Source organism: Pan troglodytes, chromosome 3 (assembly GCF_028858775.2).
Source record: "Pan troglodytes isolate AG18354 chromosome 3, NHGRI_mPanTro3-v2.0_pri, whole genome shotgun sequence".
NCBI lineage: Eukaryota > Metazoa > Chordata > Mammalia > Primates > Hominidae > Pan > Pan troglodytes.
In genome coordinates, this window is record NC_072401.2 from 56,000,507 (window position 1) to 56,072,595 (window position 72,089).

The following is a 72,089-nucleotide window of genomic DNA, read 5'->3' on the forward strand; positions in this document are numbered from 1 at the left end:
AGGTGGCAGAAGTGCCCCCGGGGTTCTCTAATACATTTGTGGTTTTTTTGCAAGGTTGTGCTAGTGAGATCTTCTGAAGCTTAGGCTCAGGACAGGGAGACCTTCTTTCCTGAGTCTAAGAGCAGTAATGGACCCCATATGGAACTGACCATAACATAATACATTTTTTTAAAAAAATTGTTTATTCTACATTTTAGAATTTAAGCACTTTAAGGACAAATTCAGTATTTTGCCCTCCTTTTTATCCCCAGTTCCTTACATATGTAATCATACACAATGCCTAGCATAAACACTGGGTTATTATCACCTGTTGACATCCCTGTCTGCTCAACCAGAGTGTGGCTGTTGTGAGGGAAGGAATAGACACTTTGATTTCTGGATCTCAGTGGCTCCCTCAATCCTGGAGATATGGTTGCTGTTTAATAAATAAGTCCAGTGGTTGAGTATATGTGTAGCCTTAGAACTGCACTGAGGAAGAGGAGAGACAGTTTAGTCAATGTCCTGCATGGCCTGAATGTTAGTTTGGCAAACATCTGAATAAGGCAAAAAGAAAATATAGAACCAGAAGGGCACTGGAGCACAGAAGTAGCTCCTAGTCTCCATTCCACCTTTTCAGCTACTTTAATTTTATTTCTCATTTCAAAATCTTCATTCCTGAATCTTGGACTACCAGTTGGCAAAACTTTCAAAGTTAGCTAAGTAACCTCAAATCCCTTGGATGTGCCTCTCTTTTCCCTCTCTTGAGAATCATTCATTATTTTATTTTATTTTTCTTACCACTCTCAAATCTCCCCTTCTTTTTGAACTCACGAACTATCCTTCATCTGCTTCCTGGCTGTGTGCCACAGGGATGGAGGAGTGGGAAGGGAAAAGGGGCCTTCACAGTGTTTCACACACTGCCAAAATTAACAGTTTTGTTTCTCCTTGCTGCTCTCTCCTTCCAGGGAGGTGGCAGGACTCTGGAAGAAAGACTGTACTTTGTACTTAAGAGACTACCAAGCACTGTTATTACCAACCTTAGCAAAGATTTCTGTGCTACAGAATGGATAAAAGCTGGACAGTACTGCACTTAAAATGACCATATCAATGTTTGTCCTTTTATGGAAAACAAGTATAAGTCAAAGTACAGATGGACAGCCCTGAATATTTTGCTTGGATAAATCCCTTGGGACCTTTTGTACTTTCAGTGTGGTCTGGGAGCTACAATAATGACTGAGATTGAATAGTTTTCTCCTTGGTGGAATGAAGGCATATAGTCAAATTTAATCTGATTTAAAGGAAATGAGTTTAAGGACAGTAGAGATTAGACTTTCATAAGGGACTGTTGGGACCTTAAAATTTAAAATATAGCCACCGTTATTGTTTTGTTCCAAGTGTAATTGTTGCAGGTGTACAAGAGAGCTAACAATGTTTTACCTCACAAAACTGTATTTTCTATCTATTTTTATCGTAGATATGCATGCAAAGTAGAGAAAAAAATGACAGTAAAGATGTAACAGAAAAGGATTACATCCCAGATAAATATATTATTACAGAAACTCCTCTGTAGTCCAAAGACTTTCAATTTGTATCCAACAAATAATTTATGTATTATAAATTAATAATATATGTATTAAATTCAACAAACTTCTATAATAGAAACAAAGAATGTGGTTACATTGTTAGCATATAAAATTCATATTGGTCTTGAAAAAGTCAAAGCATGCTTCAGGCTCAAATATGGAGTTTTCAGAAAGGTATTGCCTCAATACCTTCTGTGGGTCAAATTAATCCAAAACTAAGGGGTATTGTGGACCCACAATAAGAAATCTTAGAAACAATTTTGGAAAATATCAAAATTATCCCAGGTAACCTAAATATTTCCCCTGCATTTTACCTTCAATGCCACAAAAGTTATTGCTAAAATACAAATACAACCATGTCACTCACTTACGTATAAACATTCAAAGTTTCTCTTTCACCCATATTTTGGGTTCCAATTTTGTTAGTATGGCAGATACCGTGGTTTCATAATGTGAAAAATGGGCATATTTTGAGTATCTATCTCTTGAGTTTGTGTCTACGTGTAAGGAGATGTTATACACATACACACACACACACATGCACACACATATGCACATGCATGCACAATCTCAGCCCTCTTCCAGATATAAAAATGTACAAAATAACATTTTTGTTATTAGTTATTATTGATAATTATAATTTTCATATTAGTATATTGTTATTTGTGTACTGTCATAGATAATTTGGTAGGTTGAGTTAGACATTTAGAAAAGACAAAGATTTTGGCAAAAATAAACAAAGAATGTTAAAATTGAACAGGTACTTCCATTGATTTTTTTTGAAAAATTAACACACCAGGAAGTAGGGTGCCAATGGTAAAGTATTAAGGTTTAATATTTTCTTTATTTCCCTTTTGTACCTGCCACAAGCAACATTCATAGCTGGATATAATAATTCGTCGGTGTGGCCCAAATGACCAAGGGACTGAAACAAATTCTGCTAAGCAAACCAATACTGGTACTATGTTAATCTTTTAACTCTGCTGAGAACACTGCCAAGTGGCCACCCTTATCAGCAGGAACATCCGAACCTGGCATTCCTGCTGGGAAAAGCTCAGCAATTTACTGGAACTCCCTGTTGTGCAAACTTTTAGGGAGTGATGACATTAAAATGGAATATGCTTCAACTTTTTTTTCCTGATTGGAAATTCTCAGGAGATAATGTCTACAAACTTGGAACTTATTATATAGTCACAGCCTTGATCAATATAATAACATCTCTGAAGGGATATTTTCACTCCTGGAAGTTCTGTTTTTGCATCTTGTGCATCAAGTGTTTAGTTTTACACAGTTACCTATCTGTATAAGACACAAAAGTGTCGTAAAATAACAGTTAAACTAACAATATGTGATGCATTATGGCATATGCATTTTTTAATTCTATCCTATTTTATTCATATATATATGTGTATGTATATATGTGTGTATATATATATATACAATTATTTTTTTTTTAGGTGGAGTCTCGCTCTGTTGCCAGGCTGGAGTGCAGAGGTGCAATCTCAGCTCACTGCAACCTCTTCCTCCCAGGTTCAAGCTATTCTCCTGCCTCAGCCTCCCAAGTAGCTGGGACTACAGGCGCCTGCCACTATGCCCGGCTGATTTTTTTTTTTTTTTGTATTTTCAGTAGAGACAGGGTTTTACCATGTTGGCCAGAATGGTCTCAATCTCTTGGCCTCGTGATCTGCCCGCCTCGGCCTCCCAAAGTGCTGGGATTACAGGCGTGAGCCACTGCCCCTTTATATTTTTAAATACTGGTTACAAACCACAAAACTGACTTTATGACCCTCTAGTGGATCATGACTTGTAGTTTATACATATTGAAATATTGCTCTAGTCTCTTGATGACAGACCAAGCTTTGACAGTTTATAGTGGTATCTACCTTCTTATTAGCGCCTTCTAAGATACTTTGAGAGCTGCTAGAGGTAAGATGCTTAGCTAGATCCTTTACCTACGCTACCATCTGCCTTCAATTTTTTTTTTTTTTCCATGAAGACAGGGTCTCACTATCTTGCTCATGCTGGTTTTGAACTCCTGGCCTCAAGTGATCCTACTGTCTTGGCTTCCCAGAGTGCTGGAATTACGGGTGTGAGACACCACTCCCAGCCTGCCTTCAATCATAATATCAGATTCTGATATGGTGTTGGGAGTTGCTGGGAACTTCATGGAGTGAATTTGGGGGCTGATGGCACAATAAGCAGGAGATTCTCTGGGCTGCTGGGACTCTGGAGGCTACTAGTTGTCATCACTTCTACATGTCTGTTTGGTTCCTAATCAAAACTGTATTAAATGTTTTAATAAATGCATTGTTTTCTGGTAGGGTTGAAAAATAATAAAATATCCTCCATAGACTTAATTAAGATTCTTTTACATGTCCTCTTCTTCCCCAGTCACTTCCTTTCTTGTCTAGAGAAAGACTGGCTATGAGCTTCTGAGTCAGACAGTCTTGGGTTTGAATTTAATTCCACTTCTAAGACCTTGTACTCCAGTTTCCTTACCTATAAAATAAGACTTATGATACCAGCCTCCCAGCATCCTTGAAATTATTAAAATGACAGTACACTGAAAAACTCAGGCACTGCATCTAATCAAGAATTGGAACCTAATAAATAAATATTACTTCCCTTCTTTTCCTTTGGCGCTTTATCTCCAGAGCACATGTTTCGATGAGTGGTGGCCACAATCCCTGAGCTAACAAGCAATCCACTAAAGAACCACAGACAAGGAAGAATGTTTCTTCCGCAGGACCACAACCCAAAGCTGGGGTGCCAGAGCCAGTAAGGAAAAATTTAGCACAATGAATATAAACCACAGTTTTCAAAAAATCACAAAAGCCCCACAGAACATGTCAATTGCGATGTTTACAATACTATGAAGTATTCCTAGGCTCCGGTCATTGAGAGACTGCCTTAATTCTTTAGTGAAAAAAATAACAAGAAATACACATAGTATGTAACTAAGTCAATTATATATTTCTTCATGCAGTCAGACACAACAAAGGGGTTGTACCACTGTCCACTTTGTATGCGTGGCAGCAAAACCTGAAAGCAAAGGAGTCACTAAGCATAAACAGTGTGAGGACTAACAAGTCTTATCATGAACCATGTTATCTGTCTTCTATTCTGTAATTCCAGAGCCCCATATCTCAACCTCCATCAGATCTATCTCTAAAATCAGTTGTACTTCTTTATTTATCTTTCTAGTCTGTTCCTCTAGAGGAGCAAGCTATATGTTGGAGGTTATATCAGCAAAGTCTTCAAGGCAATTCACGGTAAAGCAGAGCCACACCACTCATTTTGCTGCCCAAGTACCAAGAATGTCAGTGGTCGGCATGGAGCAGCAAGCCTACATTTTGCAGGTATATTAGATTGTACTAGTCAAATCTGAAAAATACAATAAAAATTAAAGGGGAGAATGGAATTTAGGAAACTGTGCTTCCATTTTAGAGATAGCATCTTTGAGTTAGTAGTTGCATGGGTTTACAACTTGTGCCTGTAACAGTGGCACTCAACTCATATTAAGACAAGAAGGAATTTATTATGGTAAGTTTCATAACACTGGTACCCTTAAAAACTTCAGAAGCTTGGTCTGGGGCTGTCATAAGTTAAATCATGGAAAGTGGTATATTAAGAAAAGAAAAAGGAATTCTACTTCCCTTCCTAAAGCAAATAATTTTTAGTAAACAAATTCTAGGAATAACGTACATAATTTTACAAATGATGGGCTGATTCTTGAAATTTCTCATCTTTTTGAGGGGCTGTTACTGTAGATAATAGCAATTTTACTCTTTCTATTTACTCACATCAATACTTTGGGATGAGTCTGGCAATCATTATAAGCTGATGTTTTCTATTGTTCTTTAGTTCTTTAGCACAAAATAAAGAAGTTTGGGCAGCTAGCTGTTAATGCCCAAGGCAGAGTCATTTCATAAATCTTTTCTAATAAATGGATAGGGTAGAATTTTACTCTTATTCTCATTTTATATGGAAAGTGATTGAAACTAAAATTTCAAACAAACAACGGATCAAAAAATTGTTGTAAGATCCCATAAGGATAGAAATGCACCCTCCTTTAAAATTTCTGATGCTGAAAAATTTTAAAGCTAAATTAGAAGATGTTTCTTTGAAAATATTTCTTTCTTTGTGTGTGTGTGTGTTCATAAGGCTTTATCAGAGTGCTTCTGTTTAGTTAAGTGTCTTAGTCAGTTTGAACTGCTATAACAGAATGCCATAGGCTAGGGGGCTTAAACAACAATTATTTCACAGTTCTGGAGGCTGGGGAGTCCAAGATTAAGATCCTGGCAGATTTCATGCTTGGTGAGGGCCCTCTTCTCAGTTTGCAGATGGTGGCCTTCTTGCTGTGTCCTCACAATGCAGAAAGGGAGAGAGAGCCAGAGATTGAAAGCTCACTGATCTCTTGCTGTAATGGCACTTATCCCATCATGGGGGCCATACCTTCATAACCTCACCTAAACCTAATTACTTCCCATGGTCCTGTCTTCTAATATTAGCACATAAGGGAGTCAGGGCTTCAACATCTGAATCTGAAAGAGACACAAACATCCAGCCTATATCAGTAAGGTTGTGAAACACCACTTCTATTTTGTTATTTAACAAATATTTACATAACACTTTACATGCACTGATGGTTTACACATATTAACAATCAATACTTCTAACAACCCCATGAGGCAAGCACTATTATAAGCTCTTCTACAGGGGAGAAACATGAGCAAATAAAGCATAAATTACCAAGGGTCATGAAGCAAGTTAGTGGTATGGCTGAGACTTCAGCCCTGACATCCTTATCAAGTGATCTCTACAGCTGCAGCATCCAGGAAACACTCTATTCCTAAGGTAGTCCCACTTCTTCATCCTCGTGCCACTCCCAGCCCTTCTCATAGCAGTGGCAGAATATCTCCATATCCCTGAAGTCTGCATCCACCAGGAAGAATTAAGACAGAGTATTGTAGGCCTACAGCTTAATTTTTAAAGAGAGGGGGTCATTGAAATTGATGATGAAAAGTCAGTAATCCAGTGAGAAGGCATCAGCTAAACAGGCTTGGAAATGCTTTACTGACATGCCTCTAGAACTAAAATTTCCTCGATAGCTGTTTCTCTAGAGGGAACCAATCCCAGGATGCTGGTAAATACATATGGCATGGAAATGCAATTATGTTAGCAATCTAGTATGTATATATCAGACACGTCTGCTTGTGCTTAGAGGAGTAAACAAGCGGAGTCTCATTCCTTGCTCCTTTTCTGGTGGTGTCTATGGCCTTTTCTGCCCAGGGACAGTACTAGAAAAGGCAGACCTCCTGAGCCCAACAGGCCCCTCACAGCTCCCAGTGACTTCCATGGATCAAAACACAGCCTTCCATACAACAAAAAATTGATGCTACTGGAATTACTAGAGTTCGAGATGTTCCAAGATTTCAAAGAGAGAAAGGATGGGGGATTGCAACACTGTTAACTAAAATAAACACTGAATTGACCCTTGGCAATGGTCTGTTCCCGCACCCTACACCTGGCTCCACTACGTTGAAACACACACACACACACACAACACACACACACACACACACACACACGTGATATTTGCTTTTAAGATCATTAAACACCAGGAAGGAGACAAAAGCTCTTATGCGTCATCTGAGATGACAGATGTACTGTTAAAGCGTGCGTTTATTTCAAACATTAATGAAATTTGCAGAACCCAAACTAAAGAGAGAGGATAGATAAGACATGCTGCAGTTCTTGCCCTAACTTTCAATCCCAACAACTGAAATGTCTTCCAGAGAAGTAACTCCCCCCGGTAAGGATGTAGCGCAGTCCCTACATGGGTCTAAGGGATCCGACCCACGACGCACTGCACTGGGTTCACGAAGCGCCTCCTCGCAGGCGGTTATCTCGGTATCTCTGAGAGCAGCGGGCTCTCGCTCCCCTTCCAGGGATTCGGGGCAGAAAGAGAACATCCCACAGTTGGCGGGAGTTACGCAAGACAGTCAGACCCGGACGTCACTCGCGAGTGCCCCGACCCCCCTCCACCCCAGAGGCGGGGCCGTCGCCTTCCTTCCGGACTCGGGATCGATCTGGAGCTCCGGGAATTTCCCTGGCCCGGGACTCCGGGCTTTCCAGCCCCAACCATGCATAAAAGGGGTTCGCCGTTCTCGGAGAGCCACAGAGCCCGGGCCACAGGCAGCTCCTTGCCAGCTCTCCTCCTCGCACAGCCGCTCGAACCGCCTGCTGAGCCCCATGGCCCGCGCCACGCTCTCCACCGCTCCCAGCAATCCCCGGGTCCTGCGGGTGGCGCTGCTGCTCCTGCTCCTGGTGGCCGCCGGCCGGCGCGCAGCAGGTGGGTCCCGGCGCCCTGGGGTCCCCGGGCCGGACGCGGCTGGGGTGGGCGCCCAGCGCCAACAGCCCCGCTCAATCAGCGAGTCTCTTCTTCCCTAGGAGCGCCCCTGGCCACTGAACTGCGCTGCCAGTGCTTGCAGACCCTGCAGGGAATTCACCTCAAGAACATCCAAAGTGTGAAGGTGAAGTCCCCCGGACCCCACTGCGCCCAAACCGAAGTCATGTAAGTCTCGCCCATCGCTGCCGCTGCCACCGCTGGGGTCCCCGACTCTCCCGCTGCCCCAAACCCTGTCCTCAGCCCGACCTCCTGTCTCACGAGATTCCCTTCTCTCTGCAGAGCCACACTCAAGAATGGGCAGAAAGCTTGTCTCAACCCCACATCGCCCATGGTTAAGAAAATCATCGAAAAGATGCTGAAAAAGTAAGTTATAATTTCCATGTACACAGGCGACTGGAGCTGTTGGTCAGAAATACTGGCGTCTGCCCCCTAAAAAGTAAATCAGGAAAACCCAGGGTTAGCTGCAGGAATGAAAAAATTATAATTTTCACAAAGTTGCCATTAAGGTTATTAATCTGCTCTGGTGCCAGAGGATAATCCCAGTGCCCAGGGTCACCACCCAGGTTCTTCCCTCCTGCCAGTGAATGTAGGTAAAACTGCTTTCATATAAGGTCTCATTGGAGTATGCCAGTTGTGCTGAAGTGTTTTCTACCTGTTAAAAAACACAAGCTTCATTTCCCCTAGTTCCTACTGACTTTCAGACCTGAAAAGCAGACCCCCTGGTTTTTTGTAAAAGTTTAGGGTTGAAGTGCAGAGATTTCACAGTAATATTGCACTGGGTATATATCTGGTTGCCACCACCTATTAGCCATGTCACTCAGAGACAGTATTATTTAGTTTATCTGAGACTCAGCAAAACAGGGAAAATAATGGTAGCTACATCATGAGGTTGCTTTGAGGCTTAAGTGAGGCCCAGTATGACAAAGAGCAATAGGCTCTGGCTGTTTTAGCCAGTAAAACAGTGTAGACTGCCACCCCTCCACCCCACGTCACCCCCATTCCTAAAAGAGCATCCCAAGCCTAGAGGTCCTTGCCACACAGCACAGCTGTCACAGGCAGTACCCACTTGGGTGCCAGACTGGGGAAACTGCATTAAGAAAACTCTAGAGCCTGGGGAAACAGGACAGGAGAAGACTGTTGTGCAGTCAGCTTTCCTGAGCACCTACTCAGGGCACCCATTTTCTCATTACAGTGGCAAATCCAACTGACCAGAAGGAAGGAGGAAGCTTATTGGTGGCTGTTCCTGAAGGAGGCCCTGCCCTTACAGGAACAGAAGAGGAAAGAGAGACACAGCTGCAGAGGCCACCTGGATTGCGCCTAATGTGTTTGAGCATCACTTAGGAGAAGTCTTCTATTTATTTATTTATTTATTTGTTTGTTTTAGAAGATTCTATGTTAATATTTCATGTGTAAAATAAGGTTATGATTGAATCTACTTGCACACTCTCCCATTATATTTATTGTTTATTTTAGGTCAAACCCAAGTTAGTTCAATCCTGATTCATATTTAATTTGAAGATAGAAGGTTTGCAGATATTCTCTAGTCATTTGTTAATATTTCTTCGTGATGACATATCACATGTCAGCCACTGTGATAGAGGCTGGGGAATCCAAGAAAATGGCCAGTGAGATCAATGTGACGGCAGGGGAATGTATGTGTGTCTATTTTGTAACTGTAAAGATGAATGTCAGTTGTTATTTATTGAAATGATTTCACAGTGTGTGGTCAACATTTCTCATGTTGAAGCTTTAAGAACTAAAATGTTCTAAATATCCCTTGGACATTTTATGTCTTTCTTGTAAGGCATACTGCCTTGTTTAATGTTAATTATGCAGTGTTTCCCTCTGTGTTAGAGCAGAGAGGTTTCGATATTTATTGATGTTTTCACAAAGAACAGGAAAATAAAATATTTAAAAATATAAAATGTTTGTTTTATTTTGGGGGAAACAAGGACTATATTTGCTGAAAAATCTGATGATTTACATCAATATTTATTTCTCAATTTTTTTTCTGGGTTTTCAATCTGCTATACAGATAAACTATGAATTATGCCTAATTTCATGTGGTGATTGCTGTCACTCCCCTTGGCTCTCACCTAGTAAAGAATGTGCCTTACCAAACTATGGTCTTGCCCCTGATGGGAGAATCACTGATACATATTGCCATTTTTACAAGAAGTTCCTTACTACCTTGCTACTCAAATTTACCTCCTTAAAAATATGGAGGGGGGAAATATGGCAGAGACGTTTTAACCAGAGCAACTCCATCTTGAATAGGGGCTGGGCAAAATGGGGCTGAAGTTTACTGGGCTGGGCTGCATTCCCAGTAGGTTAGGCATTCGAAGTCACAGGATGAGATAGGAGATTGGCACAAGATACAGGTCATAAAGACCTTGCTGATAAAACAGGTTACAGTAAAGAAGCCAGCTAAAACCCACCAAAGCCAAGATGGAGACGAGAGTGACCTCTGTCGTTCTCACTCGTCATTATACACTAATTATAATATATTAGCATGCTAAAAGACACTCTTACCAGCCCCATGACAGTTTACAAGTGTCATGGCAACATCAGGAAGTTACCTGTATGGTCTAAAAAGGAGAGGAACCCTCAGTTCTAGGAAATTGCCCACCCCTTTCCTAGAAAACTCATGAATAGTCCACCCCTTGTTTAGCATATAATCAAGAAATAACCATAAAAATGGCCAACCAGCAGCTCAGGCTGCTGCTTTGCCTATGGAATAGCCACTCTTTATTGCTTTACTTTCTTAATAAACTTGTTTTCATTTAAAAAAAATTAAATTCTTGTAGTTATCTTAACAAGGGATCGCATTTATTTGCTTTTGCTAAATAATTTTTCATATAATTGTTGACAATTTAATGAAGCTGCCAATAAAATGGTGGCTAAAATATTTTGTTTTTCAAAACTCAAGTAGTTTGTGTCATAACAGAACCATAAAAAGTGAGTGGCTGAATACTTCACTTGTGGAAACTTCTGACTGAAATTTGGACCCAATGTTCTAACCTTCAGATATAAGTAACTAGCACTAAGTTTAATGTTGTTTCAATCCTTTATAGCAATATACCAAACACAATGCTTTTAAGATTTGACTGCATTAGTTTGCATCCTTCCTAGTGGAATTTTGATGGGACCTCATAGAGCGTTTGCCCTCTGGGGAACTTTGTATTCAGTGCTGCCCCAGGATGACAGCGGCACACCAGGTTTTCAGGACAGAATCACAATTGTCATGTCAAAGGAAGAAAGACCTCAATAATCTAAAAGAAACCACACTCCAAACCTGAAAAGGAAGGACAATGGTGCATGCATGAGGTATCTACTTGTCTCTGATTCAGGACTCATTCAGGAATTCTGAACCTTGGGTAACTGCCTCTAGCACAGGCAAGAAGGTGAGGCTGGCAGCCCCAGTACTTGAGATCAAGTTTTGGATTGTCCCAAGTAGCTGGGTAAATAAGGGAACAAACTTTAAGTAGCAAGAAACAACCTCTGTGAGCTTTTCTCACAGCTAAATAGGTTAAAAACAACAATCTCTTAATAATTCCAAGGTTATTAGTTAATTATAAATGAGATGAGAAAGAAGAATATTTGTAAACTATACATAAGTAAATAAATGCAGCCGGGTGTGGTGGCTCACACCTGTAATCTCAGCACTTTGGGAGGCTGAGGTGGGCGGATCACGAGGTCAGGAGATCAAGACCATCCTGGCTAACATCGTGAAACCCCATCTCTACTAAAAATACAAAAAAAATTAGCTGGCGTGGTGGTGGGCACCTGTAGTCCCAGCTACTAGGGAGGCTGAGGCAGGAGAATGGTGTGAACCCGGGAGACAGAGCTTGCAGTGAGCCGAGATCGTGCCACTGCACTCCAGCCTGGGTGACAGAGTGAGACTCCATCTCAAAAAAAAAAAAAAAAAAAAAAAATGCAACCTATTCAAGAAGCTCCATAAATGGTAGTCTTCACTCCCTAACCCCAAGTTAGAGGACACTGGAAAATGTTTACAAGTGGCACCCAAGGGTTCAATAAAACCACTCCATAAACCTAAGACAAAGTCCTCATGCTATAACATTGGAGCTTGCTGTACTGGCTACTTAACTCTTGCTAATATGGAACAGGGAATATAAAAAGAGTAAAAGAGATGCTTTTATTCACATGGTGGTTAAAGACAGGTTTCAAAGGATCACATTGACATTGGAGTAAATTCCAGCTCTGTCACTGTGATCTTGGGCAAGTTTCTTTACTTCACTCAACCTCATTTCCCCTTCTATAGATGAAGATAATAACAGAAGGAGCCTTCTGAAGTGTTGCAGGGATTAAATGTTATGGAGGCTTTGGAAACATGGTCCTTGTCATTGGCCCTCAGGCCAACTCCATGGACATTGTCTGGGTCTCCATCTTAGATCAAGTAGACGTGAAAATTGTGCTTTTCACACCAAATTGCCGAGAAGTTGCAAGTACCACGCAGTCTCCTATAGAAAGTGTTATGGCAGGAAGTGGGACACAAGCCTATTTGAGGTGGTGGTCACAGGGTGAAGGAAGTAGGGGAAGAATGCTACATGATACATCACAGTTTTGAGAGGCCATCAGCAGGAAACAGCAATGACCACAGTGACTGCAGTTTCCTGACCAATGTTGTTACCGGAAAAAAGTCTGGATCCAGACCCAAGAGAGGGTTTTTGGATCTCGCACAAGAAAGAGTTCAGAGCAAGTCCACAATGCAAAGCAAAAGCAAGTTTATTAAGAAACAAAACATAGTCACATCCACGTAATCTTATTGCTTAAATGCTAAATCTCCATCAGCAATTTTAGAGATGGAACCTTCAATGTTTTTGTTCCCAATGTTTCACAAGCAAATGGATGTAAATCAGGAGACACACAGGGGAACAGAAAGTTAAAATCTCTAAGACCAATTAAATGAAATCTCCTGAAAATGACAGTGAAGCAGAGATAGCGACCAAAAAATTGATGCATGCAGCAAAGAGGACAAGGCAGATAAATGCAAACAGCATAGCAGTTAACATCCCCTGGTGCCAAACCTATTCTTAGCCAAGAGGAACTTTACTGAAAGGGCCCTCTAATCCCATAAATCTTAGGAAGGACTCTAACCTTCCAAAGTTGGGCCTGGAACCCAGGTTCAGTCAAGTGTCCTTGCCTTTTACAAGAGGGGCCTTTAACTCTCTCTCGGAGGGACTCTAACTCCCCTAAGTTGGGCCTCTAACCCAATCCCATCCTTTAGCCAGGTACGCAACCACTTACCCAATCAGCTAGTTGGTACTGCAGTCTATTTCCTTTGGGTTGGGGGTCTCCTCAGTATTTTCCCTTCATGGTCACCAGAAAAATGTTACCAGAAGGGGGCCCCAATTTAGACCCTAAATGAGGGTTCTTGGATCTCAACAGAAAGAATTCAGGGTGGGTCAACGATGCAAAGCGAAAGTAAGTTTGTTAAGAGAGTAAAGTGGTGAAAGAACAGCTACTCCATAGACAGAGTAGGACGTTCCTGAAAGTAAGAGGAGGAACGTGTTCACCCTAGGTACAATGCTTGTTTATGTATAAGACAAAAATAGATCAAGGGGAGATATGCTCTGCTACAAGAGTTTGCGAGGAAGGTCTAATTTTCTTAATTACTATATTTTGCAAGAATTGATATTAGTATCTTTAAAGCAAAATTAGGAATGCTTCTGTTCTCTAGATATTGGGATACCAGGAAACTCCTAAGTCTGGGTCTGTTTAGTACATGTTATCAATCTGTTCCCTTAACTGTAAACTTCTAGAGGCTAGGAATACCTAACTTTCCAGGAATGCAGCCCAGCAAGTCCCAGCCTTATGTTTTCTTAACCCTTCACTTAAGGTGGAGTTACTCTAGTTTGAATACCTCTGACATATTTCCCCACTTCCTTTATAAGAGGACCCTTAATCCTAAGGGTGGCAGATAGACAAAGATCAGTCTTTTGTAACTTCCTTAGGCTGAACAGGGGCGATGATATTCCTGCCTAACTATTAGAGTCTCTTTTATTCAAGGTAGAGAGGAACTCAGTCAGAAAGCCTCGGTATCGTGAGGGTTGTTCATAAATTAGTCCCAGCAAAAGGCGAAATCTGGAAAATTAATGTATCCAACTTAAGAAAGCATTGAGTAAGCTTGTCTTGCGTTCCCGCACAAAGAGTACAATTGTATATATTCCACAACAGCAAAGCAAAATAAGTAAAATCATCCTAAGTAAACTAAAAAGGAAGGCTTTCCAAGAACTGGGTAGTGGTTGGAACCAAGTTGATATAGGGTCAACTGGCAGTGCATCAGTGGCAAAGATATGAGTGTCTAGAGCTTTCATAGCCGGGGTAATATTATGGGAATAGTCTGGAGCATACACACGACATTTGTTTTTTGTTTGTTTGTTTGTTTGTTTGAGACGGAGTTTCACTCTTATTGCCCAGGCTGTAATGCAATGGCGTGATCTCGGCTCACCACAAACTCCGCCTCCTGGGTTCAAGCGATTCTCCTGCCTCAGCCTCCCGAGTATCTGGGATTACAAGCCTGCGCCATCAGGCCTGGCTAATTTTGTGTTTTTAGTAGAGATGGGGTTTCTCTATGTTGGTCAGGCTGGCCTCAAAGTCCCGACCTCAGGTGATCCGCCTACCATGGCCTCCCAAAGTGCTGGGATTACAGGCCTGAGCCACCGCGCCCAGCCCAACATTCAGTTTTGATCAAAGCACAAGTTCCCCCTTGGACTGCTATTAAAATGTTCAAAGTTACATGGTTTTGTAAGGCCATCTGCCTAATCTGAGAAGTTTCCTCAGTTAGGAGGGTAAAGGCATGGCGTGTATTATTGAAAGCTTCAGCCATGTGCTTGGCTAAGGCTTTAACTTGTAACTTGATATTGATTATGGCTGCCTGTGGGGAAAATACAGCATCAGATAGAACCACCAAGAAGCCTGTTTCTGTTGCCCTATGGCGAGCCTTTACAGTATCCCAGTTAGACAGGAGAGAGTCCAATTTGTTGAGGATAAGTCCCAGGAGATAAGGACAACTTTCAAGTCCAACTATAAAGTAAATACAACCAGCCATGAGTTCCACAAGCCCATAACCATCCCCAAGGGGAAGGGTGGGCATCTATTTTTTGCAAATTGTGTTGCCATCCTACCCACATTTGGTCTGTTAAAAGAAGGGTCTGATTACATTGTTGAGGTGGCAACCATCCCATATTGCAGGTTTCAGTCTGGTGGTGACTATTAATACATCTTTCAAAACGTAGAGGTGTTTTGCCTGATACCTATGCTTGAACAACTGTCATCCACCCAAGTCTATCGTGTACAGTATAACCTAAAGTCGAGGTGCCATTTAGCTGTTTCCTAATTAGATGAAAAAGGTGCCTTCTTGTCTCTCCATAAGTGAGGAAGGGCCTAAGGCCTGTGTGGCTATGGTACATGAGAAAAGAGGGACTATATTTATAATGCTCAGTTTCCCAATCACAATAAAATCCCCATAAACTTAGGTTTGCTGGTTGAATATGCCAGAGCAACCTGGAAGTGAAGGAAAATGGCAATTCTCTACATAGTCCAACAAACTGTTGGATTATGTAGAGAGGCTACAGTCTGCCCACTTAGCAAATAAGTTACTCTTTGTGTGATTCCAGCTTATACCCAAAAATAGAATGCCAATCCATATCTTTATGTTACCCATCCCTTTTGTTTCTTTTGAACAGGAGCTGGAGGTCATGGGTTGGCCCACAGGAATAAGTGGGATCAGTCTTTTGTGTTCTGTTGGCCTGTGGGACTTTATAAGAGACAGGTTTCATTCGAGATAAGTGAACCCAGCTGTTTATTCCTAGAAGTTTAACTGCAGTTGGGGTACTAAGGAGAACTTGATAGGATCCCTTTCATTTTGGGCTAAAGTTGATCTGCTGGGGATCCTTCCTTCCAATTTTTAATAGGACCCGGTCTCCTGGCTGGGTTGTAACAATATTCTCTTCCTTAGTAGGGGAAGGGAGTCTTTGATTTCCATATTCAAGGAGCACCTTTTGCATTTGTCCTAAGTTGATTACATAATTTTGTACTTGAAAGTATCTATGTCAATCAGGAAGTCTGTAGTTAAGAAAGGCCTTCCATACATCATTTCTAAAGTGTTGCACTATAGATTTCTCTTGGGAACAGCTTGAACCCATAACAAGGCTACAGGCAATATAGATAGTCATGTTTCTGATGTTTCCTGGCATAGTACTTTTTAGTTTGATTAGCTCTTTCCACTTTTTCTGAAGATGGTGGCGTCCATACTAAATGAAGGAGGTACATAATTCCTAGGGCCGAAGATATGTTTTGGGTAATTGTCACTGTGAAAGATGGGCCGTTATTGTTTTGCAAGCTGTTAGACAGCCTAAATCTAGGAATTATTGCCTTTCATAGGAAGTTAGAAACCTTGTCTTTTCAGACCAGGTAGGAAAAGCCTCAGTCCAACCAGTAAAGGATTGATGAATACTAATAAATATTTAAATCCTTTACATGGGGACATCTGAGCATAATCTACTAGTCAATCTTCACTGGCATACATTCCGCTATGCTGAACAGGCCTTACTAAAGGAGAAGGAAAAGGGTGGTTATTTGGGTTATTCCGGGCACAGAGTTCACAGGACTGAGTTACCTGCTTTACTGTTCTAAGTAAGTAAGCCTTTTCCTATAAAAAGACGAGACATTGGCTGGGAGCGGTGGTTCATGCCTGTAATCCTAGCACTTTGGGAGGCTGAGGCGCATGGATCACCTGAGGTGAGGAGTTTGAGACCAGCCTGACCAACACAGAGAAACCCTGTCTCTACTAAAAATACAAAATTAGCCAGACGTGGTGGCGCATGCCTGTAATCCCAGCTACTCAGGAGGCTGAGGCAGGAGAATCACTTGAACCCAGGAGGTGGAGGTTGTGGTGAGCTGAGATTGTGCCATTGCACTACAGCCTGGGCAACAAGAGTGAAACTCTGTCTCAAAAATAAAAAAAAAAGAGAGAGAGAGACATTAATTGAAAGAAGGAAACTCTTCCCAAATGAGTAGAGTCATGCAAATGCTTAACTATGTTCCACTGATTAGCACCTGGTATCAATAATTTGTTGTCATTGATAAGTCAGCCAGAAGGATCTTGAATTAAACCCTGACCTTTAGCCCATTCTTATTCCTCTTTAGTATATCTTGGTTCTGTCATTACCAGGGCAGAGGGCACTAACATGCCTACAAGTCCAACTGGCTGCTTTAATGCAGCTGCCTTAGCTCCTGCATCTGCAAAGGAGTTTCCCTTAGCCACACTAGAGTCTCCTTTTGGATGCCCTCTGCAATGGATTATAGCTACTTCCTTGGTCAGCAAAACAGCATCTAATAGATTTAAAATGTTTAAGTGATGTTTCACAGGGGAACCCTCAGCAATTAGGAGTCCTCATTCTCCCCATTCCTTCCATGAGCATGAAGCACCAGAATGGCATACATAGAATCAGTACAAATGTTAATTATTAAGTCATTTCCCAATTGCAGGGCTATTAATATGAGCTATTAATAATTGCAGGGCTATTAGCAAGAGCTATTCATTCTGCCTTTTGAGCTGAGGTAGAAGTTGGTGAGGCCTGAGACTTAATTACCTTGTGTTGACTGACAACGGCATACCCAGCTTTTCTGTGTCCCTGGCGCACAAAGCTACTTCTATCTATAAAACATTCTACTTCAGGATTATCTAGAGGCTCATCATTTAAATCCAGCCAGCTGGAATAAACTTGGTGCATTACTTGTATACGAGAATGATACAGGGTGCCAGTGGGTTCAGGCAGATAGGTAGCTGGATTTAAAGTCTGGCGTATCTTAAGGGTTGCATGAGGAATGTTTAGCAACAAAGCCTGATATTTCAATAAGTACCTCCTGTCATCTACTGGTGTCCTTTAGCTTCTAGGACTCCTTGTACTTGATGTGGGGTTAAAACTTCCAGATGTTGTCCTAAAGCCATTTTATTGACTTCATCTCCTAAAAGAGCAGTTGCTGCAACTGCCCTGAGGCATTCAGGTCATCCTGAAGTGACATGGTCTAATTGTTTAAAAAATATATATCACTGGTTCAGGGATATCTCCTAGTTTCTGGATAAGGACACCCAGCGTGGTTCCTTGTTTCTTAGCCACATAAGAGAAAAATGGCTTATCAAAATTAGGGATCCGTAGGACTGGAGCTAATCCCAATTTTTCCTTGAAAGCATTAAAAGCTTGTTTACAATTGCTATTCCATTCTAAAGAATCTACATTCGCTCCTTTCAGGGCATCATATAAAGGCTTGACCATATGCCCCAATACTGACACCGCTAGAAAAGCTCGCAGCTGCTTTCTAGTTTGGGGTTGTGGAATGCCCAAGATAGCTTCCTTTTGTTCTGGTACTATTGCCTGGGTGCCAGGGGTTAGGACATATCCTAAGTATTTAGCCTCTTGAGTTGAAATCTGGGCCCTCTGCTGTGAGACCTTATACCCATTAGCTCCCAGAAAATTTAGCAACTTAAAGGTATTTTCGTCCAAGTTTCTTTTGGTTGGGCTAGCAACCAACACATCATCCACATATTGGATAATAATGCCCCTATTTAAGTGTAACATCCTTAATTCTCTAGCCAATGCATTTCCAAACAGATAAGGGCTGCCCCTAAATACCTGGGGAAGAACTGTCCAAGTTCATTGATAAACCAAATGACTGTCAGGATCAATCCATTCAAAAGCCAAGATGAATTGTGAATCAGGGAGTACTGCAATGCCAAAAAAAAAACAAAAACAAAAACAAAAAACAAAAAAAACCAAAAACAACAACAACAACAAAAAGACATCTTTAAGATCTAACTCTGTAAACGAATTGGCATCCCCAGGGATGGGACCCAGGCTAACAGCACGTAGGGATTGGGCACTATAGGATGTATGGGAATGACAGCCTCATTGAAAGCTTGAAGTTCTTGACCAAATCTATGGTGTCCATTTGGTTTTTTAACTGGTACGATTGGTGTATTACAACGAGACTCACAGAGGTTTAACAACCCAAATTGCAAAAACTTAGCTATTAATGGTTGGATCCCTCTTTGTGCCTCTAGCTTTAAGGGGTATTGTCTCTTCCAGGGGTACAGGACATCAGGTTTAAGTTGGATACAAATCGGGGGAACATTTAACACTTTGCCTGAAACCTCAGTGTCCCATACTATAGGATTTACTTGGGAAGTAGATGTTTCCCATTGTCTTTCCTCCCTTATCACAGGAAAGCAGAAGGAACAAACCCTCATCTGCCTTGTGATTTCCAAGAGATACCACTGTTTGCAGCTGAGCCATCAAATCCCTTCCCAACAAGGGGCATTCCCAACAAGGGGCATTTCCAACAAGGGGCATTCAGGCATGAAAAGAAAGGCATGTGAGGAAACTAAAGTCTCTGAAGTGCAGCTTAAAAGATAGGTAAAATGGCATGTATGGGCTTGTTCATCTATCCCTGTGACCATACAGTTTTGGGGTGATGGAAGCCCATTATAATGGGTCAAAACAGAGTAAGCAATTCCATGTCCAAAAGGAAGTTAATATTCTTTTTCTTTTTTTTTTTTTTTGAGACTGAGTCTCACTCTGTCCCCCAGGCTGGAGTGCAGTGATGCAATCTTGGCTCACTGCAACCTCCGACTCCCAGGTTCAAGTGATTCTCCTGCCTCAGCCTCCTGAATAGCTGGAATTACAGGCACCTGCCACCATACCCAGCTAGTTTTTGTATTTTTAGTAGAGAGAGTTTCACCATGTTGGCCAGGCTGGTCTTGAACTCCTGACCTCAGGTGATTCACCCACCTTGGCCTCCCAGTGTGCTGGAATTACAGGCATGAGCCACTGCACCCAACCCAAAAGTTAATATTCTTACCTGCCACTTCAAGGGTTACCTGTGGCTCTTCTGGAGATATGTTCCATTGTCCAATAGGAGATGTGGCAGAATGCCTCTTGGGCTTGCTTGGCTATTTCAGCCACCATTGATTCAGGTGCCAATGGCTCCCTTTCGAGCACTGGGCATTTCCTCTTCCAATGTCCAGTTTTTTTTTACAATGCACACACTGATTTATGCCAAAGCCATCGTGACGTGGATGCCCAGTTTTATGTTTTCCACCTTTTCGCTTCCCTTGTTCAGGCTAAGAACCAGGAGGGCAATCCCACGTGGGAGGTGAGCTTAAGGCTGCAGCTAATAGCTGCACCTTTTGGGAGGTCCTTTTTGCTCTTTCTGCTTCCTTTGTTCTGCCCCTGTTATTAAAAACTAAAAATGCCATATTCAAAGGCCTGCAGAGAGACTTCTTCAGCACCACAACCAAGGAGGGATATGATAGGCTGCCAGTGGATATAACTCCTTTAGAAGAAAGGAAATTAACTTTTGATACCCATGCGTTGGTTCAGGACTTGGAAACTCTTGGATTTGACAAAACACAAGCAGAAACAACAGTATCAGCATTAACTACTTTATCAAATGTCAGCCCGGATACTACCTATAAAGAGACGGTCACTCAAGCTCAACAGAAAATAACAGTACAACAGCTAATGGCTCATTTGGACTCTATCAGGAAAAACATGGTCAGCCTAGAGAAAAGTGAATTCACAAATCTCAGAGCAGAGAATGAGAAAATGAAAATTGAATTAGACCAAGTTAAGCAACAACTAATACATGAAACCAGTTGAATCAGAGCAAATAATAAACTGGATATCAACCTAGAAAGGAGCAGAGTAACAGATATGTTTACAGATCAAGAAAAGCAACTTATGGAAGCAACTACAGAATTTACAAAAAAGGATACCCAAACCAAAAGTATTATTTCAGAGACCAGTAATAAAATTGACGCAGAAATTGCTTCCTTAAAAACACTGATGGAGTCTAACAAACTTGAGACAATTCGTTATCTTGCAGCCTTGGTGTTTATTTGCCTGGCAATAGCATTGGGATTTTATAGATTCTGAAAGTAGTATTAATGCTCTTACTGTTATGTCTATTGGCTTCTTAGAACACCAAACCAGGAGAGATTGACTTTGAACATTGTTGTAGCAAAGATTTACTACACGAGATTATTCAAAGTATATATGGACTAAAAGAGGAAGTGTTTTAGAATGAGAAGAGATATTTTGTCTTTATTGTGTGTGTGTGAGTGTGTGTGCATGTCTTTTTTATATTGAAAAGCTGTCATTCAAACCTGGTTTATTTGAGATAGAAGAGCATTTTCTTCGTTTGATAGTTCATAGAAATTAAACCAGAGTTTTCTTGTGTTTGCTTGATCAGTTCTGTAAATCATACAGGATTTTGTTGGTATTGACTGAATATTTGAAAACTATTCTCTAGCCTACATACTTATTACTGAATTAACTTCCCTGATAACCATTGCATAATTACATTTTTCTATAAAATAAAAAATTATTACAAAACAACAACAATAGCTGATCCATAGGGGTCTAGGGACCCATAGCTGCTTTTTGTAGTTTCATAGGGATATCAGTGTCAGACTGGGTTATAAAATGTACTCCCAAAAGGGTTTGTCCTTTTTTTTTGAGTCAGAATTAGTGTTAGTACACTTCCGAATTGCCTCAACTAAACACCCGTGAAGCAAAGCTGGATACTTATCTTTTCCCTGAGAAACTTCCTCAATCTTTTCATAGTTAATAGGCTTTTTCATACACTTTTTCATCCCTTCCAACAAACAAGGAACCATATGAGCGCTCCTCCCCAAGTCCTCACTGCCCCTTTGATGATAGTTCCATTCCAGATCTTGATCCGGAACTGCTGCATCTCCCGCCTGATATATATTATGGTTAGGGCTATGAGTCAATATCTCATCTGTGTGGGTCCTAGCTGTCCCCAAAATGCAATGTTTCTCTCCCACTGTACAACACAGAGACAACCAACATGCAGATTTCTGCCAAGTCAAACTATAGGTCAGAGTTAATTTCTCAAACTCATTTATGAATTTTCCTGGATCTTCAGAGAAATGACCAAACTTTTTTTTACACAGAGTCAAATCAGACATAGAAAAGGGGACATGTACTCTTACAATGCCTTCTTCCCCATTTGTCACCTCTCTAAGTGGACAAACATTTCCCTTTGGAGGTTGATAAGAGGCTCCACTACAAGTAGTACCCACAGGGCTAGGTTACTCAGGGATTGGTGGGTATAGAGTGGGACTAGATGGGTAAGGAGGAAGGCACTAAGGGGTCTCAGCAGAACTTTCAGGTGGACAGAGGGGAGAATGGGCTGACACACCTGAACCTTCATAGCTGAGAGAAGGAGGTTCTGCTCCACCAAAAAGTGTCTGCTGGCCTGTGGGGGCTTGCATCAAGAGAGTGTCTAGTATGTCTAGTTCTTTTTCTTCCTTTCCTTTCATCAAACATGCACATGCCTGTTGCAGGGTTTTATCCTGACTGAGCAGCAAAAATGCTTGAACGCATGGTATTTCATCCCATGTTTCATCCCACTTACAAAGCAAATCAGGTTGAATTATACTATAATATTATACTTATATTATTATAGTATATTATATACTATAATATTAAATACTACATATTTAATTATATACTATATTATTAAAGGCTGTACTTCCAATAGGAGACCATTTCTTTTGTTTTTCCAAATAATACTGAGGCCAAACAGTATTACATAGAAACAGTAATTCACCAATTTTCTCCTTAATCCCATTTATTTTAAACTGATCTCAGTGTTCAAGGATACATCCTAGTGATAAGTCCTTTGGGATCAATGTCATGGTTCCCATGAAGGAGGCAGGTGATGTTGAAAGAAAAGTTCCAAACCAGTGAGATTGTATTGCCACTGGCCAAGTTCCACTAAAAAGGATAGGAGAGGTTTTTAAGGCCAGCTGCATTAATGAGGAGATCGCTGCTGAAAATTGAATTATCTTACCCACACTAGCCAAATAACGTAAATGAGCTGAGCCATGAATCTTAGATAAACCACCACATAGTACCCAATGAAAGAAATGTCAAATAAGGCAAAGGAAATGAAGGGGATTTAGATGGAAATGACCAGAGCAAGTAGGCTCTGGGCAATAGTTGCAGTGTGGATTGGACAAGCAAAACTGATTTGCCCAAATTTTGAAAAGATAAGAAGTGTTTTTAGTGTGCAAATGAAACAAAACAGCAAGGAGAAAGGTCCCCTGATTTCCATCCTAGTGATTCTCGATCACGCCTAGTGATTGCAACAAAACATAACCACATTTATGTAATCTTATTGCTTAAATACCAAATCTTCATCAGCAATTTTAGAGAAAGTTAAAATCTCTAAGATCAGTTAAATGAAGTCTCCTGAAAATGACAGTGAAACAGAGACAGTGCCCAAAAAATGGATTCATGCAGCAAAGAGGACAAGGCAGATAAATACAAACAGCATAGCAGTTAACATCCCCTGATGCCAAACCTATTCTTAGCCAAGAGGAACTTTACTGAGGGCCCTCTAACCCCATAAATCTTAGGAAGGACTCTAACCTCCAAAGTTGGGCCTGAAACCCAGGTTCAGTCAAGTGTTCTTGCCTTTTATTAAGAGGAACCTTTAATCCTCTCTGTCAGGAGAGACTCTAACTCCCCTAAGTTGGGCCTCTAACCTAATCCCATCCTTTAGCTGGGTACTCCACTGCTTACCCAAAGTCAGCTAATTGGTACTGCAGTCTATTTCCTTTGGGTCAAGGTTCTTCTCAGTATTGTCCCTTCATGGTCGCCAGAAAGATGTTACCAGAAAGGGGTCTCAATCCAGACCCCAAGAGAGGGTTCCTGGATCTTGGGCAGAAAGAATTCAAGGTGAGTCCACAGAGCAAAGTGAAAGCAAGTTTTGTAAGAAAGTGGTATAAGAACAGCTACTCCACAGGCAGAGTAGGGTGTTCCCAAAAGTAAGAGGAGGAACGTGTTCACCCTAGGTACAATGCTTGTTTATGTGTACGAGAAAAAGAGATCATGGGGAAATGTGCTCTGCTACAAGAGTTTGTGATAAAGAATTAATATTCTTAATTACTATATTTTGCAAGAATTGATATTGGCATCTTTAAAGCAAAATTAGGAATGCTTCTGTTCTCAAGATAATGGGATATCAGGAAACTCCTAATTCTAATCTGTTTAGTAAATATTATCAATCTGTTCTCTAACTGTAAACATCTAGAGGCTAGGAATCCCTAACTTTCTGGAAATGCAGTCTAGTAGGTCCCAGCCTTATTTTTCCTAGCCCTCAGTTAAGACAGAGTCACTTTCGTTCCAACGCCTCTGACAATGTTACTGTGGGAGCTAGAGAAGGAGAGGAGGAGACGTGTCTAACACTAATTCTGTCATCGTGAGTCCTTCTTTGTGAGTCCTCCTGAGTCACCATGTCAGGTGTTCCAGAAGTAACTGGAGAGACGTTGAGGGATGGTGGAGATGTCAGACCCACAATAGCACAGTGGGGGCAATCCAGAAAAACATCACATTGTTTGTCTTTCCTGGCTACCTATGTAAATAATAAAGAAAAAGGCCTATCCTGTCTTCGCCAGTGATGGTCCACTGCATATCTCCTCCACTCACCAATGAGTTCAATAGTTGCAATGGACAACGGTTTTGCAATTTTAGCTGCCTGTTATAATGCCTCTCTACCTGAGGGCTTTCTCCAACTGGTGTTGGGAAAGCAGGCTTGGCAGACAGCTCACAGGCAGGATGGCCTGTGATTTCATACCCTTAGAGGATGAACAGAAGTTAATGGATGAATATTCAATTTTCCCAGTCTCTCGGTTAGATAATTCAAGAAGTTTCTTTCTCTTTTTCTCTCTTCATACATTTCTATATAAATTTTAAATATTTTATATTAGAATAAAATAAAGATAATAAAAATAGAATAAAATAAATATATAAATATATAAAGTATTCCACTTCTCTCTTCATTATGATTATACTTTCTTTTAATCCCCTGAGAATATTTGTAATAACTATTTTATTGTTGTTCTATATTGTTCTATATTGACTTGATTTTGTTTTACTTATTATGGCTTATGCTGATTTCTGCAGGAAATTTTGAATCTTAAGTTGCTGAGTGTCAATATTTATTTTCCTTCTTTGGAGTCTCGGGTTTTGTTCTGTCAAGTGGTTAAGTAACTAGGGCATCAGCATTATCTATTTGAGGCTTGTTGAGCTTTGTTAGGGTGGTCTGGAAACGTTCTTCACTCTAGGGTTTGTTTAGCTGTACTACTAAGTCATGTCCTTCCCGTGCCTTTAGTGATGCCCTGAGTGCTCATGAGTTCTCTTCTTTCTGATAGGCCAGACCTCAAATGTTTCCCCACTCCATGTTAGGTCTGAGATTTGCTCAGCTGACAATTTTCTGGTTACTCTTTGCTTAACTTATGGAGTTTCATCCTATGCATGAGTGACTTAATATTGATCAAACAGATCCAATGGGACCTCAGTGCAGATTTCTGGAGCTCAGGTTTCCTTCACAGATCTCTCCTTCCTCAAACTCTTTTCCTAAACTTCTAGACACCCTAGTTATCCTCTACTCAAATCTGAACTCCCTCAACTCAGCAAGACTACCATGGTCTACTTTGGATCTCTCCTCCTGCACAGTGGTCCAGAATTGCACCAGCAAAAAATCCAGGGTGTTCATCGATCTCATCTTGTTTATTTCCTTTACTCAGGGATTGTAATCTTTCCCTGTTTGTTGTCTAATGTGTAAAAGGAGTTGCTTCATATATTGTTTGGGTTTTCTAGTTCTTTAAGACAGGAAGTTAAAACTTCTGTTTTACTTCAATATGACACGAAATTGAAGTCTTAGGGACAATTCTGAGGAACATTTTACAAGGTTTGTGTAAGACTCCAGGCAAGGTTGAGCTCTGATTGCCCACAGTGATATCTCATTTATTACATACCCTTTATTAGATTTTTTTCTCTTCCCTATTCCACATTCCCCCACTTCCTCACTCCTTTCTATAATCATCTCCAAGACAAACTGCACTTAAGTCTTTGTGTCAGACTCACTTTTAGGGGAGCCTGAAATAGACAATCGGGCCCCCCAGAAATTATACCTCACAGCAAAGGCTTATGACTACTATTTTATTATTTATTTATTTATATTTTTATTACACTTTAAGTTCTGCGGTACATGTGCAGAACGTGCAGGTTTGTTACATAGGTATACGTGTGCCATGGTGGTTTGCTGCACCCATCAACCCATCATCTACATTAGGTATTTCTCCTAACGCTATCCCTCCCCCAGCCCCAACCCCCAACAGGCCCCAGTGTGTGATGTCCCCCCTCCCCCATGTCCATGTGTTCTCATTTTTCAACTACCACTTATGAGTGAGAACATGCGGTGTTTGGTTTTCTGTTCTTGTGTCAGTTTGCTGAGAATGATGGTCTCCAGCTTCATCCATGTCCCTGCAAAGGACATGAACTCATCCTTTTTTATGGCTGCATAGTATTCTATGGTGTATATGTGCCACATTTTCTTTATCCAGTCTATCATTGATGGGCATTTGGGTTGGTTCCAAGTCTTTGCTATTGTGAAGAGCAATAAACATACTTATGCATGTGTCTTTATAGTAGAATGATTTATAATCCTTTGGGTATATACCCAGTAATGGGGTTGCTGGGCCAAATGCGACTACTATTTTACTAAGGAGAACCAGGAGGAAAGAAAATGGGAAATGAGGCAGAAAAAACTGAAAGCCCATAATAGGAGAGAGCATAACCACACTGGCCATTGCTGCACACAACTGAGTTCTTGACCTCACAAAGGGGCTGTTGTGAGTGTGAATTCTTCTGCAGAAACTGTATAACCAACTCAAACCAAGGAATTATAGTTGCTGTGTTTACAGGAGAGCCATAAATCACCCTAATAGCAGGGCATCAGCCTCTGATTTGTATTCCTTGGCTATACTTAATATTAAAACCTGGAATCTAAATTCATAAGGCCCTCAAGTGAGGGGAAGAAAGTCTACCAAACTACATGCTGGACCTCATGTTGACCTGTGAAGAGGTTAGTACTCCTACCATCATTTTTGTCCTCCACATTAGAAGTGGCAATTTTTTTCTTTTATAGGTGTAAGTTAGTTATAACTGTTACTGCTGCTTTCAACAAGCCCCTAAAAAGGAAGCCAGATTGTATGGAGAGGAACAAACCAATCAAAGGTTAAGGCCAGACACTGATCCCTTGATAGCCAGACAGGAATTTGGTTCAAAACTTGAGATCACACATGAAAAAACAGCCTTCTCCTTTTATAAATGGAACTGTGAAGGCTCAGAGACCATTAAGGAGTTACCAAATGTCACAGAACTATTTTATTACAAAATTCGGCTAGAACTCAGTTTTCTGATGTTTAATACAGGGAGATTTTCATTAAAAGTAGATTATTTTTGTGACTGCTAAAGATTGTTAGCTTGAATTTTGGTTGTAGGATTGGCTTTCTAAAATTTGTAGAACCAGTGTCAGGGTACTAATTAATAGCTAATAGCCATTCATACCATGAGCTCCTTTAGGACGGTCTAAAGAAAATAATGCACATTGTAGTCAAACAATTCAAGGATAAAATGGGTTAGGCCACTTGATATGGTTTGGCTCTGTTTTCTCTCCCAAATCTCATGTCGAGTTGTGATCCTCAGTGTTGGAAGAGGCTCCTAATGGGAGGTGTTTGGATCATGGAGGCAGAGTTCCCCCTTGCTGTCCTCATGATAGTGAGTGAGTTCTCATGAGATCTGATGGTTTAAAAGGGTGTGTCCCTTCTCCCTTCACTCTCCCACTTCCTCCTGCTCTTACCACATAAGACATGCTTGCTTCCCCTTTGCCTTTTGCCATGATTGTAGCTTTCCTGAGGCCTCCCCCACCATGCCTCCTGTACAGCCTGTGGAACTGTGAGTCAATTAAACCTCTTTTCTTCATAAATTATCTAGTCTCAGGTAGTTCTTTACAGCAGTGTGAGAACAGACTAATACACCACTTTATTTGACTTGCTACTTTATTAGTTATCTATTGTCTCTCCAAAATGCAGTCTGTTAAAACAACCACCATTTTATTCTGACTCACGACTCTGAAGGTCATCAGTTTGGGCTAGGTGATGAAACAACTTTGGGATCAGCTGAGTGGTTCTTCTGATGGTGTCTCCTGGGGTCACTCATGGGGCTGTAGTCAGTTTCTTGGTGACTTGCTTGGGGCTGCCTCACTCACGTGTCTGGTTGTTGGTATTACCCATTTCCTGGTCCTAGTGTCTCTAGCAGATGAGCTTGGCAGCAGCATTCTAACAGGGTAGGAGAGAAGCTCCTAGGCTTCTTGCCTTGTTCACCTGGAACATCTACAACATCACTTTTAAAGTATCCTAGTGCCAAAGCGAGTCATAAAGTCAGCACAGAATCAAGGGGTTGGAAAATAGATTCTCCCTCTTAAAATGAGGAGCTGCTAAGAATGCATAGCTATTTTTAATCTTTCATCTTTCTCATATTTTATTGTTTGTAAGTTAGAAACACCCCTTGCAAAATTTCCAGATAACTTACAAAAAGTCATAGAGCAATGTTAGCACAAAGGAAAGTACAATAAAAAATTGTTATTATGATTGGGTCTCAGTATAGATAAATATTTTAAAGAATAAAACATCTTTATTTACTTTTTATTATCATGGTAGTACATGTACACAGTGTTAGCACAAAATTCTATTACCTTTACTTTGTACAGAAGGAAAATGAGATTCAATGGAATCAGGGCTGTCTCTGAGTAATATTTCTAGCTTATTTTCTACTTCTCGATTTGTACAAAGGCCAAGATCTGATCAGTCAATTGAATGTTGTCAGGTTATTACAACATCTCCTTTTCAGACTGAAATAGATTGTTTTCCCTTCTTAACATGTCTGGATCTTCTTTGTGCCATTTTGTGCATTTCTTTATCCCAAATTCATATCAGCCTTTTTAATAAAAATAATAATGAGTTTCTTGTTGTCTTTTCACAAGTTCAGTGTTACCTCTCCAGTAAAGTCTTCCCTGACTCCCCTGGGGAAGTTCTTCCTCCTCCTTCCCTCCACAGTGTCTCAGATATACACCTATTATAATACAGATTACCTCTAGATTAATCTGTTGACCTGTCGGTCTCTCAATACAGTCAACAGCAGAAATTCAACTTTTTTTTAATCTTCAAATACCTAGCATCAAGCAAAAGCTCTGGCAAGAAATAAATGCACAATGAGAATTAGCCAAAAAAAAAAAAAAAAAAAAAAGTTACCATTTAGGCTAGTTTTACCTTTAGACTGTATCAACCCTCTAGTTATCACCAATTCTTCAGTTAAATGCTGTTATGGGCTGAATTATGTCCCACTCAAATTTATACGCTGAGATCCTAACCCCCAGTACATCAGAATGTGACCTTATATGGAAGGAGGTCCTTAAAGAGAGAAATCCAGTTAAATTGAGGTTATTAGGGTAAACTGCTAATTCAATATGATGGGTGCTCCTATTAAAAGAGGAAATTTGGAGACAGACATGCATACAAGAAGAACATTATGTAAACATAAAGATGACCACCTACTAAGCAAGTAGAGATGCCTGGATCAACTCCTTCTCTCACAGTCCTAAGAAAGAAACAACTGTCAAACCTTGATTTTGAAATTCCAGCTTCCAGACCTGTAAGATAAAAAAGTTCTGTAATTTAAGCCACTCACTCTGTGGTACTTTGTTATGGTAGCACTAGAAAACTAGTTCACATATTTGACTGTCTGATTTGTTAATGCCAAAAAAATTGTACTCACTATGGAATAATTAAGTTCATTTATGAAACTGTTTAAAAAATAAAATTAAAGCTCATAGTTCACTGTTAGTTGGGTAAGCTGAGATCGTGCCATTGCACTCCAGCTTGGGCAACAAGAGAAAAACTCCGTCTAAAAAAAAAAATATATATATATGTATGTTTACCTTCCTAGAAATATCTGGCTGCGCGGCCGGGCGCGGTGGCTCACGCTTGTAATCCCAGCAATTTGGGAGGCCGAGGCGGGTGGATCACCTGAGTTTAGGAGTTTGAGAGCAGCCTGACCAACATGGTGAAACCCCGTCTTTACTAAAAATACAAAAATTAGTCAGGCATGGTTGCGCATGCCTGTAATCCCAGCTACTCCGGAGGCTGAGGCAGGAGAATCTCTTGAACCTAGGAGGCGGAGGATGCAGTGAGTCTACATCTCGCCATTGCACTCCAGACTGGGCAACAAGAGGGAAACTCTGTCTCAAAAAAAAAAAAAAAGAAAAGAAAAGAAAAGAAAAAGAAAATAAATATCTGGCTGCAAGAGTTGTGCTTTTCTTGTTATAGGCGATAGTAGGAAGATTACTGAAAGTAGGTTTAGGGTGTTTGCTTTAATGATGGTAGGCAGATAGAAATTGCTACGTTCAATTGATAAAATTTACATATAATCTTTATTTTTACAACTTTTCATAGAAAGGATCAAGTTAATTTTTGCCATTAAGAAAGTTATTTACCATGCATATTAATACTTTTAAGCAATTAATTATTGGTTTAGTATATCTCTCCGTTTTTCAAATATAATAGATGCTCAGTAAGTATTTGTTGATCAGGATAATAGCATATAATTAGGTTTGTGTAACCTTCTCCCTCAATATTTCTGAATTTGTAAATCCAGTTGAGTGTCCTGCTACATTGATTTCAAATTTCAAGTAAGTGTTATGGCTACCTTTGTTCTCACTCAGGGCTTTTCTATTCCTTTCTCACACAACTGATTCCTCTGAGAGTCAAGAATTGTGATGTGAGTGTATTCAGATATATTCTGACTTTATTTCTTCCCAATTTATTAAAAATGTTCAGTTGATACCTGAAGGTGCTTTGTACAGCAGAAAATAAATCATGTAAGTAGCGAAGATGGCGGGGAGTGTGGAAGCCTCTAGAACTGTGATTTTCAAAGCTGGCATTTCTTTACAAAGAATGCCAAGCTGAGAGTGTAGGAAACCTAGCCTGTAGACATGATTCCTGCACAATGTGGGAAAATAATTGCCCAGTCTTTTTGCTTCCATTCCTGAAAACATCCTGTACTCTCTCCAAAAAAAAAAAAAAAAAAAAAAAAAAAAAAAGTGGAGGGGGGCTTTCAAATGGAAACATAGGGGGTGAATTCTTCTGACTGGAGTTAACCTTGTAGTAAGTGAACATGTACAATAAGAAAAGATACACATTCATCAGTAAGAATACATGGATAATTCAATAAATTCAATATGGCCTGATGGCCCTGGAGACAAATTTACTGAGGCATAAGCCTACAAGTATAGAGCTTAGAGACTACAGGAAACAATTCTGCATTTTATTAAACTATTTTTACTGTAAACTATGTAATACAGACTGTTTCAATTGTTCATTGCTAGGTAACAAATTACCACAACTTAGTGGTTTAAAATTAACCCACGTAATATTTCACAGTTTTGTAGATTAGCTGTCTAGGTGACTTGACCAGGTTCTCTGCTTGGGATTTCATAAAGATAAAATCGAGGTGTCAGTAGGGCCAAGCTCTCATTTGAAGGCTCTAGGGATGAATCCACTCCCAATTCAGGTTGTTGGTAGAATTCAGTTCTTTACAGTGTAGGACTGAGGTCCTGATATTCTTCCTGGCTGTTGGCTTGGGGTGACTCAGCACTCCCAGAGGCTGTTCTCACTTCCTTCCATGTGGCTCCTTCCATATAAGCAATGAACAACCTGCCTTGCATTGAGCTGAGCTCACCCTTCAAATCTCTCTTACTTCCTCTTCTGCTACCTGCCAGAGAAAACTCTCTGCTTTTAGGGTTCAAGTCATTACATTAGGCTCACTTGAATAATCACTCTTGATTTATTTAGTCTACTCATTAATAACCTTAATTACATCTGCAAAATCCTTTTTGCTGTGTAAGATAACATAATGATGTTTGTAATATCTCATCATATTCACACTCCTAGGGAAGTGGGTGGGAAGCTTGATGGGCTTGTTTTAGGATTCTGCCTGCCACAAATACAAAAGAGGATATGATTACATATATATAGTTTGGAGAGCAGTAATATAGAAAACACCCACTCTCTTGTTATGCAGGCTAAATTTTAGAACTAACTAATACATCAGAAGCCTCCGTGTATGAACCTCTTGTTATAGGCTGAACTGTGCATTTCCTAAATTCATATGTTGAATCCCTAATCCCTAGTACCTCAGAATAAGACTGTATGTGGAAATGAAGTCTTTACAGAGGTAATCAGGTTAAGTGGAGTTCATTAGCATGGTCCTGAATTCAATATGACTGGTGTCTTCCTAAAAAGAGAAGATTAGAGCACAGACAACACACAGACAGTGGGATAACCATGTGAAGACAGTGAGAAGATAGCCATCTGCAAGCCAGGAAGGGAGGTCTTAGGAGAAACCAAACCTTCCAGGACCTTAACCTTGGATGTTCAGCCTTCAGAACTGTGAGAAAATATACTTCTGTTGTTTAAGCCACCCAGTGTGTGGTATACTATTATGGCAGACATAACAAACAAATACATCTCTCAAATCATAGACCCATGCCTTTCCAAGAATTAATCACTATTTTGAATTGTGTTGTTTCTTGCTTTTCTTTGTAGTTTTACCATCTAGGTATGAATCCTTAAACAATTATGTATTTTGCCTGCTCTTAAACTTCAGATCAATGGAATAATGCTGAATGTATTGTTCTGTGACTTGATTCTATTATTTAACATTATGTTTTGCAACCCATGATTTCGATATGTTAAGCTGTTCATTTAATTTTAGTAATTCCATTGTAGGAATATGAAGTAAGTAAATGCAAAATTCATTTATCCAATCCTTTGTTGGAGCACACTTGAGTTCTTTTCAGATTTTGACTATTGCTGACATTCTTTATGTGTTTCCTGGTTCATGTTATATAAGAGTTTCTCTAGGAATTACTTGCTGTGTTTAGGCTTTGCATGTCATAAATCTTACCAGTTAATGCCATGTGGTATCACAAAGAAGTTGTACCAATTGACACTACTTCCTGCATAAAATTATCTGTTGTTGCACATACTGGTCACTACCTAGTATTGTCAGTCTGATGAGTATGTAATGGTACCATGCTATTCTTTTAATTTTCATCTCTTTATTATTAATTAGATTGAATATTTTTATATGCTTAGGAGCATTTGTGTTCCCTATTTTGTAAAATTTGTATTCTTCTTTTTTACTTGTCTTATTTGTGTATTATCTCCTTCCCATTGGCACACAGGTGTTCTTTATATATTCTGGATGTTAGAACCTTGTCAATTTTATAAGTAGAAAACTAGTTTTCTAATTTACAACTCATATAGTCTTTCTTTTAATAGTGTCTCCAGTGAACATAAGTTTGTATTTTTATTCTACTTGAGTTTAGCAATATGCTCTTTTCTGATTAGCAACTTTGGTGTCTTCTTTCAAAAAGAAAAAAAAACTTCCCTTTACAGTTCATAAAAATATTCTTCTATATTATCTTCTAAAGTTTTTATAATTTTTTCTTTGTGTTTAAGACATGACTGTTTATGGAATCTATTTTTGTATTATGTGAGGGAATTACCCAATTTTGTTTTATTTTTCCACATGACTCATTAATTGTTACAGCCCTATTTAATAAAATATCATTTCCCTACTGATTGACAATGCTATTTCTGCCATAAATTGAGTTCTGCAACTGAAGTCCTGCAAGTGAAGGAATGTTTCTAATGTCTCTTTTCTGTCCCATTGATCAATTTGTCTATACATATACACGGTCTTCATTATTAATATTTTATAATAATTTTTAATATCTGGGGTGGAAAATTCTTTCATGTTGTTCAAGAGTAGCCTGTCTTTTCTTAGACTTCTGCTCTTCCATATAAATCTAAGAAATAGCTTGCAAATTTGTGCTGAATTAAATTATAATTTTGAATGGAATTTCTTTGAAGTTATAGATTAATTTTTAAATTATTGACATCTTTATCCTGCTGAGTTTTCCATTTTAAGAATATAAACTAACTGCCAATTTGTTGAGGCCTTATTTAATGTCTTTAAAGTTTCATAATTCTCTCCATAAAGTCTTTCCATATTTTTTATTATAAAAAATGATTTCTTGCCACTCTATATTGTTTGATGTTATTGTAAAGGGTATCTTTATAAAATATAACTTTCCAACTATTAGTGTTTAAACATAAAATTTTGTAGTAGTTTTGTAACCAACATTTAACTAGAGTAGTCATATCACCTGAGGATAATGACAGTTTAGTTTCCTTTTTTGGAAAACTTATGCCTTTTATTTATCACTTTAGCTTTGCTGAGATGTCTGCAATAATAATATACATTCTTTTCTTGTTTTGGCCTTTAAAAGGATTACTTTCAAGATTTCATCATGTATGATATTTTGTGGCTATCCTTGTATTGGTAATTTGCTAAGGATTTATCATTGTATTATTATTAATTTTTATAATTGAATCCTGTTATTTTCATAAACCTGGAATGTTCACCCCTGGCTCAGAGTGTGCTAAGATGATACAATCCTGGAGATGCTGGTGAAAATTTTTTTTTTTAAAGATTTGGAAAAAAAAAAAGGTTCCTATGGTTCAAAGTCAGCTTCGTTAAAAATCTATATCCAAGCTATACATATATTTTAACAGCCTGTATGCTTATTCTTTTCTTACATCTTGTTCTTTTGAGAACAATCATTTTTGTTTCCTCTCAATCATCAGAATCGTTTCTCCAGTCTTTCTTCTTTCCACTGCTGATGCCCACATGAGAGGATCTAAGGTAATTTCTGACAGCCTGGGACTTCTTGGGAAAAACCAAGGAGGAGCCACAGACCCAGTTTTGGGGAAAACCTCTGTTTTTTCCTCATGGAACTCTAGGAATAGTAAGCAGATAGGTTTCTCTCAAAAATCTAAGGCTTTGCTCTATTTTACATTGTTACCTGACCTTTTGACTTTTAGGGGTGTCAGAGATTACTTTGCATTTTTGGAAAACTTTTAGCCTTGGTGTGTAACAGCTAGGATATGCTTTTAGGGATGGCTAATGGCAGTTGCTTACAGTGAGTGGTTAATACTGCAGGCCAATACTTCTTTCTTCTCACATTGAAATAAAAAAGCATGCTATTGGACATTTAAAAGGTATGGAATGGGGGATGGGCTGATTGCAGAATGAGCTAATTGGCTTTGGGCTGACCACCAGCCTCGGAGGAATGCCACTGCAGTGAAATCCATGGTAAAAGCATTGCACTGTCTGGTCGCACAGTGTTCGCCTGTTTTTGGGAATCCAGGATTGAGTACAAAAATGGGATCTTAATTTTTGGGAGTCTATTTTGCCTTCCAGCTGTGCTTGCTTCTTTGGCCCTAGAAACTGCATGCTTTAAAGAGAAACTTAAATACTGGCAAACGAAAAATCTTGTAACTACTGGTTCTTCTTCAGTCTGTGTATTTATATATGTTTTGTGTGTGATGTTTATGTAAAAGAGCTTTAATCCTTGGCTTAAAGAAAATAAGCACTTAAATATTTTGTAAGAAAAAACCTTTCATGCCTTTTAGTTCACATGCCTCGAATAATCTTTTTAAAATAAAGACAATTTAAAGATTACCAGTAAAATAAAATAAAAATGTCTTCAAGATTTGGACATTTGATCTAAATTATATGGGTCAGACACTAGGATTGCTAAATGCTTTAAAGTCATAAATTTTCTTTGATGACTTTTGATAATTGTTCAACTTACCTGCTTTGGAGCCATTAGATTGTAGATAAGGCCTGGGGACATACAGAATTTCCCATGACACCTAGCTATGCTGGAAAGAGCATGACTGTAGCTCTGTCCTGTGTCCTAGGCTCTGCCCCTGGTCCACAATTAAAATTGATTACATTATGTTGGGAATAGGCCCTCAAAATCTGGCCATAAACTGGCCATAAACAAAATCTCTGCAGCACTGTGACATGTCCGTGATGGCCATGATGCCCACGCTGGAAGGTTGTGGGTTTACTGGAATGAGGGCAAGGAACACCTGGCCCACCCAGGGCAGACAACCACTTAAAGTCGTTCTTAAACCACAAACAATAGCATGAGCGATCTGTGCCTTAAGGACATGCTCCTGCTGCAGATAACTAGCCAAAACCATCCCTTTATTTCAGCCCATCCCTTTGTTTCCCATAAGGAATACTTTTAGTTAATCTATAATCTATAGAAACAATGCTTATCACTGGCTTGCTGTCAATAAATACGTGGGTTAATCTCTGTTCGAGGCTCTCAGCTCTGAAGGCTGTGAGATCCCTGATTTCCCACTCCATACTTCTATGTTTCTGTGTATGTGTCTTTCATTCCTCTAGCACCACTGGGTTAGGGTATCTCCAGGTGAGCTGGTCTTGGCAACATTAAAAAATAAAAATTACATGTTCTTGGTAGAAAGGCATGAGAATGTATTTTTTTAAAAAAGAAAGTCATTTAGTCTAATTTAGAGGATTTAAGAAATAGGATAAAACTGAAGGTTTAAGCAAGTTGTAGAAGGTTTGTGAAACATTAACCTTGTAAAGAATTCTGTGTGTAAGTAAGTTGACCAAAATTATGAGTATTATTTATTTTTTCCATAAACTGAATATTAAAATAAAAGCACCCCGATGCAGGATGAGAATATTGGCCCCTGTGTCAGAATAACAGGGGTTTTTGAAACATTGATCTGCTGTTTCATACAAAATTATAAAAGATTACAAAAGGTTTATGAAAATCTTACCTTATGGTCAAACAAATGAAAATTGGGTAATAGATAAGTTGATAAAGGTTTTATTAAAACTTAGCTTTAGCATTAATAATGAACTAATGCAAAAGTGAAATTTGATTTTCCTTTTTGAACAAGATTTTTGAATAATGAGAGACAATGAAATATTTTTGTTTGCCTTTTGAATAATTATATAAAAAATAAGGGAGAGAAGAGAGACACAGACTTTGGAAAGTAAGTCTCCTCTTTATCAAGGAGTAAAGATTTTTGCCTTTTTCAAATATCTGAGTTATCATTATGGCTAAATAAATGACTTACAATGTCCTGGAGTCCTATTTTATAATATCAAGTATCTTAAACCATTGATATTTGACAAACTTTGCAAAATCAAATACTACATTAAATCTTTTTCTGGCCTGATTAATCCTTTTAGATATCAGGTCCCCTAAAGTCCAAAAATGGCATATTTGGCTTATATGGTATATTAAAATCATACAGGAAGCATTGCCAGATATAGAATGATATTTGGCTTCCTTTAGGCTGTATTTGTCTAAATGTGTTACTGGTATATGTTCTAAAATTATGCAAAACTCCAATAATTCTGATATAACTTAGTGTACATTATCAGTAATAATTATAAATACTATATACAATTATTGTGTGCCACAGAGTAAATCATATTTCCTTGTCAATTGTGTCTTTAACTGTGGATGTCCTAAGACTTTTTTCATCCACAGACAATTTTTGTCTTGTTTTGATCCTCTTCAAAAGGTGGTTGGTAATCAGCTATAGGATTCTGATGAGTACTCTTAAGTGAAGGTCAGTGATAACTTTGGACAGTGTTCCATTAAAGTAGAGAGGAATAAAACCTGCCAGGACTCTCACAGAAAGCTAATATATTCATAAGGACTGTTGGTCCAATATCAGGCAAAACAAGAGTTAATAGCATGGACAAAACTGATAAAAGACCAAAATAATCTTTTAATAATTTTTTTGCTTTAAACATTGATGATCCTTTCTGCTTTATTTTTCAGAGTCAAGAACATTTTTCTTTTGACCTATTCATAGCTTTTAGCAATTAAGTAAGGTGTATACTCCTCTGAGCAAACTTTGGAGCACATTTCTTTTTCCCTACCTGATTTCTCCAGAATTTGGAAATGATTTGTGAGTATTCGTAACTTACTGCAATATAGTTATCTGTATAAGTGCAATAAGAATCTGTTTCTTTTGTAGCAGGACACAGTTGGAGACACTGGTTATTTTATTTGAGGTGTTGACTGGAATGGCATGCTTTCAAATATGAATACACTGCTTTAAGGAATCAAAGTTGACTTACAGAACCTATAAAAGCCCCTTGGGAAGCTGGCCTCATACCTTGTCTATGCAGTTACTGTATGGGTTCCTGATTTGTGGTAAATAAAAAATATCTCATTCTGACAGGCCCAGGAACCTCAAGTTATTCTGTGACCTCAGGAAGAGAGGAATTCACCCAACTCTTACGAATACAATTATTTGAAGGCACAGGTAAATCTGTGGCTGGACTCAAGGCTTTAAAATGTCTAATCTGGGATTCCTTATGGAACAAAGTTCCATCAAAACCAAATCAAACAAAGCCTACATGGCAAATAATTATTCTTCTTGCACTTTATACAAATAATCAGGCCAAGTATAACAATAAAACTAAAACTTATTTTGCAAACAAATCAGTCCTGCCATGATTTGTGTTTGGTAAAAATGGGAGTCTAAAGAGAGAAAAATTATATTTCAAAAAAACTAGAATACACCTGTTGTTAGATTCTAGTCTTGTTTGTTGTTTGTGAGATTTTATCATTTTTATGCAATTTAAACTGACAAGTCCCCAAACTAATGTCTTCAAATTTATCTTCTCTTTTTCCAACTAAACTAAATAAAATTATTACTACCTTTTCTTGAGGCTCTGTAAGCTAAAGCTTATTCCTTGTGAGACAGGTGAGAAAAATGTGTCAGACTGCCACCACCTTCCGCCTCTATAACTAAAGATGTTTTGAGACTAACATATGGATAGATTGTGTCACCATGAATCTTTGTTTTTCTTCTGTTCTCATAAAAATGTCTTTTATTGAAAATCTGTTTTGCTTTGTATTTCATACATCAGAAGACCGGTTTTCCAGTCTATTTACTAGATTCCAAATGGCATCCACACTTCTTATAAGCATTGTTCAACTGGACTTAAACATTTAATTATCACTAGGTGCTATTGGATTTTCCTGTTAAATAATTATTTGTTATGTTCAAGGGGGTTCAAATAGTTAAAGTTTATGTTTTCCTGACTAAAACTGTTCCAGAAAAATATGCCCAAGGGTATTTTCCCAAGGGTTCTAGCCTGTGCCACTGTGGGAAAGACCAAGTCTCTATAAATTATTACATCAGGTAGTGAGAGATTTCTATATCTCCAGAGCAGATAGGCGTGACAGTCCCTGTTCAGAATGAAATCGTTATAGATGGTGAAACCTCTGTCCTTTTCCAATCCCTTAAGATTAAGGGGGTGTATTTAATCTCTGAGGTGGGGATGAGATAAGAGTTTGGCAGGACTGCTTTCACAAGGTACAGGTCACAAAGATCCTACTGGTAAAAGAGGTTGTGGTAAAGAAGCTGGTCAAAATTCACCAAAACCAAGATGGCAAAGAAAGCTTTGTCCTCACTGCTCATTATACACTACCATCAGCACCATGACAGTTTACAACTGCCATGGAAATGCCTGGAAGTTACCCTGTATAGTCTGAATGGGGGTGGAACCCTGAGTTCTAAATTCCTGGGCCCTGTCCTGGAAAACTCATGAATAATCCATCCCTTGTTTAGCATATGATCAATAAATAACCATAAAAGTAGCCAACTAGCAGCACTCGGGGCTGCTCTGCCTATAGAGTAGTCACCCTTTTATTCCTTCATTTTCTTAATAAATTTGGGTCCATTTTACTCTGTCAGGTTGCTCTCAAATTCCTTCCTGCATGAAGCCAAGAACCCATGAGGTCTCCCAGGCTGAACCCCAATTTTGGGGTTCTCCCTGTGACCCAGATTTTCTAAAGTCGTAGCACTATCTCTTGTACATAAGTCAAATAACGTGTGCTGACTGGTTGATATCTGAAAAGATTCTAAAAAAGACATTATTATTTAATTGATTAAAAATATAGCTGTGCACAATCATGTGCCTAAAAGTCATACTCTAAACATATTATAAACATAGTTTGAGAAATCTAAGTATTCATTTTCAGCATATGCATTTCATGTTTCAAAAATTTGAATGAATAAATGTAAAGCATTGTTAAATTAAATATAGTTGTTATTTAGCTAGGACACTTTCTTCTTTTCAGAGTCGGACTGAAAGATGGGAAATTAATTTGTTTGGATCCTGAGGCTACATGGGTGATGACTATTATCAAAGAGATTATGGACAGGTATAATTAATGCCAAAAATTCTCATATTCACTTTCTTTTTCTCTTTCTTTTCTTTTAATTAAGGATATATTTATAATATATACAGACTCTGTTTTAGGTTAGAATAAAATTAAAATAAGATTAGAATAAGTCCCTTCCAGAGAATCCAAAGAGTAGTCCCAAGAACAGCATCAACTGGGAACTTCATAGAAATGCAAATTCTCAGGTCTCACCTCAGATCTATTCAATCAGAGATCATGGGGTTGAGCCAAAAAGTCAGTGTTGTAAGAAGCCCTCAAGATGACTCTAGTGCACTCTCAAGTTTAAAACCATTATCAGTCCACACCTTCCACTTAACATGATATCCAGGTTGAGCTGTGTTTAAAATATCCCCACTGAAGATGTAAACATGAAAGTATCTGAGACAGGTCTCCATCAATTTAGAAGTTTATTTTGCCAAGGTTAATGTCACTCACCTGTGGGACAGGTCCGTGCATTTTTCCAAAGTTGATTTTGAGGGCTTTAATGTTTAAAGGCGAGAGAGCCTGGAGGGGTCAGAGAGAAGACACGGTCACATTACTGACCCCACATATTGCAAGAGAAAAGTAGCAGTTAGGGAAATAGTCAACTTTGTATTGGTCTGATGCTCTTTATAAGATAAAGTAAACATAGAGTAGCTACCCATGGTGGTATTTAAGTTTTTATTTGTACCTTTCTGCTTAGGAACAAAAGGAAAGGCAGCTTCTTGCATGACTCACCTTTCAGCTTAATTTTCTTTTCTTTTGGCAGAGTAAATTGGGGTCCCAAGATTTCATTTTCCATTCACATTTTCCCCTCTTTTTACAATTTTTCTGAGAAAGCATTTTAGAAGAAAATTAGTATCTTATCTTGGGTTTTGTCTGATCTCTCGTTGCTAGGATGATGTATTCCTAGACAAATAGGCCCATCATTGTTAGGAAAGCTCATTTTCAGCAGTTTTTGAAGTCTCACGTCCTACAAATAAAAAATAGGAGGAGGGAGGAAAAAAGAAACAACAAACAAACATAAAAAAGAAAACAATCTGGAAAACTGATATAGGCCATACTACTTTGAAACCCATACATCAGTAGACAGGTATGAAAGCAATTTATGTATACAGATAGGTTGTTGATATTTTCTTCTGAGGTTTAAGTTGTCTAGTTTCAGTTCACAGGGCTTTAAGAGAAGCACAGTGATTTCAAATCAGGAAAAATCAGAAAAAAAGGAAAAGAAGGAAAAAATTGAAAACATTATTTTGGAGATGCATAGACAGGAAATATTTTAGAATTATGTCCAAATAACAGGTGCACTGTATATTACTCTGAAACATGGTTTTACTCTCTCTAATTCCCCAATTTTACTAAAGATAAAATCATAGTAGGAACAATGTATTGCAAAATAAGGTTTAGTCTTATTATACTTGGCCTGATTATTTGCATAAAATGCAGGAAGAATAATTATTTGCCACATAGGCTCTTTTAAGATAGGCTTTTATGAATCTTCGTTCCATAAGGAATCTTAGACTAGATTTTTTAAGCCTGGAGTCCAGCTATGGATTTATCTGTCCCTGCAAACATCTGTATGAATTGGATGAAATTCCTCTTCTTTCAAGGCCCCAAGATAATTTGGGGCTCCAGGACCTTTCAGAAAGTGACGTTGTTTACTTACTACAGGTCAGGAATCCTGTACAGGGATTGCACAGACAACGTATGAGGCCAGTTTGCCAAGGGGCTATTACTGGCTCTGTAAATGAACTTTGATTCCTTAAAGGAGTGTATTCATAGTTGAAAGCCTCTCATTCCAGTCAATGCATTTGTAAAAATATCTAGTGTCTCAAATTTTGTCCTAAAACAGATTCTTGTTGTATTTATGCTGATAGCTATATTGCCTTAAGAATACTCTAATAGTTTCCAAATTCTGGAGCAATCATGTAGAGAGAAAGAAACGTGCTCCAAATTTTGCTCATAGGACTATATCTTACTCAATTGCTAAAATCTATATATAGCTCAAAAGAAAAAAAGTTTTACTGACTCTGAAAAAGAAAGCATAAAGGATCACCAACATTTTAGGCAAAAACAAAAAAAAATCACAAAATGATTATTTAGGTTGTTTTAATCACTTTAGTCCATTTAGGTTGTTTTAATCACTTTTGTTTGGCCTGATATTTGACCACCAGTCCTTATGAATGTATGAGCTTTCTATGAAGTCCTGAAAGTGTTTTTTTTTCTCTATTCCAATGGCACAGTCTCTAAATTCATTAGAAACCTATATTTAAGGTACTTCTCAGAGCTCTATAGCTGATTATAAACTGCCACATAAAAGTATCAAAGTGAAACAACAATAGTGGATGACCAAAGTCTTAGAACAATCATGATTGAAGACACAATTTACAAGAAAATTTGATTATTTCTGTGACATAAAACAAATTTGCATAATAATTGTAATTACTACTTATAGCATATACTAAAGACATATGAGAATCACAGGAATCTCAAACAGTTTTGAAAAACATACAATAACACATTTATAGAAATAGAAATCAGAGGAGGTTAAGTACCAATTTATATGTGACAATGCTCCCTGCATGATTTTATTAAGCCAAATAAGCTAAATATATCTCCATTGGACTTTGGACTTCAGGGGCCCTAACATCAAAAAGTTAAAGCTGGCAGTGAAATGGTGAGTAAAATGTTTTCTTTTTCAAAACTCATATCAATAGAGGCAGAAAAAGCGAGTGGCTAGATAACTACTACTAAGTTTCATGTTGTTTCAATCCTTTTTACCAATATACAAAATATAATGGTTTTAAAATTTGACTGCATTAGTTAGCATTCTTCCTATTGGAATCTTCATGGGACCTGATAAGAGTGTTTATCTTGAGAAAGCCCTCTGGGGAACTCTGTATTCAATGCTGTCCCAGGAAGACAGTAGCACCCCAGGTTCTTAGGACAGAAACAAAATTGTCACATCAAAGAAAGTATTAAGGACTATATAATACCAGAGGAAGAAAAATGGGAAATGAGGCAGAAATAAATGAAAGCTCATAATAGGAGAATGCCTAACCACACTGGTCAATTGCTGTGCACAAATAAGTTCTTGACCTCACAAAGGGGCTGTTTTGAATGTTTGCTTTCTTCTTCTGCAGAAATTGTGAAACCAACTCAAACCAAGAAATTGGAGTTGTTGTGTTTACAGTAGAGAAATAAATCACCCCAACAGCAGGGCATCAGTCTCTGACTTCTATTCCTCTGCTATGCTTAAAATTAAAACCTGGAATCTGGATCCATCGGCTCTAAAGCTGAAAAGTCTACTATACCACATCCAGGACCTCATGTTCACCTGTGAAGAGGTTAGTACTACTACTGACATTTTTGTCCTTCACATTAAAAGTGATAAATCTTTCCTTTTTTAGTGTAAGTTGGTTGGAATTGTTGCTGTTGCTTTAAAAAATTCCCTAAAAAATGAAGCCAGATCACATGGAGAGGAAATAACAAATCAAATGTTGAGACTGGGGACTAACCCCTTGGCAGCCAGACAGGAATTTGGTTCAAAACTTGAGAGCTCACACACACAAAAAACAGTCTTCTCATTTTATAGATGGGTCTGTGAAGGCTCAGAGACCATCGCAGAGTTGTCAAATATCACAAAGCTATTTTATTATGAAAATGGGTTAGAATTCAGTTTTCTGATATTTAACATAGGGTGATTTTCATTAAAGTAGATTATTTTCAGACTGCTGAGGAGTGTCAGCTTGTATCTTGGTCATAAGATTAGCTTTGTAAAATTTGTATAACCAATCTCAGGGTACTAATTAATAACTAGCAACCATTCATGCTATGAGCCACTTTATGATAGTCTAAAGATAATATTGTGCATTTTTAGACAATATTGTGCATATTTAGCCAAATAACTAAATAACTAAAATTATTTAGATAATTTTAAAGATAATATTTTCCATATTTAGCCAAATCACTAAAGTATAAAATGTGTTCAGCCACTTTATGTGGCCTGCTGAGTTACTCTGTCAGTTACCTGTTGTCTCCCCAAAATGCAGCGAGTTAAAATAAACCACCATTTTATTCTGGTTCATATCTCTAAGGGTCATTAATTTGGGCTATGTGGTACTACAACTTGGGCTGGGCTCAGTTGGTTGGTTCTTCTGATGGTGTCTCTTTGGGTCACTCATGGGGTATAGTTAGTCTCCTGGTGACTGAGTGGGCCTTTCTCACTCATATGTCTGGTTGGTGGCTGGGCCTAGTGCCTCTAGCAGGTGAGCTTGGCTGTCTTCATATGGTGGCAGAAGCATTCCAAGAGGGCAGGAATAGAAGCTCCTAGGCTCCTTGCCTTTTTGACCTGGAACATCTACATCACTTTTACCACATCCTATTGGCCAAAGCAAGTCATACGGTCAACACAGAATCAAGGGGGTTGGAAAATAGATTCTACCTTTTAAAGTGAGGAGCTGCTAGGAATGTTTGACTATTTTAAATTATTCACCATTCTGATATTCTGATAGTTCTATGTCTTGTTTATAAGTTAGAAATACCTTTTGTAAAGTTTCCAGATAACAAAACAAAAATTCATAGAGCAATGTTGGCATAAAGCACGGTACAATAAGCAATTGTTATGATTATAGCACATTGGATCTCAGTGTAAATAAATATTTTATATAATAAAACATATTTATGTACTTTCTTTTTATCATCATAATGCCTGTATGCATTGATAGCACAACATTTTATTACCTTTATTTGGTACGGAGGGAAAACGAGATTCAAGGAAATCAAGGTTGTCTCTGAATAATACTTATAGCTTATTTGCAGCTTTTTGATTTGCACAAAGGCGAAGTTGTGATCAGTCAATTAAATGTTTTCAGGTTATTAATACATCTCATTTTAAAATTGAAATAGCTTTTCTCCCCTTCCTTAACATACTTAGATCTTCTTTGTGCCACTTTATGCATTTCTCTGTCTCAAATGCATATCAGCCTTTTTTTTTTTTTTAAAGTGATGAGTTTTCTTTTACCTTTTCACCAGTTCAATGTTATGTGCCCTATAAGGTCTCCCCTGACTGCCATGGGGGAAATCTTCCCTCCTCATAGCCTCCATAATGTCTCTGGTATACAACTATTATAACACAGATCACCTTCTAGTTTAACGTGTTTACATGTCTGTCTCTTAAAATAGACTGTGAACATCTCAAAAGCAAAAACTCAATTGTTATTATCTTCAAATACTTAGTGTCAAGCAAGGGCCCTGGCAGGTAATAGATGCTCAATGAGAATTAGCAAAAGAAAGATGTTATTATTTGGGCAAGTTTTGCTTTCAGAGTGTATTAACTCTCCAGTAATCACCAGTTCTTCAGTTAAATGCTGTTTTGGGTTGAATCATCCCTCAAATTTATACATTGAAATCTTAACTCCCAATACTCCAGAATGTGATCTTATTTGGACACAGGATCCTTACAGAGGTAATCCAGTTAAATGAGGTTATTATGGTGACCCCCTAATTCAATATGGCCTGTAACTTTATCAAAAGAGAAAATTTGGAGACAGATATGCATACAAGGAAAACACCACGTAAACATAAAGATGACCATCTACTAAGCAGGTAGACATACCTGGAACAACTTCTTCTCTCATAGTCCTCAGAAAGAAACAACCTGTCAAACCTTGATTTTGGACTTCCAAGCTCCAGAACCCTAAGATAAAAAAAAAAATTATGTTGTTTAAACCACCTAGTCTATGATACTTTGTTATGGTAGCCCTAGAAAATCAATTAAAATGTTTTGTTGTTTGATTTTTTAATGCAAAAATTACAATGTGGTCACTATGGGATAAGTAAGGTCACTTATGAAACTGCTTAAGAAACAAAATCACAGCTCATAGGTCACTCTTAATTAATTAAACTTCAAGCCCATGGAAACAGCTGTCTTGAAACAACAAGTAAATGGTAGTTTGCAGTTTTTGACAGGAAAAAAGTCATAGTCTGAACTTGAATTCTCTGCAGCATATCTAAGCTGTACATATACTTTTAGTTTGACAAATTCTATTAATAGTTTAAATGGGATTATGCAAATAGGTACAAAATACAAAAGCAAATACTCTCTGAGGAAGTGTGTCTTAATTCCCTGCTTTGTACAAACATGTCATTGGTAAAGTTGCATAGATATTCTCAAGACTCCATTTTGTAAGTCACAATTAACCACAACTGGCATTGACTCCTTCTCAATTATGCAGTTTCACCCCCAGGACATAATAGACTCGTTTCTCTATTCAGCAAACTCATCTTATCATGTCCCTAAAACCCCAATTAAAACAATGATTGAAAAACAAACTCAGTGTCTTTATTGGCTTATAAGTGACAAGCAAGCTACTTGATAAACTGTAACTTTTGTTCTTTAGTGGGGAGAGAGTAGGAGGAGAGCAATAAGACATTCTCGGGGTTGTAGAGAGCACATGCAGGTGGGCTGCAGTATTGATTCCACCATTTAGACCAGGATCAAGATCAAGTACAGACATGGGTATTCAGAACTCACCAGCACTCCTCCTGATGGCTGTCATTGTCTTTGGCACGTTTGGTAAGCCAGCTATGGCTCTTACCTTTTCCTTCTAGGCACTGGAAAAACTCAGAAAAGTTTCCAGATGTAAAGAGATTGTATTTAGAATTAATCAAAGTGTATAAACTGTGAAATTAAAATGTAAGTAGACCTATATAGTATTTAGATTGTGGAGTGTCAAATAACTTTTTGTTGAACCAAATGAAAATATCTGTTTAACTTCCTAGGAATATCGGGCTCTAAGAGTCTACACTTTTCTTATTAGAGATGATAGAAAGAACATTACTAAAAATAAGTTTCATATAAAATATCTCATCTTAGGAAAACTAAGAAAAGGAAAGAAAGACTAACCCTATTAGTATGTATATACATACACTCAAACTGCAGTTGGATTAATGTTATATATATTTATATTAGTATGGATTTGCATCAGTTAGTATAAGCTATGAGTCTTTACAACAAAGCACTGGTAAATGTATATTCTGTATATGTTTTCTGTCAGTTACATAGGTACTACCAAAATGTATGATGTATTTTCCTTCATATAAACATTCATCAATCAAATATTTATTGATATTAATTAATAATCTTGTTATATATCTGACCCTGTGCAGAATCCTTATCATCTAGAAATTACAAAGATAAGGAGCTTTAGGTCTAAGTTAAGATCTTTTTGCAGAAAATATACTCCATTTTCACACAGAAACTAAAGATTTTTCAGTAAGGGAAAGGGATCAAAAAAGGGGAGGAGAAGTGAGAAGGGCTAGAAGACAGAAGAGAGGAGAGAAGGAAGAGAGGAGGAGGGAGTCGGAGGGGTTTATGTTGTCTTTTTTTTCTTTCTAATTTGTTACTGCTTTCCTTTTCCTTCTTCTTCTCTCTCTCCTTCTCTTATCTTTTCTCCTTCCCTCCCACCATGCCTTCTTTCTGTTTATTCATGGAAGTAAAATAATTGTACTTAAAAAAGAGGCGGAGAAGGACCCAAGTACCCCAGGGGAAATCTCAGCCAACAGCCAACACCAACCACCTCCCATGTGAATGAGGCCATTTTTTATTTTTAACCATTTCAGTTGCTTCCGACTGCGCTCACTGAAGTGAGCTTAACCGAAGAACCTCACATTAACATGCAGATATATCAGAAATAATATATTTATTTTAAGCCACTGAAAATAAGGTTGACTTATTACATAATAAAAGAGGATTAATGGTACTTGGTGACAATTTAATGTGTTTGCAGCCTCTAGAACAACATTATGCTAGCATTTCCTCAAATGAATGAGTATGTAGAGAAACTGTGTATCTTTCATACATTTCAGATTCAATAAATGGCATTTATCAACATAATTTGAAGTATAAATTCTGAAGCCTGCAAAACTTTGAAGTACTTGTATGTAATAGTACCCAGGAAGATACTTCCCCCTCAACTCCTTCACCCTCCCCACTCTCCTCCCACTTTCAGCCCATGCTTCACCTGTGGGCAGTAGACAGTAAAACCTCAATTAACTTGAGTGCCAGAGTAATTGACATCTGAACAATTCTTATCAACTAACAGTTACACAGAAAGCACATTTGGTTTCAGCACTTATAGAAAATATTTTGCTGGTTAATATTTTAATTTATTGATTAAGATACTTTAACAAACATATACAAAATTGTACTATCCCTAAGCATTTTCTGAAGCAATTGTTTTTGTGATTGATTTGCATTTGCAGGTGGCAGTCTATTTCCTTCATACTTGAAAGGATTTGGGAAAAGTGTGTTAAGAATGTGCTGTGTGAGGCAGAAAAGAGCTAGTCTATGTCTTAATTTTATGAATAGTGGTCCTGCAGTGTCTCTAGATAATTTTGTTTTAAAATAGCTAACATAAGATGTGCTTTAGGTCATAGATAACTTGCTTGTTTCCTGAATGACTCTGCATTTATAAGACGACTTAAAGGGAAAAGAGATAAAATAACTTACCTCCTGCAATATACACATATACACAAAGCCACAGTGACAATGTAAGATTTATAAAAAGGCTGTGAAGTTATTTTAGAACCAAAAAACCTGACTTTTTTTCTACTTCTAGCATTTATTTAAATCATAATTTTGTATAAGCTAATTGCTTTCAACTGAATTACTCATTTAAAAAATATCTTTTAACCATTTTTGTACAGTTTATCACTGTGAGTGTAGTGTTTCTGATCTTGGAAATCGAAGGGAATGATGCAAATGATAGTAATAGCAGTTAACAGTAGCAGTTGTCATCATTGTTGTAATAGTAGAGTATGACTCATAGCCCATTACTTTGCACAAAGTTTTTAGGCCTCGCTTTTAAAAAACAAATAGTTAAAATGACTAAGTCATGCAAAGAAGCGAACTTCGTAAAGCCTGGCACATAACTGATGCTTAATCAATATTTTTTGAGTTAATGAAAATTAGCAAAAAGTTGTTTTATATTAAAAGATGACTAATAGGCTTATACAATTTTGATGACTCATGAAATTTGTTACTACTTCCTTATGACCCTTGCTGACGATGTGTCTTTTGTGACAAGCCACATTTGCTGATTAAGGCAATTACTCAAAGATACTGTGATCCATGCCTACCTCTTTCCTACTGTCAACTCACTCAAAAACATCATTACTTCAGGAGACTTTTCCTGTAGTTTCCTCAAAAGGATTAGGAACTTTTTGGAAATCTTACTAATGAACTAGGAAAGAAATCTGCATAGGGTTAGTATGGAAAGAAAAAAAGTGTCCAGTGAAGCCAATAAATATTCTAACAATGTGTTTAGGGGGTTGAACAGAAAATGAAAGATACTATGAATAGTGCTAAAAACCTTTATATCTTGCTCTGGAAGTGGCTTTGATTTTATGATTGAATGAAAATGTATCTGACTTGAGAATTCACAATATCTCAATCTCAGTAACAAGAAAAGGTTGTAAAGTCATCCTGCAGGAGGAGCTAGAAAGAAGCCTGCTCTCCTCATTCTGTGTCCTGCTGAGCTTCTCTTTGCAATTGACTCCATATCTCAGCTCTCAGAAGAAGCCAGACTCTCAGCTTGTGCCCTTCTTTTAAGCTTGATTAAGACTAGACATTTCTGTGTTGAGATGGGAAGAAAAATTATTTTAGTTTAATATTTTCTACTGCTAAACTCTAATTTAAAGAAAAAATTAAGTAGGGTGGAAAAAAATAAGAAATACATTTATCTACTGAAATTATTTCTGTGGAGGCATAAATAATTTTAGAAAAGTTTATTGAAAGCCAAATGGGAAGACAGACCTGGAAAGACACATCAACAAAGTTGGGGGTGTTCTAGAGTCTTTCACAAGCTAAAAGGGCTTTATGGGAAAGTTTAGAAGAAGAGAGGAAGGCTCCTCATACCAGAGTTGTCCTCTTTTTCATTGGAGGATAAAATAAAGGAGTTACAATCATTAGATTACTACATACAGGCTAAATGTCTACGTGCAAAACAATCAGAAAACTTCTTGTTTCAGCGTAACTTAGAAATAAATCATGGTCCTATTCATTGTCATCAGGTTCTACATTAATCAGTACATCAACAATCTGAGGAACTCATAATAAAATGTTTTACTCAGAGATAGAATGTCAACATCAAGTCACCAAACCTTTCCAAGGTGGGTTAATTTGGAAGCCTGCTTACTTATAATGTAAACTGTAAAATGTGACCTGCAGGTCATCACACTTAAAAACAGTTCCAAATAACTTCAGTAGGCATAGTGAATAATTGTTCAACAATAGGAAAAATTGGCTTGACAACTAAAAAAAAAAAAAAAAAAAAAAAGAGAGAATGAGTTTTGTTTGTAGTTTCTTGATAAAATTATAAACTTTATTTCTAAGGCAGAAAGAATTCAGTAAGCTAAAATCCAAAGTAAGCCTCTGATGATAATTGGCTCTTATTTTATCCATATAATCCCAAAGAACATCTGCTGTCTTTAGCACTAGAAATGAAAGAGAACGATCTCTTTCAAGGGCCATATATTTGTGGTTTCAGGCGCCCCTAAAGTGTCTGTAGGAGCCTATAAACAAAGCCTATAATCTGTGTTGTAGGAAAGACAGCACATATTGTTACAGGCTCATACAAAGAAAATATATGTAGTGTTTCAGTCTAGTTCTTACCTTCCTAAGTAGAGTCCTTACACATGTGTAAGGGAGACAGGTATTGAGAAAGGGAGAGTGGGAATGTGAAGTGATGCATAACATGCAACTTAGTAGGAATTTTGACCTGTGTTGGGCACAGCTTGACAAGCTTGTGTGTGTGTATCACCACATACCTTCACCTCCCCCTTCCCTACCTCTCTCCTTACTGACTTCGAGGGAGAGCATATAAAGGACATCAAGGGGTATGAAAAGCCACTTAACTGCAGATTTGTAGGCAGCAACTCACCCTCAAGAGGAAGTCCTCAGGCTCTAGAAACATCTTTAACTTCGGCTTCTGCACCATAAGCCTCAGACTCAATGCCACCCTGCAGCTGTGCCAGATCACTTTGTGCCCTGCAGGCGCTGCTGTTGACTGTTCTGGGTTCCTCCACCAATGGACAAACTAAGAGAAACATAGGGAAAAGGAAATGTAGAGATCTGTTCCTTGCACCTGTTGCTGCTTCTGCTATACCTGTATCTGGGAGAAAGACTGGCTTGGTGCTCCTGGGGCTGGAGAGTGCCATTATAACAACAACTCCAAGTGGAGGGGTCACAGAGAGGGGGCACTTCACATTTGCTGGGCATTCTGCTGGGCACTTTACTAAAGCTTTACAGATCATATTCACAATGGCTTTATGAGAGAGGTACAATTACCTTCAATTTACAATTGAGAGAACTGAGAAAAATATTCACGACCACTAATAGATCACTATTTACCCCAGCTGTAAGTGTAGACAGTGACTTGTACACTGAACTGCACTGCGAGTATGTGAAGTCAACCTTTGCACTTCATCCCAGAAACATCCACAATTTGGAGTTGGTCTCAGCAGGACCCCATTGCAGCAAAGACGAAGTAATGTAAGCCACTGCTTCTGTGCTATCGCCTCATCAGGGAAGCCCTCTACCTCCATCCCCATCTGCATTCATTCCTCCAGTCTCACAGATCCTTTCTGATATTCAGGCCAGGACACCCACAGATAATTCTATTCTCTCTTGCAGAGCCACTCTGTAGGATGGGAGGAAAAATCTGCCTGGACCCAGATGCTCCCAGAATCAATAAAATTGTACAGAAAATGTTGAAAGTTGATGAATTCATCTGGTTAATTTGTTAACTTTCTGCTAACGCTTTTCACTGGAAGGGGAGGATTTTGAAGCCTTGACTTTCTCGAATTCTTATTTATCCAGGATACTTATTCTTACTGTATTAAAATTTTGATCTAAGTTCTATTCTGTTTCAAAAATCACATTTTATTCTGAGAATGCTGGATAAAAGATAACAGAAAGAAGGTGAAAATAAGCAAGCCATGCTTCAATATATAATATATGTTTTACCCCCAATCCTTGGCTAAACATTGTAGTGCACTTTCCCTTTACTTATTTGAAAATTTCTATTGAAACACATCTTTGTTGATTTTTCCAACCCCACTCTACTGTAAGACTAGACATGTTGATGATAATAAACAGATTTAATAATGGTTAGTGATATTAGGAATCACACAGAGCCCAGCACAAAATACTTGCTCAATAAATTTTTGTTAGTATGTTCAGGAACTTGATAGGGTCTTTTAGTGTCTTAGTGCTAGTATGTCTTGCTTAAAACATCTTCTGAAAGTTTCTTCTGATGTTTGTTTTAGCCTTCAAACCCTAAAAATAATAAAGTTGTAGAATGTAAGTCTTGTGAACTCTGCTTTTTTACTTTAAAGTATATATATTTATCCCTGGTAGAATAAAAAATAGATGATGGAAATGAATTAATGTATCCCATTAAAAAACCTGTGATATTTTTTGAAACAAGAAAGAAAGAAAAGAAAAAAAAATTCTTGAGGCTAAATGTTTTACCCTGACATGTTTGTATATATTAGCATTTAGTTAACATCTACATGGTTACAATTCTAGCATTAGTATTGACCTTGTAAGTAAGTATAATGTAGAACTTAACCTTTACTAGACTACTAATTCTTTTTTTAAGCAACAAAATTTCCATTCATTTCTTAACCCCTAAAATTTATACCTACAAAATTTTCATTAACAAAATTAATTTTGTTACTACAAAAGTATTAACATAAGAATAACAATTTCTATTGATTTGTTGTTATATATTATTAATTTGAACATAATTGCTGTGGATAAAAGCTTTACTTCTTCCCTTCTTGTTTTGTTTCACACTTTGGTATTTCACAATATGGCCAACAAAATTCACAAGTTATGATCTGTATCATTCTTTATATAGCATGATAATAGTTCAAATTTATTAATCACTTTTAATATGCCAAGCATATAAAGTGTTTTGCATGCAGGAATAAACAATTTTATGAGATAGTTATGACCCAGCTAAAAGCACATCCTCTCCAGTCAGAATAATGGGCTAACCTGGCTCCACCACTTGCAAGTTCTGCAACAGCTATTGGGTTGGATGCAGATGCTCAAAAATGCAGTACTTAATAATAGGACTACATTCTGAGAAACGCCTCATTAGGTGATTTTGTCATTGTTTGAACACCATAGTATGCACTTACATAAATCTAGATGGTATAACCTATTGTACACCTAGTATAGTGTAGGGGACATTACAGATACAACTAATGATGTTTACAGCCAAAGTAATCACACAGACTATGGTACTCCATGCACCCAGAATCAAAGCCAAAGTACTTGACCCACCAAACACCATAAATACATCTTCAGAAAAAAGTTATCCCCTACTAAAGAAAATCCCAAAATAGGAAAATTTCCTTTTATACTACATACCCAGAAATCAATATAAGGATACAGGAAACATAAAAAAGCAAGAAAATATAACACCTCAAAAGGAAAACATTAATTCTCTAGCATATATCTTGATCAAAAAGAAATTTTCAAAGTTCCAAATAAGGAATTCAAAATATTGATTTTTTAAGGATACTCAGTGATATTTTCGAGAATTCTGAAAGACAATAGAAATAAATTTTTAAAAATCAGAATGCAAATGATAAGTTTACTGAAAAGGTAGATATTTTTAATACAAACCAAATAAAAAGCTTAGAACTTAAGAATTCATTAAAGGAAATATAAAATACGTTTAAAAGTGTCAATAATAGGCTAGCTCAAGCAGAAGAAAAAACGTTAAAATTTGAAGACGGGCCTTTTGAAATAATTCAGTTAGATAAAAATAAAGAAAACATAATAAAGAGCAAAGGCTTTGTGACATTTGAGACAATATAAAATGAAAAAATAAACAAATTATCAGTATCCCTGAGGGTGAAGAAACAAAGAAAAGATTAGAAAATCTATTCAATGCAAAAATAGATGAAAATTTCCAAATCTAGCAAGAGATTTAGACATTCAGATTCAGGTGGTTCAATGTGCCCAGACAGATAAAATGCAAAAAGGTTTTCTCTATGGGAGTCTAAAGTCAAAGTTAAAAACAAATTCTAGAAACAGCAAGAGAAAAGTGTTCAGTTACCTATAAAGAAAACCCCATCAGACTAACAGTGGATTTCTCAACATAATACTTCCACATCAGAAGAGAATGGGAAGATATATTCAAAATGTTGGAGGAAAAAGTCTTCCACCCAAGAATACTACATCTAGCAAAATTATCCTTTATAAATGAAGGTGAGATAAAGTCATTCACAGAGAAACAAATGCTGAAGGATTTCATTACCACTAGACTAGCTCTGAAAGAAATACTCAAAGGAATTCTAAACCTAGAAGTGAAAGGATGACATTTACCATCATGAAAACACACTAAACTATAAAGCTCACTGGTGAAGCAATCATACACAAGAGGAAGGGAAAGGATGCAAATGATATCACTACAGAAATCCACCAATCCACAAGAGAAAACTATAAGACAAAAAGAAAGGAACAAAAAATATATAAAACAACCAAAAAATAGTTAACAATATGACAGGAACATAGCCTCATATATCAATAACAACCTTGAACGTAAATGGATTAAATTCTGCTGTTAAAATATATAGAATGGAAGAATAAATTTAAAAAACATGATTCGGCTATATACTGCTTATGTGAAACTCACCTTGCCAGTAAAGCCACATACAGACTGAAAGTAAAGAGATAGAAAAGCATATTACACGCAAGTGAAAACCAAAATCAAGCAGGAGTAGCTATACTTATATAAAAGAGACTTTAAGTGAAGAACAGTAAAAAAGACAGAGAAGATTATTATTATTATTTTTAAATTCCGTTTATTTGTACAAACATAATGTAGTATTTATCTATATAAATGTGTTCCCTTTTATTATATCTCTGAGGGTCCTAAAGAACAAACACTTAAAAAATGTTTGGACAGTTTGTTATCTATAGTCACTCAACTCAAATGTAAATAATTGCCATTTGTTTGGGTGCTTAAATAGCACTTAATTATGATTGGTAATGAATAACTCAATACTTAGTTAATTGTATATCCACTGGCAATTCTGAACTTTCATTGGTGTGTGGTTTTTTTTATTATTATTATACTTTAAGTTCTAGGGTACATGTGCACAACGTGCAGGTTTGTTGCATAGGTATACATGTGCCGTGTTGGTTTGCTGCACTCATTAACTCATCATTTACATTAGGTATTTCTCCTAATGCTATCCCTCCCCCCTCCCCCTACCCCACGACAGGCCCCAGTGTGTGATGTTCCGCTCCTTGTGTCCAAGTGTTCTCATTGTTCAATTCCCACCTATGAGTGAGAACATGCAGTGTTTGGTTTTCTGTCCTTGCGATAGTTTGCTGAGAATGATGGTTTCCAGCTTCATCCATGTCCCTACAAAGGACATGAACTCATCCTTTTTTATGACTGCATAGTAGTACTCCATGGTTTATATGTGCCACATTTTCTTAATCCAGTCTATCATTGATGGACATTTAGGTTGGTTCCAAGTCTTTGCTATTGTGTGAATAGTCCTGCAATAAACATACATGTGCATGTGTCTGTATAGTAGCATGATTTATAATCTTTTGGGTATTTACCTAGTAATGGGATGGCTGGGTCAAATGGTGTTTCTAGTTCTAGATTCTTGAGGAATTGCCACACTGTCTTCCACAATGGTTGAACTAGTTTACACTCCCACCAACAGTGTAAAAGCATTCCTATTTCTCCACATCCTCTCCAGCATCTGTTGTTTCCTGACTTTTTAATGATCGCCGTTCTAACTGGTGTGAGATGGTATCTCATTGTGGTTTTGATTTGCATTTCTCTGATGGCCAGTGATGATGAGCATTTTTTCATGTGTCTGTTGGCTGCATAAATGTCTTCTTTTGAGAAGTGTCTGTTCATATGCTTTGTCCACTTTTTGATGGGGTTGTTTGATTTTTTTCTTGTAAATTTGTTTAAGTTCATTGTGGATTCTGGATATTAGCCCTTTGTCAGATGGGTAGATTGCAAAAATTTTCTCCGATTCTGTAGGTTTCCTATTCACTCTGATGGTAGTTTCAACAAAGAAGATTACTATACAATGACAAAGGGATCAATCCAGCAAGAGAATGTAACAATTCTTACTATATATGCATCTGGTACTGGAGCACTCAGCTACACAAAGCAAATATTACTAGATCAAAACAAAGAAAGACTGCAATACAATAAAGTAGGGGACGTCAACACCCTTTCCCATCATTAAACAGATCATCTTGATGAAAATAAACAAGGAAACATTGGGTTTAAACTGGACTTTAGACCAAATAGACCTAAGAGACATTAATGGAACATTTTATCCAGTGACAGCAGAATATATCTTCTTTCTATAAAAACATGGACTATTATCCAGAATAGAACATATGTTAGGCCACAAAACAAGTCTCAACAAATTTTTAAAAATCAAAATTATATTAAGAATGTTCTCAAATCAAAATGAAATAAAATGAAAAATCAATACCAACATGAGCACTGGAAATAATAGAAAATCATGGAAATTAAAGAACATGCTCTTGAATGATGATTGGGAGAAGAAAGGAATTAAAATGGAAATTTAAAAATTCCTCAAAAAGAAGAAAATGGAAATACAACACACTAAAACCTGTGGGATATACAGTGCTAAGAGGGAAGATTACAGGAATAAAAGCCTACATTAATAGGAGAATAATCACAAACTAACAATCTAGCAATGCACCTGTAGGAACCAGAAAATCAAGAACAAACCAAAGCCAAATATAATAGAGGAAAACAAATAAAGATCAGAGCAGAACTAAAGGTAATAGGGACAAAAAATACAAAGGATCAACAAAAGAGTTGGTTATTAAAAAAGATAAACAAAATTGAAAATCCCTAACTGATTAACCAAGAAGAGAGAAGAGAAAATCTGAATAAACAAAATTAGAAATGAAAAAGGAGATATTGCAACTGATACCATAGAAATACAAAAGATAATCACAGAGTATTATGAATAATTATAGACTGACCATCAGGGAAACCTATAGGAAATGAATAAATTCTTGGAAACATACAACCTACCAAGACTGAATCGGGAAGGAATAGAAAATACAAACAGACCAAAAATGAGTAGCTAGATTGAATCAGTGATAAAAAGTATCCCCAAAAAGGAAAACCCAGAACCAGATGGATAAACAGCCAAATTCTACCAAATGTACAAAGGAGAACTAATACCAATCCACTTGAAACTATTCCAAATACTTGAAGAGGAGGAACTTCCCCCTATTCTATGAAGCCGGCATTACTCTGACAATAAAACCAGACAAGGACACAACATAAAAAGAAAACTACAAACCAATATACCCGCTGAACAGAGATGTCAAATCCTCAACAAAACACTAGCAAACTGAATAAAACAGTACATCAAAAAGATAATACACTATAATCAGGTGAGATTCATACCAGGGATGCCAAAATGGTTTGATATACACAAATCAATAAATGTGATATATTAATTCAACAGAATGAAGTATAAAAACGATATGATAATCTCAATGAGTGCAGAAAAATCATTTGATAAAATGCAGATATCCCATCATGATAAATACTGTTTACAAAGATGCATAGAAGAAACATACCTTAAAATAACAAAAGCCATATATGACAAACTCAGAGCCAACATAATGCTGAATGGAGAAAAACGGAATGCCTTTTCTCTAAGATCTAAAACAAGGCAAAGATTACCATTTTCATTACTCCTCTTCAACATAGTAATGTAAGCCCTACCCAGGGGAATCAGGCAAGAGAAATAAATAAAAGCCATCCAGATTGGAAAAGAGCAAGTCAAATTGTCCCTCTTTACAGATGATATGGTCTTACATGTAGAAAAACCTAATGACTACAATAAAAAAAGCCTTAGATGTGATAAATGAACTCAGTAAAGTTATAGGATTCAAAATCAATGTACAAAAATTAGTAGCCTTCTATACAGAAATACTGATCTAGCTAAGAATGAAATAAAGATGGCAATCCCATTTACAATAGTTATCAACAACAACAACAAAATTAAAGTACCTAGGAATAAATTTAACCAAGGAGGTGAAAGTTCTTGACAAGGAAATCTATAGAACACTGATGAAATAAATTGAAGATGACAGAAACAAATGGAAAGACATTTTATGCCTATGGATCAGAAGTATTAATATTATTTAAATGACCATGTTGCCCCCAAAAATCTACAGATTCAATGCAATACTGATGCCATTCTTCACAGAATTTAAAAAATTACTAAAACGTATATGGAATGAAAAAAGACCCTAAATACCCTAAGAAATCCTGAGCAAAAAGAACAAAGTAGGAGGCATCACATTATCCGACTTCAAAATATATTACCACGTTATAATAACCAAAACAGCATGGCATTGGCATAAAAATAGACACATTGAGCAATGGAATAGAATAGAGAAGCCAGAAATGAAGCCACATATTTACAGCCTATTGATCATTGACAAAGCTGACAAAAATATACATTTAGGGGAGGATACACTGTTCAATAAATAGTGTTAGGAAAACTGGATGGCCACATGCAGAAAAATGAAACTGGACCCCTATCTCTCACCATATACAAAAAAACTACACAAAATGAATTAAAGACTTAAATATAAGAGCTGAAACTATAAAAATACTAGAAGAAAATCTAGGGAAAACTCTCCTGTATATTGGTTTAGGCAAATAATTTATGACTAAGATTCAAAAGCACAGGCAACAAAAATAAAAATAAACACACTGAACTTACTTGAAATAAATGCTTCTGCACAGCAAAAGAAATACCCAACAGACAGAAGAAGCAACCTGCCAAATGGAAGAAAATATTTGTGAATTATTCTTCCAAAAGGTACCAATATCCAGAATATTCAAGCAACTAAAACAACTCAACAGGACAAAAATGAAAAAAACTCCACAAATAATCCCATTAAAAAGTGGGCAAAAGAGATGACAGAAAATTCTCAAAAGAAGACATAAATGGCCAACAGGTATGTGAGAATATGTTCAACATCACTAATCATCAGAGAAATGCAAATAAAACCCACGATGAGGTATAATCTTACCCCAGTCAGAATGGCTATTATTAAAAAAGACAAAAAAATGACGATGTTGGTGAGGATGCAGAGAAAAGAGAACTTTTTTTTGTTTTGTTTTTTTTGAGATGGAGTCTTGCTCTGTCGTCCAGGCTGGAGTGCAGTGGCGCGATCTCGGCTTACTGCAAGCTCCGCCTCTCAGGTTTCCGCCATTCTCCTGCCTCAGCCTCCCAAGTAGCTGGGACTACAGGCGCCTGCCACCACGCCCGGCTAATTTTTTGTATTTTTAGTAGAGACGGGATTTCACCATGTTAGCTAGGATGGTCTCCATCTCCTGACCTCATGATCCGCCTGCCTCAGCCTCCCAAAGTGCGGGGACTACAGGCGTGAGCCACCATACCTGGCCGAAAACTTTTATACACTGTTCTCGGGAATGTAAACTAGTACAGCCACTATGGAAATGTCTCACAACACTAAAAATAAGATTACCATTTGATCCAGCAACCCCACTTCTGTGTATCTACCAAAAGGAAAATAATATATCAAATGAATACCAGCACTTACGTATTTATTACAGGACTATTCACAATAGCAAAGATGTGGAATCAACCTAATTGTCCATCAATGGAAGAATGGATAAAGCAAGTATGTATATATACACACTGGAATACTATTCAGCCGTAAAAAGAATGAAATTATGTCATTTACAACAACATGGGTGGAATGTGAGGTCATTGTCTTAAGTGAAATGAGCTAGACACTAAAAAACAAACATCACATGTTCTAACTTATATGTGGAAGCTAACAATTTGAACACATGGAGGCAGAGAGAGGAAAAATAGATAAGAGACTGAGAAGGGTAAAAGGGAGGGAAGGGAGAGGATGAAGAAAAGTGAGTTAAAAGGTATAAATGTACAGTAGGATAAATGGAATAAATTCAATGTTTGATAGCAGCATAGGATGACTGTACTTAATAAAAATGTATTGTACTCTGGTGATGGACATTCTGAATAACCTGATGTGATCACTATGCATTACATACATGTAACAAAATTTCTCATGCACCCCATAAGTTTACAGAAATTAAAAAAACCCACAGTTTGTCAACCAGTGTGTCTATAAGATTATAAAACATACAGGACATGTGGTGATGGAGAGCCTGTTTTAATTGTCTTCCTAGTAAAGGAAAGAAGAAAAGTAAATACATCTTGGATGTAAATGTTCCAAATATTTATTTCTTCACTGAGTCAGACACAACATGGGGATTATATCATTATCCAGAGTCCGTAATTAGAGGCAATAAAAACTGAAAGTAGAGCGGACAACAAGCAGAGTTGGAAAAAATCAGTTTTACCTATCAGCTGTGTTGGAAAATCAGTCTTTTTTTCAATCTAAGGATGACTATAGAAACTATTAGGAAACAAGGCATAAAGAAATTTGTACTTATGTCCATCAGAATACCTATTAAGTTGCACTGTGATTATTCATTTATCTGACTGTTTTTCTACTTTAAAACAGGGAGTAAGTGTCAAGCTTTTTTCATCTCTTCATTCCGGATCTCAGAAAAATGCCAGGCAGAGTAGGTGCTAAATAAATGTTTGTTGAATATTTATTACATAAAGAGGAATAATACCGCAGTTAGTGCTGTAATGTAACAGCGCAGGTGGGTACTGAGGATAAGGCACCCAGCTAACAGAAAGTTGATTAAACATTAAAGACACCATTTTCCCAACTCCTGATCTTGTTAGGCTCACAGGTCTCACCAAGTTAGTCATAGACATTCCAACAGCCTTATGCTATTTTTCCTGCCAGTGACTTGTTTGATATTTTAATTAGACTCACATTTGAAACTATTAGGGATTCTGTTAAGAGCCTGTCCACCCACATGCTCCAGTCATACACAGATACTAATATGAGCACATTAAACATTATTTGATTGAAGACATTTACTTCTATGTATAACATACAGTAGTAATGACACACAACCAAGCTCTTGTTTCCCCATTTTCACTATAATTTCCACCATGTCTAATTGGATCCTGTGTTTTTTTGTCTTTAACTACTTCAAAAATGTCAATCAACGAACTAGCTCAGTAACACGCCAGTAGAGCAACTCTGAAACCAGCATTGTATAGAAGTCTTTACTGAATATAAGGACAGAACCCAGAAGGAAAAAATCAAAACAAAAATATTTCTGACCAAAAAATTGGACAATAAATAACCTTGACAAATACTATGGATTGGCCAAGCGCAATGGCTCATGCCTGTAATCCCAGCACTTTGAGAGGCTGGGGTGGGTGGATCACGAGGTCAGGAATTCGAGACCAGCCTGACCAGCATGGTGAAACCCTGTCTCTACTAAAAATACAAAAATTAGCTGGGCGTGGTGGCATGCCCCTGTAATCCCAGCTACTCAGGAGGCTGAGGCAGGAGAATCCCTTGAATCTGGGAGGCGGAGTTTACAATGAGCCAAGATTGCACCACTGCACTCCAGCCTGGGCAACAGAGCAAGAGCAAGATGCTGCATAAAAAAAAAAAAAAAATGCTATGGATAGGACACTTAAGATCAAGTTTTTATGATGATTCAAACTTTTCTTAGATGAAATCTGTATTTTTATGCTATGCATGCTATTTTCATTTGTGGTTTATACATTCATCTTCTAACTTCCTAAATTTTGTTTCCAGAATACTAAAGTCATAATGATGTTTTAATCTTCAAAACAAACTTCTTATGTAATTATTTCCAAGGGACATTTTCTCATTTCCTTATTCTTTTGCAATTTTGGCAATCCTATGTTTTGTTGTTTTCATAATATATGATCATGATGTTATTTATTTAATGAATCCTACTTCCAGAAAGTTTAGGAAACAATCTTAAGAAAGTGAAGAGGCAAAACAATTTATAAAAACACTTTTAAATACAAATAATTGCCCATTCTTCCACCCCCCACCCAAGAAAACAGACCAAAGCTAAAATATTGAATGATTCTCAGTGTTACATGAATGATTTTAAGTACTTGCATATTGATCATATCATGAGATTATTATGCCAGGAACAGAAAAATAAATGATCTGGCATTACAAAAGAAAGTAGACAGATTAAATGAAGAATTTTGTGTTAGAAGTTGGATTTGATCCAACTTTGTCTCTTCTACTAAACCTATCACTGTGCCTTATATGCATAGATTAATTTTAAATGTACCGGAAGAAAGAGAAGCTGCCAGACAAGCAGTCTCCGGGAGGCTAAATAGAGAGGACCATGAATTCAGCACCCACCATGGCCTTGGACTGTGGAGGTGGACTGATTCAGGAATCTAATGTCATGTTCACACATCTTCATTCTTCTCTGCTCTGACCCAGAGTCATTACATTGGAAGAGATGAGTATAGGGAAATAGGGATAGCAGTTGTGAGGAAGAAGTTCCTAAATCAGTTTGGGGCAGAGCAGGGTTGCCCTCCTTATTTAAGCATGGTTATTTCTCAGGATGGAGCAGTGCCTAAGTTTAGGCTCCTCCAAAATGCAGAGTTTGAGTCATGAGCCTGCCATGCAGGTAATTTATTTGGGGACATATTACCAATGCAGAGGACTTGAAAGCTGGGAAGAACAAACTAGGAAAAGAGGACATGGGCAACTGGAGTTCAATTCTACTGGGGACCCTCTGAGAAATGGTGTAGAATTTCTGCCCAAAACATGCAAAAGGGGGAAACATTTATCCATTGACCCCAGTTCCTCTTGTGAAAGGGATGTTTCCTGGCAGCAACAGAGAAACACTGGGCCACAAAGTGAAAGATACCTGATTCAGCTGAGGCCAGGAGTTTCCAGGTGACATCTGCAGGCAGCTAGTGTTGTAGCAGTGACTGGAGAACAGGTGGCCTAGGAGATATGAGCACCGAGATTTGACTGTCTGCTAGTTTTGTAAGGTTCCATAATGATTTCAGGGCAAATGGAATTTGGCCACCAAAGCTTCCATTTTTAAAGATTCTTCCATTTCTTTAAGAATTGTTGCTTGAATAAGTTTAAAGACTGCATAAAATCCTGGCATTCAACTCTTGAAAAGAAAATAGGCTTGGAGAAACACTTGCTCTAACAAGACAATTTATTTTTGTAGTCAACAGCATTATAAGCTTTGGCTTATGAAGATCTCATTGATACAAGCGGCATGTTAGGGAAAAACACCACCACCAACATCAACAACAAATCCTGTCCTTTATACTTCATTTACAAAAACAAGTGATTCTGATGACATTTTCCTCAGGAGTCAAGTTCTGCATAACCTGCAAATGTCCACGGCCTCTTGACATGTTTCATTTGCATTATTCTCTTGGCGCTCTCCTTGTGTTGGGTCTGGAGAGCACGATAGCAAACACTTTCTGATTTTCTTCAGTTATAAGAACTAGATGAGAGATCTGGAAAACATAATGCTGAAGGCAAAGTATTTAACACTATGAAGCATGATGAACTGCCCAAACTGTGGCAACAGATATTTTGAATTTTCATATTTGAGCAAATATGTACTAAATCAAAATTCAATTTCCTGTCTAGAAAGCTAGCACGTAAAACATGCACATGCCCTGATTTCATTTTGGTGGTATTCTAAATGGATTTAGAAAAATAAACTTAGAAAAAAATGAACTTAATTGGAACAATTTTCAATTTACAAACATTGCAAAGATAATACAGTGTCCGTGTGCCCTTCATCCTGTTTCCCTGAAAGTGAACATTTTACAACAGCACGGAACGTCTGTTAAAGCTAATAAACCACCAATGACACATTAGTTTTAACTAAACTCCAGACTAAGTTGGGTTTCACCAGCTTTTCCATTAATATCCTCTTTCTGTCCCAGGATCCTATCCAAACTACCACACTGCAATGAGTTGTCACTTCTCCAGTTTCCTCTGGACTGTGATGGTTTTTCAGTCTTTTATTGTCTTCATGACCTTGACAGTTTTGAAGAGTACTGATTAGCTTTAGGAGTCTTCAGTATGAGTTTGAAGAATGTTTTTTATCATAACTAGATTTGGGTGATGAATTTTTGGAAGTGGTACCAAAGAGGCATCCTGCTTATGCCATTCTTATGACATCATATCAAGCGGGTACATGATATCCATATGACATCACACTGAAGACGTTTATTTTCATCATTTTTTTAAAGAAGTAGTTTGTCAGCTTTCTCCATGGAAAAGTGCCTATTTTATTCTTCAGAATTGGGCACCTTAAGGAAAGATAATGAGCTACATCAATGCCACAGGAGAGAGTGATGCTGTTAGTGAAACAAAACTACAAAGATATATTATCGTTTTGATGTATTTTCATTTTAAAATATGTAAATTTAAGCTATTCAACTAGGTCAAGAACAAATACATTTTTAAAAATCCTTCCTCCCCTTAAAGTACTAATTATATATCACAGTGCCTTTTTACCATAGTTTAATGGTTAAGAGCCATTTTCTCTGGGTTTGATTTCCAGCCTCAAGGATGTATGAAGTTAAGCAAGTGACTTAATCTCTCTGTACCTCAGTTCTTTTGTTTGTAACCGTTAAGTCCCATAAAGATAACAATTAATATCTACTTCACAGTATTATTTGGAAGATTGAATGAGTCAATATTTGTAAAATGCTTAGAAGAGCATTAAATCAATTCTCTGCCCCTTGTCTCTGGTGCAGAGGTTTATTAACTTGCCCATAGCATGAAATTATTAAATAAAAAAGCAGCATGTTCCACATTTACCCAGAATCTTGTAAGCTCTTATCATTTACCTTATGTTTGCTGAAGAAAAACAAGCAAATTTTTAATGACCTCCCATCTATGTGCATCTCCTGGTAAAGTACAGATGTGTCTTCCTTTCTGAAAGCCTTCCTAAATTAAAAACATTTAACTTTTTTGTTTTTTATAAATTCCCAATTGAACTTTATTTTTCATTTATAAGTTTGCAGCATTTATTACAGCTTGAAACTGCAGTAGACATTTGGGACACTATTTTGGCCTCCATTGGGTCAATGTTTTTTCTGTATCTATCCTTTCTTTCAAGGAATTTAAGTAGTCAGGAAGATGTGAGAGAGGAAATTACTGAAAAAGAATGGAGCATATATATTACCTATAGTGTCTATTTTAAAGTAACAGGACATTCTAGCACACCTTTCTATCCCTTGTCCAAGATTATTGTAATGACATCACAGATACCCGTGAGCACCAGTAACTACAAGACCATTTTGGAAACTGGGATTGTGGTGTTTATATGAACATTCTTCTTTCTAGGATGTGCTTTGATTTCTTAAGGACTCACACTGCTTTATGTCAGTTAGCGACAGGGACAGTTGGGTGGCAGTAAGGGATACAGAAAATTTTAAATGTGAAAAACACTGGAGAGTAAAACTTTCCATTAGATTCTTCTTTTTCCTTTACAGAATTCATAGCAGGCTGAGTTTTTGTTCAGGCAATGTCGGGAAAGAAATAGCCTTTTAAAAATGGAAATAGTCCATTTTATTTATTTAACAACCATTAATAAGACACTTAATCCATGTTGTCTCTTACAAATGTTAACTCATTTCTCATAACCACCTTGGGCTAGGCACAGAGAGGCTTAACAACTTGCAAGTGATACTCTGCAACTAAATACAAGCAGCACAGTTGCACGCTCTGTGTTTGGTTAGGGGCAAGGACTCTTATCCCTTGAGCTGGGTTGTGTAGAGCCCTGTGCTTCAGGCAGATGCCATTCCTTTCTCCTCTCCTCCATCCTACTCCACGTCTCAAAGAGGTCTGAGACCAACTTGTAGAATCACACTTAAACCCTCTAAAACCTAATGACGAATCAAAATACATTATCTAAAACTAGAAAAAGGGACAAAGATATCAGGTTAAAAGACTGAAATTCCAGACGAGAAAAAAAAAGTGCCCTGTTAATGTTTCCAGAGAAAGATCCCCCAATGCTGAATACCAGAAAATTCTATAGTAAATGAAATGTGATTTTATGTGTGATCTGGTGTTTAAATGTCATCAGCAGGCAGCTGTTTGCTCCTTCAGTGGGAATGGTGTTTGCACACAAGGTACCTACTCTCTAGTGTCATTCGCAAAGACAGAACCAGAAACATTGAGCCCATGAGCCTGCTGGACCCAGCCCCTCCACAGCTTCAGAGTGACAGCCAGTGTCATATTTCTAGATCAAATCTGAATCCCTCCCACTGGGAGAAGGTCTCCAGGGGATTTAAGAAGTTCCAACATTTCAGAGGGAGGAAGGACGTTATGCAGGATACAGAAGAAGAGGTCATGTTATACAGCCCTGGCTTCCACTGACACTAACACTGAATTCAACTTTTGACACTGATAATCTGTTGCCACCAAATGGAAAACGTAAACAAGATATTCTAAGTGTGATTAGAGAATATGCAGAACAAGGAACAAGTAGAACATTCTTCTCTGGAATCCGAGACGATGGCTGTACTTTCACAGAGAGCATGATGTTAGATGTACATGAAATAACGCTAAACCGAAAATGAGAGAGGCAGAGACCGGGAGGTTAACATAGAGGATAGACTATATAGAGAGGGGATAGCTGAGGGAAAACTCGCCTATCTCCGGGTCCCCAGCAAATCTGATAACTAAGGAGACAAAGCTCTCTTCCTCTAAAGAAGTCGTGCCTTTCCTGTCCTGGTTCTCACGGGTCCCCCCAGCTCTTTCCTCCAACCCTACCCCGTACGCGGGGGGTCATCGGGGACCTAAGGTCCCCCCCTCACAGGCTGTATCTTCAGCGAGGTGGACTCACTGCCTCTCCAGGAATTTGGGGCAGAAAATGAATATCCCAAAGTCCCAGAGTGCACGGGAGTTACTCTGGAGGGCGAGGCATAGGCGTCACCAGTGGGCTCCCCCTACCCGTACCCGACTCCACCCCGGGGGTGGGGCCGTCGCCTTCCTTCGGGACTCCGGATCGATCTGGAGCTCCGGGAATTTCCCTGGCCCGGCCGCTCTGGGCTTTCCAGTCTCAACCATGCATAAAAAGGGTTCGCCGATCTTGGGGAGCCACACAGCCCGGGTCGCAGGCACCTCCCCGCCAGCTCTCCCGCTTCTCGCACAGCTTCCCGACCCGTCTGCTGAGCCCCATGGCCCGCGCCACGCTCTCCACCGCCCCCAGCAATCCCCGGCTCCTGCGGGTGGCGCTGCTGCTCCTGCTCCTGGTGGCCGCCGGCCGGCGCGCAGCAGGTGGGTCCCGGCGCCCTGGGGTCCCCGGGCCGGACGCGGCTGGGGTGGGCGCCCCGCGCCAACAGCCCCGCTCAATCAGCGAGTCTCTTCTTCCCTAGGAGCGTCCGTGGTCACTGAACTGCGCTGCCAGTGCTTGCAGACCCTGCAGGGAATTCACCTCAAGAACATCCAAAGTGTGAATGTGAAGTCCCCAGGACCCCACTGCGCCCAAACCGAAGTCATGTAAGCCCCGCCCCGCGCTTCCGCTGCCACCGCTGGGGTCCCCGACTCTCCCGCTGCCCCAACCCTGTCCCCAGCCCGACCTCCTGTCTCACGGAATTCCCTTCTCTCTGCAGAGCCACACTCAAGAATGGGAAGAAAGCTTGTCTCAACCCGGCATCCCCCATGGTTCAGAAAATCATCGAAAAGATACTGAACAAGTGAGTTGTAATTTCCATATACACGGGCGACTGGAGCCGTTGGTCAGAAATACTGGCATCTGCCCCCTAAAAATAAAATCAGGGAACCCCAAGAGTTAGCTGAAGGACTAGAAATTGTGATTATTATTTTCACAATTAAAGTTGCCATTAAGGTTATTAATCTGCTCTGGTGCCAGAGGATATTTCAGTATTTTAGTGTCTTCCATTTCCAGGCCTAACCCCTGGGAGGGTAAATGTGGGTTTCTAGAATACTAAGTAAATTTGACTAACAATGCCAAAATGCCCCCTGCCTGTTTTGGGACGTTTACCTCAGTCCCTAATGGGCTTCAGACCTGAAAAATGCAATGTCTGGTTTGGGCACTTTGGGCCTGTAAGCCTTCTTGGTGAAGAGCAGAAACTTTGCAGTGACACCTTCAGTGAGTTCAAGGCTAGGATCCCTGTCAACATTATTTAATCTCTTTGAGATTTAGCAAAATAGGGTAGATAATGGTAGTTATTTCATAGGGTTGTGTGCAGCTTAAGGGAGATCATGAATGGAAATTTCTAACCCAATGTGACAATCAGTGACCAATATGTTTTGGCTTTTTCAAACCAAGAATCTAGTTGAGTCCACAGCCACTTCTTTCTTGAAAAAAAAAAAAAATAGCATTCAGGAGTGCAAGTTTTCTGCTATAGAGGGCAGTGGGTACAGACAGACCTTCCCTGAGTGGAGGGCTGGGAGAGAGTCTGCATGGGGACATCCCTCCAAGCAACTTCAGCCACCAGAGTGACAGAAGAGCAGCCTTCCTTAGCACCTGCAACAGTAACCCTTTTCTCATCACAGGGGGAGCACCAACTGACAGGAGAGAAGTAAGAAGCTTATCAGTGTATCATTGACACTTCCTGCAGGGTGGTCCCTGCCCTTACCAGAGCTGAAAATGAAAAAGAGAACAGCAGCTTTCTAGGGACAGCTGGAAAGGACTTAATGTGTTTGACTATTTCTTACGAGGGTTCTACTTATTTATGTATTTATTTTTGAAAGCTTGTATTTTAATATTTTACATGCTGTTATTTAAAGATGTGAGTGTGTTTCATCAAACATAGCTCAGTCCTGATTATTTAATTGGAATATGATGGGTTTTAAATGTGTCATTAAACTAATATTTAGTGGGAGGCCATAATGTGTCAGCCACCTTGATAAATAACAGGGTGGGGAACTGGAGGGTGGGGGGATTGAAATGCAAGCAATTAGTGGATCACTGTTAGGGTAAGGGAATGTATGTACACATCTATTTTTTTATACTTATTTTTTTTAAAAAAAGTATGTCAGTTGTTATTTATTCAAATAATCTCACATTATGTGTTCAACATTTTTATGCTGAAGTTTCCCTTAGACATTTTATGTCTTGCTTGTAGGGCATAATGCCTTGTTTAATGTCCATTCTGCAGTGTTTCTCTTTCCCTTGGAAAAGAGAAGTTATCATTACTGTTACATTTGTACAAATGACATGATAATAAAAGCTTTATGAAAAAAAAGGCTTATGTGGTTTTTCAAAAAATTCTTCTTGACTTTTAGTTCTTCCCAGGCACCCAAGGTGTTATACAGTTAGGCTGCAGGTTCTATCTAAATCTGTGCCTGCTTCTAGCTGTCACTTCCCTTATATTTCTCTTATTCAAAACAGACTATCTGATGCTTTTAGAAAGTACACACTACCCCCCAACCACTTTGATAATTCTAATTTTGTATAACATTTAGCTGTTTTTCACATTGACCAATTTGTTATTCAAAATTAGTTCTTTACAAATTTTTGAATGTTATTGATATTTTAACATGGGCGTCTGCTAGATCTGCTAGATGCTTTTGGTAAGCGGTTTCTCAAATACTTATGCAATTCTTTCCCGTTTAACAAGGTTGGGGGCAAAATGTAGAAAAGTTGATTCTGCCTTAGAACTAAAAAAAATTGTGATATTAAAAAAATGACCTATTGAGATACTGTAATGTAAAATATATGACAAAAATAGCACAAAAGATAGGTTGGGAGATAAGTGGGTTTAGACTATAACATATCTCTTCAATTGTTAGAGAAAGTATTAAGAAAAAAATCGTAGCAAGAACAAATGTTGTAATTTGTAGGGCAACAACTAAAAGGAAAATGCAAAATTTTGGACTTAATCTAAAAAGGACATAAAATGGTGTAATAGAAAATACCCGACTAATACAAAAGAAGACAGAAATGAAGGAATAAACCAACACATGGATCAAGGGCAGAAGAGACACATCTTTACAGAAGAATTGCTAATAATGTGAGTATAGTCTCCTCCTTCCTGAAGGTGAAGCTTAATTCCCCTCTCCAGGTGCGTGTAGCTAGACTTAGTGACTGGCTTCCAAAGAAAAGACTAAGAAAAAGGAAAAAAAAATTACAGTGGAGAAATTTGGCAGACAATCTTAACCAAGTGATCAAGGTTATTGTCACCAATTATGGCATGTGAATATTGCACACCCCCTCATATAATGTGATGGAAGGACACTTCCACTCCATTTATATTCTTCCAGAAAATGCATAACCTTTGTATAATCACAACAAGGACATCATAAAAATCTGAACTGATGGATGTTTTACAAAACTCCTCATAAGTACTCTTCAACACTGTCAAGGTCATGAAAAACAAGACAAAATCAATAAATTGTCACAGATTAAAGGAGACAAAAGTGATATGGGGACTAAATACAATGTGGTATGTTGAATTGGATCCTGGAATAGAAAAAAGGACATTATTGGAAAATTGATGAAATCTGAATAAAGACAAGAGTTTAGTTAACAGCAATGTACCAATGTTAATTTCTTAGTTTTGTCAAATGTACTACAAGTATGTAAGATGTCAATGTTAGGGGACACTGAGCTAAAGGTCAGATATAGAAACTCTCTGTGCCCACACAAATTTTTTGTGAGTCTAAAATTATTCCAAATTTAAAAGTTTATTTTTCAAAAGATAGGACAAATATAATAGCAGATAGTAGACTTAGATACAACTATATTAAGAATTATAGTAAATTTAAACAGAATAAACACTCCAATTAAAAGTCAAAGATTATCAGACTACATAAATATGACATGTTTATGCTTCTTAAAAGGATACACTTTAAATTATATCTAGATAGGAGGAACAAATTCTAGTGTTTTATACCACTGTAGGATGACTATAGTTAAAAGTAATAAATAGTTTCAAACAGCTAGAAGGATATCAAATGTTCCCACACAAATAAATGATAAATATTTGAACTGACGGATATGCTAATTACCCTGATCTTTTCACTATACATTATATATAGAAACATTACTATGTACCCCATCAATATGCACAGTAATTATGTGTCAATTATAAAAATACAATAAAAGTAAAAACAAATTGGGCACCAGGTTGCTTGAAATTAAAAGAATTAATACTGTTATATCATATACAAATGGGCTGACATGGATATATTACTATACTGAAACCTGACCTGGATATATCAATATATTTATTACTTAATAACTATTAATATGCTATTCATATAAATTATATTTATTAAAAATTGATATACTAATGAAGGCCTAATTAATATATTATGCCTTAAGGAAAGAAATAGTCTTGGAGATAAAAAAGACTGTTAAAACTAAAAAGGGGTTAACTCAACAAGAGACAAAACATTCCTAAGCTTTTATGAACTTAGAAACACATTATCAAATTATATAAACTATTTGTGAGGCTGAGGTGGGAGAATCAACTGAGCCCCTGAGTCTGAAGCTGCAGTGAGCTATGAACATGCCACCGCACTGCAGCCTGGGTGACAGAGCAAGGCCCTGTCTCTAAAGAAAAAAAAAAATTCACACACACACATAAAGCAAAATGAAGAGATCAAAAAAGAGCATAGACAGATATATAATCATAGTTACAGATTCTAACAAACTCTTTCAACACTTAATATGTAAAGCAGCACAAATTTAGTAGCAGTATAGAAGTGTTAAGCAACATAAGCAACCAACTTGGTTTGACTGACACATATTGGCAATTTACCCAGCAATTGCATAAATCACATTTGTCTTTCCAAAGAGAACATAGATGAGTCATAAAAAATGTATCAATACATTTCAAAATGTTAAAACATTACAGAAGAACTTTTCTGATCATCAAAGTTTTTTAGGATGATTTGTAACTGTCTTAGTTGAACTATGTATTCATACACTGTGTGTGATATGTTTGCTGTGGTTTATAACTCATCTCAACTTCCTACATTGTACTTCCAT

At 37.9% G+C, this 72,089-nt stretch overlaps 2 protein-coding genes, 1 long non-coding RNA gene and 1 pseudogene across 3 annotated transcripts; 3 read left to right on the top strand and 1 right to left on the bottom strand.

The window, feature by feature from the left end:
* Window positions 1-7,259: 7,259 nt before the first annotated feature.
* CXCL2 (C-X-C motif chemokine ligand 2) lies at window positions 7,260-9,899 on the top strand. Its single transcript, XM_001155614.6, has 4 exons — window positions 7,260-7,917; window positions 8,016-8,139; window positions 8,254-8,337; window positions 9,167-9,899. Exons 1-4 carry the CDS (start codon window positions 7,350-7,352, stop codon window positions 9,180-9,182), a joined length of 792 nt encoding a protein of 263 aa, XP_001155614.2. The 5' UTR covers window positions 7,260-7,349; the 3' UTR covers window positions 9,183-9,899.
* Window positions 9,900-9,981: 82 nt separating this feature from the next.
* On the top strand, window positions 9,982-24,707 carry LOC129143729 (coiled-coil domain-containing protein 90B, mitochondrial-like; annotated as a pseudogene).
* Window positions 24,708-40,435: 15,728 nt separating this feature from the next.
* LOC134809883 (uncharacterized) lies at window positions 40,436-46,334 on the bottom strand. The gene is made up of 3 exons (XR_010156572.1): window positions 45,698-46,334; window positions 40,819-41,053; window positions 40,436-40,605 (listed from the first exon to the last, which is right to left on the bottom strand). It is a non-coding gene; the product is annotated as an uncharacterized LOC134809883 (long non-coding RNA).
* A 20,414-nt stretch (window positions 46,335-66,748) lies between these two features.
* On the top strand, window positions 66,749-69,339 carry CXCL3 (C-X-C motif chemokine ligand 3). Its single transcript, XM_517228.8, has 4 exons — window positions 66,749-67,405; window positions 67,504-67,627; window positions 67,741-67,824; window positions 68,648-69,339. Exons 1-4 carry the CDS (start codon window positions 67,306-67,308, stop codon window positions 68,661-68,663), a joined length of 324 nt encoding a protein of 107 aa, XP_517228.2. The 5' UTR covers window positions 66,749-67,305; the 3' UTR covers window positions 68,664-69,339.
* Window positions 69,340-72,089: the final 2,750 nt, after the last annotated feature.

Bases quoted from the DNA above. Each gene is read 5' to 3' on its own strand.
- CXCL2 (XM_001155614.6), top strand. From the start codon at position 7,350: ATGTCTTCCAGAGAAGTAACTCCCCCCGGTAAGGATGTAGCGCAGTCC. The intron at 7,918-8,015 runs GTGGGTCCCGGC...CTTCTTCCCTAG, and splicing joins CGCCGGCCGGCGCGCAGCAG to GAGCGCCCCTGGCCACTGAA. The intron at 8,140-8,253 runs GTAAGTCTCGCC...TTCTCTCTGCAG, and splicing joins TGCGCCCAAACCGAAGTCAT to AGCCACACTCAAGAATGGGC.
- CXCL3 (XM_517228.8), top strand. From the start codon at position 67,306: ATGGCCCGCGCCACGCTCTCCACCGCCCCCAGCAATCCCCGGCTCCTG. The intron at 67,406-67,503 runs GTGGGTCCCGGC...CTTCTTCCCTAG, and splicing joins CGCCGGCCGGCGCGCAGCAG to GAGCGTCCGTGGTCACTGAA. The intron at 67,628-67,740 runs GTAAGCCCCGCC...TTCTCTCTGCAG, and splicing joins TGCGCCCAAACCGAAGTCAT to AGCCACACTCAAGAATGGGA.